Source organism: Podarcis cretensis (assembly GCF_951804945.1).
Source record: "Podarcis cretensis genome assembly, chromosome: 16".
Classification (NCBI taxonomy): domain Eukaryota; kingdom Metazoa; phylum Chordata; class Lepidosauria; order Squamata; family Lacertidae; genus Podarcis; species Podarcis cretensis.
Window position 1 is genome coordinate 9,175,490 of NC_137186.1, and position 60,948 is coordinate 9,236,437.

At 49.3% G+C, this 60,948-nt stretch overlaps 2 protein-coding genes and 1 long non-coding RNA gene across 3 annotated transcripts; 2 read left to right on the plus strand and 1 right to left on the minus strand.

The window, feature by feature from the left end:
* Positions 1-3,599: 3,599 nt before the first annotated feature.
* Positions 3,600-12,244, plus strand: LOC307205786 (protein S100-A6-like). The gene is made up of 3 exons (XM_079958585.1): positions 3,600-3,744; positions 10,624-10,771; positions 12,022-12,244. The coding sequence occupies exons 2-3, from the start codon at positions 10,634-10,636 to the stop codon at positions 12,154-12,156; spliced, it is 273 nt and encodes a 90-aa protein (XP_079814711.1). The 5' UTR covers positions 3,600-3,744; positions 10,624-10,633; the 3' UTR covers positions 12,157-12,244.
* Positions 12,245-17,109: 4,865 nt separating this feature from the next.
* CRTC2 (CREB regulated transcription coactivator 2) lies at positions 17,110-60,303 on the minus strand. Its single transcript, XM_079957999.1, has 14 exons — positions 60,055-60,303; positions 46,375-46,476; positions 41,005-41,123; positions 40,708-40,767; positions 36,813-36,881; positions 33,069-33,172; positions 32,691-32,720; positions 31,506-31,588; positions 31,279-31,328; positions 30,129-30,373; positions 26,551-27,029; positions 22,615-22,971; positions 20,192-20,429; positions 17,110-18,296 (listed from the first exon to the last, which is right to left on the minus strand). Exons 1-14 carry the CDS (start codon positions 60,286-60,288, stop codon positions 18,088-18,090), a joined length of 2,379 nt encoding a protein of 792 aa, XP_079814125.1. The 5' UTR covers positions 60,289-60,303; the 3' UTR covers positions 17,110-18,087.
* LOC307205919 lies at positions 48,420-49,340 on the plus strand. Its single transcript, XR_013834193.1, has 2 exons — positions 48,420-48,753; positions 48,985-49,340. It is a non-coding gene; the product is annotated as an uncharacterized lncRNA (long non-coding RNA).
* Positions 60,304-60,948: the final 645 nt, after the last annotated feature.

The window sequence follows — 60,948 nt, forward strand, 5'->3', positions numbered from 1 at the left end:
TTAATTGGCAATGCGGGGTGAGGCAGGAGGCTGTTGCAGAGAAAATGAAAACTGGAACCCAGAGGGCCAAAATAAACAAAGCAGCAGCAATTTTGCAGGGCAGAATTTAGCCAGCGCCCCTTGATTTGATAATGAAGGCATTGCACAATTTGCAGTGAGGGGGCTGGCCCATTAGGGGGAAAGGGGGTACTTGCCCGACCAGCCTTGACCTGCCCCAAGCCTTCCTTCCTTCTTACAACTGCTTCCTCTTCCTTAGTCTCAGGGTTCCTCCTCAGCAGGGAGGAGGAGGAGGATGGGGACAAAAGTAGGATTCATCGGCTCTGCCTGTCATCGACTCTGGCGCCACCTACTGTCAGGCTCCCTGCCTTCTGCCCTACCAGTCAATCCCCACTACCACTGTGCACAAGAGCATCTCAATTTTGATTGGTGGTCACGTGCCCTGCCCTGTATTGCAAGGAGGGGAGAACTTTATCAGATTGAGGGCCGCCTTCCCTTCTTGGTAATGCTTTAGGGGCCACACACCAGTGCGGAGCAACAAGTGTCAACATTAAAAGAATCAAAAATCATTTAATTAAATTTTTGAAAATTTCACATAAAATTCCAATACATAATATTTTTTTCTTTTGTTTTATCGACTTCCCATCCCATTTTCCGCGGTGTTTTTTAATTCTACCCCTTTGTGGCACCCTATCTTCCCTTTTTTAATATCATGGCCATAATTCTTTCTGTTGCTCATAGTTCGAATCCTGATCACAAATTCATCATATTAAAATATTTATTTAAATAGTTCAAAAATTAAATAAAAAAATTCCTTCCAGTAGCACCTTAAAGACCAACTAAGTTAGTTCTTAGTATGAGCTTTCGTGTGCATGCACACTTCTTCAGATACATCTGAAGAAGTGTGCATGCACACGAAAGCTCATACCAAGAACTAACTTAGTTGGTCTTTAAGGTGCTACTGGAAGGAATTTTTTTATTTTGTTTTGACTATGGCAGACCAACACGGCTACCTATCTGTAGTTCAAAAATTGTCAGCTTTATCTTTGTACAGTAAGCTAGCTGGCTCTCTCTCTCTCTCTCTCTCACACACACACACACACACACACACACACACATATATACACTTATCCCCCCCAACCGGGGAAGTATTGAGACATTACCAGAGAGCAAAGACACGTTCCTGCCAGGCAAAAACACTCAAGGAGCGTGTCAAGCAAGGGCAAAGCAAGGGCAGTGAGGGGGCATGGCCTGGAGAAAGTGGGTGTGGCTGGGGAGAATTCCGAGGGCCAGGCAGAGAAGCTGGAGGGCCGCTTTGGTCCACTCCAGCTCCATTTGAATGGCCGTATCTGATCTGGCTTAAGGAGAGTAAAGGTAAAGGGACCCCTGACCATTGGGTCCAGTCATGGCCGACTCTGGGGTTGCGGCGCTCATCTCGCTTAGTGGCCAAGGGAGCTGGCGTACAGCTTCCAGGTCATGTGGCCAGCATGACTAAGCCTCTTCTGGTGAACCAAAGCAATGCATGGAAACGCCGTTTACCTTCCCGCCAGAGCGGTAGCTGTTTATCTACTTGCACTTTGACATGCTTTCAAACTGCTAGGTTGGCAGGAGCAGGGACAGAGCAACAGGAGCTCACCCCGTCATGGGGATTCGAATCGCCGACCTTCTGATGACCTTCTGATCGGCAAGTCCTAGGCTCTGTGGTTTAAGCCACAGCGCCACCCGCGTCCAAGCTTAAGGATAAGGAACTCCAAAAGGGAGAAGTGATGAAATTGCCCGTCTGCAGGTAACCGAACACCCGTGCGGCAGACTGAACAGGCACCCACCTCACCCAGTCACCGTCTTCTCCACGAGGCTGACATGTCCCGGATTCCTGTTTAAATTACAGTAATCATTTTAAAATTGGCACCAGTACGTACATGTTAGCAAATCAACTCACATGCAAACCAGTATCCTTTCATTCCACACACACCCTGCCCTATATGTGAAAGCCCAGAGAGAAAGTATTGGAGAATGTGAGGAACGTTGGTAGCTAGGGAGAGCGAGAGATCTGTGTGTCAACAAGGGCGGGGAACAGGGACTAGGTAACAGGGTAGCACTGTAGTTTGTTCAGGGTGCTGAGAGCTGTTTAGAGACCCTTTGGCAAACTACGGTTCCCAACAACAGAAAAGTTGCACGCATATATTCGTTAGTTCTGCTTCCAGCCCCGCCAACCACTGGCAGGTCACTCGGAAGGCAAGGTGGCCCCTTGTGTGAAAATGAGACATCCAAGCAAATCTTCTTGGCAAGGCCACACACTCATTTATCGCTCTTAAAGGAACTGGTACAACTGGTTTTGTAGGAAGCAGGCAGAGGGTATTCTGTAAATATGAGGATGGGGGGTGACCGGGCAGTGAGTCTTGCTGTAAATCTTTGCCTGTTGCCATGCTTTGAAAAGGTACAGTGGTTACCTCTGGTTAAGAACTTAATTCGCTCTGGAGGTCCGTTCTTAACCTGAAACTGTTCTTAACCTGAAGCACCCACTTTAGCTAATGGGGCCTCCCGCTGCCGCCGCACGATTTCTGTTCTCATCCTGAAGCAAAGTTCTTAACCTGAGGTACTATTTCTGGGTTAGCGGAGTCTGTAACCTGAAGTGCCACTGTAATTTCCATGCAACAAGTTAGAAAATAAACAGAAAATAAAATAAAGTTAGAAAATAAACAGGCAGATATATATATGCATAAAGACGTAAGGTGTCACCATGCTCAGTTATTTGCATGGCTGCCAATAGAGGGGGGGATAGGTGAGGGGGTGAGTTAGATATCAAGGGAGGGGGGTTCATCAGGGATGGGGACAGGGGAAAGGGGTAGGCTGGGCAGAGACAGCAGCCCCTAATATATATACCGTATTTTTCGCTCTATAAGATGCACCAGACCACAAGATGCACCTAGTTTTTGGAGGAGGAAAACAAGAAAAAAAATATTCTGAATCTCAGAAGCCAGAATAGCAAGAGGGTTCTGTGCGCAGTGAAAGCAGCAATCCCTCTTGCTGTTATGGCTTCTGGGATAGCTGCGCAGCCTGCATTCGCTCCATAAGATGCACACACATTTCCCCTTACTTTTTAGGAGGGAAAAAGTGAGTCTTATAGAGCAAAAAATACGGTATGTATGTATACACACACGTTCTTTGAAAATGATCGGAGGATCTGGCTGTGTGTTTAAGGGCTCGTCAAATCCCAGTTTGATTTGAAGGATGGACAGACGGACACGGGGAGGGGGACTGAGGCACAAGAGCAAGAGCAAACGCAGGACCGAACAAACACCTGGAGGGGAAACTGAGGCACAGAGGGAAAAGAAGAGAGAAAGAGAGGTGGGCGGATGGAAGGGAAAGAAGGACGCTCACCTGGAAAGGGAAACCGAGGCACAGAGTAAAGAGATAAAGTCTGCGTAAGGAAAGAAATGACAAGCTTCTAGCCCTCTGGGTGGAATTATGGAAAAGGTCTCTCTTCCCTCCCCACTCTCTCTGCACCTGAGAAGTGTTGGAGGGTTCTGGAACCTGGGAAAGAGTTAATACAGCAAATAAAGGTGGAGTTTGAAATACACAGAAAGTTTTGGGGAAGGGGGGGCGTTGTTCCTCTTTGCATCCAATCAGCTGCCTCCTGGGACAGCCTCGGCTCCGCCTCTGCCTATTAAGTCCAGCTGCCCCAGCTGTGGGATACTACTTTCCCCATCGCTTCCTGCCACTCAGCACCGGACCATCTCGCTTCTGGTAAGTCTTGAATTCTGCTCCTCCCATCCACGGCTCCTCCATTTCGTTCCCATCATCTCCTGGGCTTTTGCAGAAGATTTCCCCACTCCAGTGAGCCAGATGTGTCGCTTTTTTGCTCCAGATGTGCCCCTCATTCCTAGTTCCCCTGTTCTTTTTTCCTCCTTAGGGACAGTCGAGAGACCATTTCAAGAGATGTGGTTTCCTCCCCACTAACCTAGGAATAGTTTGGAAAAAAATCGAACCTTTTAATATCCTTTCTGCCCTATCAGAAAGATCCTTTTGCCTAGCCTTCCCCTCCCTCGTTCTTAACAGGGAGATCCGATAGGTCTACTCGGAAGTAAGCCCCTTGAGTTCAACGAGGTTTGCATAAGTACAGGAGAGCAGCTTAGCAACGCGAGCCTGTACGGGTCTCCTCGGAAGTAAGACCGCATAGGATGGCAGCGTAATTCTTACCGGGGCCCACACAGAAGTTAAGTCCCATTTTGCTCAGTAGGGCACCCTCCCAAGTTAAACGTGCAATTGATATTGTCATTTATTTAACGGTATTTCGTCCCGTTGAGCTCAGTGGGTCACCCTCCCAGGTTAAGGGTACAATGGTTTATTTAATGTTCCTCCTCCATTCAAATATTGGGTGCTCTTTCGTTTAAAACCTCTTTCTTAAAAACCTTTTCATTACTTCTACTGCTACTCTTCTCGTTTAGGCGTCACTTTCTGCAAAAGAGAGAGAGAGGCGTTGAATTCTAGAGCTGTTCTAACTCCGGGTTTCCCTTTTGCATTTTGGCTTCTGGTTAAGTCGCTTTCAGACACTCTCTCTCTTGTGCAGAAAGTCTGAAAGCGACTTAACCAGAAGCCAAAATGCAAACGGGAAATCCGGAGTTAGTACAGCTCTGGAATTCAACGCCCCTCTCTCTCTCTCCTCTGCCCCTCCCGGCGGTTTGAGATTTGAGCTGCAATAAAGGCGGTGCCTCTGGGCATACGCAGAGCGCTTGTCCTCTCGCCGCCGAACCACGGCAGCGAGCGCGTCGCTCTTTTGCGCTCAAGGAGCCGCTCCCTTGTAAATGGAAACTTACATTCCCTCGGATTTACTCCCATTGGGCAAAATGCGCTCCCCCCCCCAACCCAAGCCTTTGCCATGTGGGGTTTTTCCACGGCTGTGGGGAGGGAGCGGGTTGCTCTCCCCACCCGAGGAATTTTGCAACCCACTCGAGAACTGGGAGGCGCCCAGAGTCCAAACGGGGAGAGTTTGGAGCCTGACGCATGAAGCTGTTCTGCAAGAGCGCAGGAAAAAGGAAGGATGTTTGGGGAGGGGGGGTGTTGGGTGACAGAAATAGGGAATTGCCCAAGGGTGGGGCATCACACGCACCCACGGCTTCCCCCCCCCCCTCTCCATGCTTGTTTAGCTTGTGCCACTTGCAAACTTTGCGCATCAAGACTGCTCCACACGCCCTCCTGGCCTCTGGTGGGGAGGCGTGATAATGCACACAGAGTCCCAGTAATTTCGTTGCTACTTTATTAGTAGAGCGTTTGCATCCTACATTTATTTATTTATTTATTTTTAAAATAATTTTTATTCATTTTTCAAACACATAATAAAAACCAACAAAAGACATAACAAAAACATACAAAACATTTAAACAAGTATAACTTCATAATCGTATTTTCATACACCTTCTTTCCTTCGACTTCCCCATACCTCCCCATCCCTGCATCCTTGTTTTATGATTCTTCAGCAACCCTTTGGTCAATTTATCTTAATTCCCTTTCATTAAATTTCCTTTACTTTTTTAGTTACAGCTGTAATTCTCTGTTTCTTACCCCTTGACATCTTAACATTCCTCAATTTTACAACAGTTTTTAAGGTATATTTTAAATTTCTTCCAGTCCTCTTCCACTGTCTCCTTCCCCTGGTCACGGATTCTGCCCGTCATCTCAGCCAATCCCATAAAGTCCATCACCTTTGTTTGCCATTCTTCCAGAGTAGGTAGTTCTTGCATCTTCCAATACTTTGCCAGTAGAATTCTTGCTGCTGTAGTAGCATACATAAAGAAAATCCTGTCCTTCTTTAACACCAATTGGCCCACCATGCCCAAGAGAAAAGCCTCTGGTTTCTTAGGAAAAGTCCACTTAAGGACTTTCTTAATTTCATTATAGATCATTTCCCAAAAAGCTTTAATCTTCGGGCAGGTCCACCAAAGGTGATAAAAAGTACCTTCAGTCTCATTACATTTCCAACATTTATTATTGGGCAAATGATAGATTTTTGCAAGCTTGACTGGGGTCATGTACCACCTATAGATCATTTTCATTATGTTTTCTTTTAAAGCATTACATGCAGTAAATTTAATACCGGTAGTCCATAACTGTTCCCAGTCAGCAAACATAATATCATGACCGATGTCTTGTGCCCATTTAATCATAGCTGATTTCACCGTTTCATCCTGTGTGTTCCATTTCAACAGCAAATTATACATTCTTGATAAGTTCTTAGTATTGGGTTCTATGCATCCTACATTTAAAGCGCCCTCATGTCGCTTTTAACTGCCACGTCCTTTTAACTTCCCTACAAGCATCCTGTAAACCAGGGGTCAGAAAACTTTTTCAGCAGGGGGCCGGTCCACTGCCCCTCAGACCTTGTGGGGGGACAGACTGTATTTTGAAAAAATAATAATGAACGAAATTCCTATGCCCCACAGATAACCCAGAGATGCATTTTAAATAAAAGGACACTTGCTACTCGTGTAAAAAGACGCCGATTCCCGGACCGTCTGCGGGCCAGATTTACAAGGCGATTGGGCCAGATCCGGCCCTGGGCCTTAGTTTGCCTACCCATGCTGTAAACTGTAGGTCTTTCAGGGAGATGAAAGTTCCATGAAAACAGCCCTGTTCATTCTTTTATTATGAAGGCAATTCTGTATTGGGAAGTGTTTTTTTAATGTTTAATATTTTATTATGTTTTTATATGTGTTGGAAGCTGCCCAGAGTGGCTGGGGCAACCCAGTCAGATGGGCGGGGTACAAATTAATGATGATATTAATGATAATGATAAATTACCTGCACTTCCCAGGGTGCGGGGGCGGGGAGGAGCCACGGAATAAGTGGAATAAGAGTGTTGTCGATGAGTGTGATTATGTGCCATCCTCTAGAACAGGAATGGGAGATTCTGTGACCTATGGGACAACTACAGCTCCCATCAGCCAATGGCCAAGGGTGATGAGAGTTGTAGTCCAACAGCATCCTGAAGGGCCCACAGGTTAGTGGTTGGACCACAACTCCCATCATCCTTGGCCACTTCTTGTGCCAGCCGAGGCTGATGGGAGCTGTAGTTCTGTAGGGCGCCAGGTTGCTCCTCAATGCCCTCATTTCCCCAGGCAACTGGTCCCTATGCAATTTGCTCAATGGTGAGGCAGCACACCTGTAGGGCGTGGCTGGGCCTTGCTCTCTCTCTCTCCACAAATCTAGCTGTCGAGCACATGTCATCGGGCCTCGTGTGGTTTTCATTTGCTACTGTGTTGGGGGGACGGGAGCCCTCCCAGGTGATGGTGCTGGGGATGCCCCAAACCGCAGACAAAGGGAGCAGCAATAATAATAATAATAATAATAATAATAATTATTATTATTTTTATTTATACCCCGCCCTCCCCAGCCAAGGCTGGGCTCAGGGTGGCTAACAAGCAATAATAAAAACAAGTTGAATGAATACAACTTAAAAAAACAAGATTAAAATACAAAATTAAACATTAAAATGCAGCCTCATCACAGGAGGAGAAAGGAAAAAAGAAAGAGGGGGAGGGAATCAAATTGACTCCAAGCCAAAGGCCAGGTGGAACAACTCTGTCTTACAGGCCCTGCGGAAAGAAATCTGATCCTTCAGGGCCCTGGTCTCATGAGGCAGAGCGTTCCACCAGGCCGGAGCCAGTGCTGAAAAGGCCCTGGCTCTGGTTGAGGCTAATCTGACTTCCTTAGGGCATGGGACCTCTAGAGTGTTGCTATTTATGGACCTTAAGGTCCTCCGTGGGGCATACCAGGAGAGGCGGTCCCGTAGGTACGAGGGTCCTAGGCCATGAAGGGCTTTAAAGGTCAGAACCAGCACCTTAAATCTGACCCTGTACTCCACCAGGAGCCAGTGCAGCTGGAAAAGCACTGGGTGAATATGCTCCCATGGCAGAGACCCCGTGAGGATTTGATGCGCTGCCTCCGTGCCCCTTCTGTTTGCCATCGCACCTGTAGATAAGGTGGTGATCTTTTTCCGCCCAGCAAGAACACCCTGTATGCTTTCTCACTCTCTCTGAAGAGGCCAGATAAGATCACCACCACCTTAAAAAAAACCCATCTAGAAACCACTGTTGTTCTCATAAACCATGACGGATTCAGGGTGGGTTGTTCATTCTTCCTTAAGATTGTGCAAAAATGAGAACTTGCGGAACTGGATCTTGAAACTGCTGCGGCTGCCGCTGCCTATCATACTTTTTTGCAGCACAGCACCTTGTAGGTTCAATCCCTGACTTGGAAAAAACACTGCCTAAAATTCTGACGAGCTGCTGCTAGTCAGTGTAGACAGTAGTTAGATGGACCACTGCTCTGATTCAATATACTGCAGCTTCCTTTGACCAAAATGGTCAAAGGCCGGGAAACGATGCCTTATGAGGAACGGCTAAGGGAGCTGGGCATGTTTAGCCTGGAGAAGAGGAGGTTAAGGGGTGATATGATAGCCATCTTCAAATATATAAAAGGATGTCACATAGAGGAGGGAGAAAGGTTGTTTTCCGCTGCTCCAGAGAAGCGGACACGGAGCAATGGTTCCAAACTACAAGAAAGAAGATTCCACCTAAACATTAGGAAGAACTTCCTGACAGTAAGAGCTGTTTGACAGTGGAATTTGCTGCCAAGGAGTGTGGTGGAGTCTCCTTCTTTGGAGGTCTTTAAGCAGAGGCTTGACAGCCATATGTCAGGAGTGCTCTGATGGTGTTTCCTGCTTGGCAGGGGGTTGGACTCGATGGCCCTTGTGGTCTCTTCCAACTCTATGATTCTATGATTCCTCTGTTCCCAATTAAGTCAGACCTTAATCTGGAACCATGAGGACTGGAATCTTACTTTATTTTTAGGGGAGAGAGAGTCGCTGCCTTGATGTGGGTTGGGACGAGTGTTCTCCTTTCATCGCTCAGCTTGCAGCACATGAGAAGCGTTAAGCCTAAATACCTCTTGCTGTGACTTCTAAGACTTCTGGTCCTTACCCCTGTGGGCATGTTCCTTCCCAGGATTAAGAGACCGCACCCTGTGATCAGCTAGGATGACAGAGTGCCACAAGGACACACTGTCTCCTGGCACCAGGCCATGCCAAGAGAGGATATCACAATGGGTGAGTGGGTGGTTGGGCCTAGTTGCAAGACAAATCATAGCTCAGTCCTAAACCTGACTGGCCTCTGCCCCCCGGAACATAGGAAGCTGTTCTGTTGAGTCAAACCATTGGCAGAGGCTCTCCAGAGTTTCAGACAAAGGTTTCCCCCAGTTCTAGCTGGAATTTGAACCCAGGACCTTGTGCATAAAAAGCAGGCACTCTTTTCGCTGAGCTACAAGTCCTTCCTTCACCTCTTATTTCAGATGGGCTACCCTTTTTTTAAAAAAAAAAGTATTATAAAGCGATGCATTATATTAATACTTTTTTTAAGCATCCTAAAAGCATTGGGAAACTCTCACACAGACTGTGAGGAGAGGCAACCAGGTGACATCACAGATGCTAGCCAATAGGCACCCTACATGCATACCCTTCCCAGTTTAACCCGAACCACGTTGCAAGCTTGTAGAACAAGTTCCCCCCCCAAAAAAAAAAATTGCCTTGGGGAAAGCAGTTGCCTTATTTTTGCAGTGAATGTGGTGCTACCAGACTGACATCCCCACCCCCTTCATCTAAATATTTTCTTTCTTTGTTGCAGTCAAAACAAAAACTGGAACCAACTTTTAAAAAGAAAAGGAATATGGGTAGTGAACCTCAGGCCCAGGAACTAAATGTGGGCCTCCAGCTTCTCTGTCTGGCCCTTGGGACCCTCTCCATGTTGTATTTTTTCTCTTTCTCCTGAGCCATACCCCTTGCCAGACCTTATTTCCACGTTCCTTGTTTCTGCCTGGCTTAGAAGTCCAACAGAGGCTTCTTCCTAGCCTGGATGGAGGGTAGTGTACAGAGAAAGTTGCCTAATGTACAAGGGCAAAATCCACATTTGTCACGTCAGCCACTTTTGCCTGCGGCCCCAGAAGGCTGTCTGGCCCTCAGGCTGAAGAAACGTTCCCCAGCCCTGTTTTACATTAACAAGTGCAACTCGAACCCGTGCCTGCAGCTCTTTAAACTTGTTCTCTGCCGCTCACACAGATGCAGTGATGCTTATGGGATTTTTATTAAATAAAAATAAAGTAAATGCGTTAGAGAGGTAAAGGTAAAGGGACCCCTGACCATTAAGTCCAGTCGTGACCGACCCTGGGGTTGCGGCACTCATCTCGCTTTACTGGCCGAGGGAGCCGGCATACAGCTTCCAGGTCATGTGGCCAGCATGACTAAGCCGCTTCTGGCGAACCAGAGCAGCGCACGGAAACGACATTTACCTTCCTGCCAGAGTGGTACCTATTTATCTACTTGCACTTGGACGTGCTTTCGAACTGCTAGGTTGGCAGGAGCAGGGACTGAGCAACGGGAGCTCACCCTGTCACGGGGATTCGAACTGCCAACTTTCTGATTGGCAAGCCCTAGGCTCTGTGGTTTAACCCACAGCGCCACCCATGTCCCTTTGCGTTAGAGAGGTAGGCAGCAGGAAAGCTTTAGAAGGCCGGCTTTCCCCTCCCAATCCGTACAGCCTCTTGAACTCTCCCTGTTCTGTCTTGCCCCTTTTTCAGATCTCTCACCATGGCAGCACCTCTTGACCAAGCTATCGGCCTGCTGGTTGTCACCTTCCACAACTATGCCGGCAAAGATGGCGATAAGAATACCCTAAGCAAGAAGGAATTGAAGGAGCTGATCCAGAAGGAGCTCACCATTGGACCGGTGAGGATGGGGGAAAGGACCAAATATGCTCAGAGTTCCTATTTGAGGACGAAGGAAGCTGGGGCTACACAGGGACACATCCTGTCTCTCGCTCTCTCCCCCCCCCCCCAAATTAAAAGCTCTGCAATGTGACCATGGTGGGGTAGAGTAAGCCGTATGACCTACCGTATATCCTCACTGACTCAAAACGGCTTGCCCCTGTTGCTTTTCTCCCAGAGGGGGAAATAATAATAATAATAATAATAATAATAATAATAATAATAATAATAATAATTATTTATTTGTACCCCGCCCATTTGGCCTGGCCTCCTCAGCCACTCTGGGCAGCCTCCACAAAGACCAAAAATACACTAAGATGTCACACATTAAAAGCTTCCCTGAACAGGGCTGCCTTCAGATGTCTCCTAAATGTCTGGTTTTTTCCTTTGACATCTGGTGGGAGGGCATTCCACAGGGCGGGCGCCACTACCGAGAAGGCCCTCTGCCTGGTTCCCTGTAACTTCACTTCTCACAGGGAGGGAACCACCAGAAGGCCCTCGGCGCTGGACCTCAGTGTCTGGGCTGAACGATGGGGGTGGAGACGCTCCTTCAGGTATACTGGACCGAGGCCACTTAGGGCTTTAAAGGTCAGCACAAACACTTTGAATTGTGCTCTGAAAAGTGCTGGGAGCCAATGTAGGTATTTCAAGACCGGTGTTATGTGGTCTCGGATACAGAAGGACACCCACCCACCCTAGACCTTTCCCCACAAGTGGAGAAGCATCTGAGTGGATGGAGAGAGCGAGCAGGGGGATATGAACGGGTGGGAAGCGGGTGAAGCAGTCCCTTCATGACCCAGCTGTCTTCCGCTTTGGGCTAAATCCTCAAGAAAGGAGCTTTTCAGTTAAAATTCCATCAAATGGTCAGGAAGCCACGTAGACGAATCTGTCGCGCGATGGCGTCAGGAAATGAGAAAGTGTAGGAGACAGCTAGGTGCCAGGGCGAGGTCTTAATCCCAAAAGGAGGGTATAAAGAACGCCTTCTGTGCATGTGCAGAGCGAGACTCAGACAGCATTAAAGGAGGAGTAAGGTGTCACCAACAGTATCTCCCATCGCTTTCCCCCACCTGCGATAAAAATAATGCTATTATTCATACTAACCCTTGCCTCCCCCCAGAAGTTTCCCAGAAAATCGCCTCAAATGTTGAAACGGAAAGCAAAGGCCTTGCTCCACTGAGCATTCTAAATTCGTGATTTCGTTGTCTATTTCAGAAACTGCAAGATGCAGAGATACAGGCATTAATGAAAGATCTGGACCGCAATGGGGACCAAGTGGTGAACTTCCAGGAATACGTCACTTTCCTGGGTGCCCTGGCAATGATTTACAACGAAGCTTTGAGTTCGTAAATGTACACCCCGGTGGGTTGAGGTTTTGTGGTTTGGGATTATACCTCTGTAGGCGGTTTCACGTCCAATAAAATTTAAGTTTTGTAAAGTTTGGCTCTGCATCCCGTGACTTTTGCCAAAGAGATCCCATGGTGTGTGAACAGGTAACTCGCAAGTCCTACGCATTCAGCTTTACGTGCTTGGCAAAAAAGGAAAGGGAAAAAATGGAAATTAAAAAGGGGACCAGGTTTTTTTTTGGGGGGGGGGAGAGACAGGCATTCCCACCCATAATTTCACAGAGTGTTTTGACTATGCTTTGCCCTCACAGAGCTACATTTCCCAGAATTTCATGAGAAAGAGGTATTGATTGCTAAACAACACACACACACTCTCTGTAAGGGGAATAACTGGTCTCAGCACCCCTGACTAACAACAGCTCCCAGAATCCTTTGGGGGAAGCCATGACTGTTGGAAGTTGTGCTTTGAATGTATGGTGCGAATGTGGCCTAAAAGCAGCGTCACCGATATTTTTAGAACAGCGGGCATATCTGGATTTTTGAGGGAAGTGCTATGAGTGTCAGTCACAAAATGGCTGTTGGAGAGGAGTGGCATAAGTCAAAATGGCTGCCATTTTTAGAAACAGCGGGTTCCGGGGGGATCCTATATTCACAAAATGGTCCAAGCTGGCAGAAGCTGTCCAGAGCTTCAGGCCAGCAACAATTCTCATACCTACCTGAAGATGTGGCTGAGACCTATCACCAGGCCTCTTCTCATCTTCAGCACTCTAGTCACACACACCCCAACATTTTTCGGATGAAAATAAGCACCTTCTATTCTATTATCGTCGACATCATCAGCCACTCTGGGCGGATTCCAACAGACTGGTACCTCGGGTTAAGTACTTAATTTGTTCCGGAGGTCCATTCTTAACCTGAAACTGTTCTTAACCTGGAGCACCACTTTAGCTAATGGGGCCTCCTGCTGCCGCCGGAGCACGATTTCTGTTCTCATCCTGAAGCAAAGTTCTTAACCTGAAGCACTATTTCTGGGTTAGCAGAGTCTGTAACCTGAAGCGTATGTAACCTGAGGTACCACTGTACACAAAACATTAAAAGAAAACCTTCTCTATACAGGGCTGCCTTTAGATGGCTATGGGGTTAAGAGAACTCCATACCCTCCAACATTTCTCCGATGAAAATAGGGACGTCCTAAGGGAAAATGGGACATTCCAGGATTGAATCAGAAACCGGGACGGCTTCTGTAAATCCGGGACTGTGCCTGGAAAATAGGGAACCTTGGAAGGTCCATAGTCAACACCATTGCAGCAGCATGTTTTGCAATTTAAAAGATTCACACAATAGCGCTGAACAGAAACCAAGACGTTCCACAAAAGCAGTGTGCATGTTAAAAAGATGGAAGGGGCTAAAGAAGCAAGCAAAAGGGGGTGGGATTTGGGAGTAGGAAGGGAGGACGAATTGTAAAGGGAGAAGGGTTTGGTCAGGGGTGGGGAATGGGCAAAGGGGTAAGTCTGATTGGGGGGGTTCGTACCCCCTAGTCTCACACACACCCCAAGCCAACGAACAGAAACAGAAGCCCCTTTAAAGAACACCATCAAGAATAAATTTGCTGGGTGGGATTCTGAAAGCCCTTTTGGGTGGGGGACGACACAGAACATGGAGCCAGCCCAGACTGCTGGGCCGATCTGGTTCAGTCTTGTCCACATTGTCCGGCAACAGCTCTACAGTGTTTCATAGAATCATAGAATCATAGAGTTGGAAGAGACCACAAGGGCCATCGAGTCCAACCCCCTGCCAAGCAGGAAACACCATCAGAGCACTCCTGACATATGGTTGTCAAGCCTCCGCTTAAAGACCTCCAAAGAAGGAGACTCTACCATGCTCCTTGGCAGCAAATTCCACTGTCAAACAACTCTTACTGTCAGGAAGTTCTTCCTAATGTTTAGGTGGAATCTTCTTTCTTGTAGTTTGGAACCATTGCTCCGTGTCCGCTTCTCTGGAGCAGCAGAAAACAACCTTTCACCCTCCTCTATGTGACATCCTTTTATATATTTGAACATGGCTATCATATCACCCCTTAACCTCCTCTTCTCCAGGCTAAACATGCCCAGCTCCCTTAGCTGTTCCGTTTCAGACAGGGGCATTCCCATTTCTACCCTGAGATGCCAGAGATTTAACCTGTGACCTTCAGTATGGACGGCAGGTGCTCTCTGCCACTGACTTGGTTCCCTTCCTGGGTATAGATCCTTTTCAGCAGCAGCTTGTGACATACCACCCTGCCTTCTGCAGCTAAGCAGAGCCCCCAGATTCAGTCTCTCTCAATGCAGTGGCAATTGTCGGAGGGCGACAGCAGGGAGCGCTATTGCCTCCCTGCTCTGCTGCTGAGCCAGGAGCGGATCTACTACGAAACTAATGATGTTTAAGCTTCAGAGCGCCTCATCCCCCAGAGACCCCAGAAGGAAATTTAGTCCATGCTGCTTAGCGTTTTGAGGTCTAGTAGACACAATTTGAGTCACACGATTTATCTTTTGCAGTATGCATTTCAAGAACCCCCAAGTTTGAGAGTCAGTAGTACAGATGTGGTAAAGAAGAAAGCAGTGGTTACCCAGAACCCGTTGCTGGTTGCGAAGGGGCCCCCATAACAGTTTGACCTTTGGGAACCCAAAAATGTTGGTCTGCCACTGTTCTGAGCTTTCCATGGGTTTCTGGTTGGGCTTCGTGGAAAAAAATGGACCAAGTGGACCATCTATGTCAGAGCCAACTGACCCCTTACTCATTTAGTTAAAAGTGCACTCGGACTCTCACCTCTCACCAGGTAAGGCAGGTGAGATGGAGGGAGATTTTGCAGGTGTACTTATTTTGTAGCACCACCAGGTGGCACTCTGGCTGCATTAATTCTCCCGGCAGGTGTTACTCGCAAGTTTTGTAGTCTTACCAAAAAAATCTGGATCTCAGTTGTGGAGCTTTCTGCTATTTATCTATTGAATGGGAAGCTAGACCTTGAGTGCAAAGGCATGAAGGAGCAAGTTAATGTGGTTTCAACACTGGCCATTGCCCGATCAGCTCAGGATTCCTGAGTCCTGGTGCAACTGAGCATATCTTCTGACAGTCCTCACGTGACCATAGGGACATTTTCATCTGAGGAATGTTGGAGGGCACACAAATCTTTTACAGGCCTTTCAGGGAAGACTCCGTATCAAAATTTAAGCCAAGCAATGCTCAGAAACTGGAAGAGGCCGAAAGGGAACAGGCTAGCAAGGAGGCCAACCAGCCACACCTTAGCTTAGTCCAAAGCTTGTTACTAGCTAGTCTTGCTTCTGTAAAGTTAAGGGCATTTTGTTTCCAGGTAAACGATCTTACTTCGTGTAGCTAAACCATGGACGAATAAGGCTCTTGGCCAATGCAAAATTCGGGGAGGAATAAGGCGATTGGTGACCACTAGCCGGGATGTTCTGCCTCCATAATCGGCGCCAGAGTCGCAGAGTTCCCATTGTCTTTGGGTTCGCATTGGGGTATCTAGTTGGCCAACTGAACAGCTACACGCTAAAATCAAGGGCAGAGGAGTCGCTGAAAGCTCTGTGCTGCTGTTTTACCTATGGAATTCACTCTGTAAATGCCAGTAACGGGCGTGAACTTAGATGTTTTTAGAAGACTGGGCAAATTCTTGGAGGATATGGCTAGGAATGGCTACTCTCAGCGCCTAGGGCTTGCCGATCGAAAGGTCGGCAGTTCGAATCCCTGCGGCGGGGTGCGCTCCCGCTACTCGGTCCCAGCGCCTGCCAACCTAGCAGTTCGAAAGCACCTCCGGGTGCAAGTAGATAAATAGGGACCGCTTACCAGCGGGAAGGTAAACGGCGTTTCCGTGTGCGGCTCTGGCTCTGGCTCTGGCTCTGGCCAGAGCAGCGATGTCACGCTTGCCACGTGACCCAGAAGTGTCTCCGGACAGCGCTGGCCCCTGGCCTCTTAAGTGAGATGGGCGCACAACCTCAGAGTCTGTCAAGACTGGCCCGTACGGGCAGGGGTACCTTTATCTTTTACCTCCACGGTCAGAGCAGAGCCAGCGCACCCATGAGGCAAGGTGCGGCAGTCGTCCCAGGCAGTAGATCCGGCCTCTGAGGAGCCCACTGCTGCCCCCTGGTTAAGAGTGGTAGTCTCGTAATCTGGGGAGCTGGGTTCGCGTCTCCGCTGCTCCACATGCAGCTGCTGGGTGACCTTGGGCCAGTCACACTTCTCTGAAGTCTCTCAGCCCCACTCACCTCACAGAGTGTTTGATGTGGGGAAGGAAGGGAAAGGAGCTCGTTAGCCGCTTTGAGACTCCTTAAAGGGAGTGAAAGGCGGTATATCAAATCCAAACTACTCCTCCTCCTCCTCTTCTTCTTCTTCTTCTTCTTCTTCTTCTTCTCTGGCTGTGGAAGACGAGGTGGCCAAGAACTGCCATATTCTGTTTTGCTTCAAGCCACCGGGGCTGCCTCTGGGTCAGAGACGGTATCCTTCTGAATACCGATAGCTGGAAATGGCAGGAGGGGAGGCTGCTTTCACACTCGGGTTCAGTTGTGGGTGCCCCATTGAGGCCCCGGAGAGAACAGGGATGTGGGACTAGATGGGCCATGGGCCTGATCCGGAAGCACTTCCCTTAGTAAATTCGTGTGCCCAAGTATCCCACTCAAGATCACATGAAACCGGTCCGGAGAATTTTGCATCGGTTTTTCCTCTTTTGCCAAGACCACGTGGCAAGCGGCTTCTGAAAACCAGCGGCGGGTGGGCTCCCAAAGTTTTGCATCGGAAGCAGACCAGACACCGGGGGCGAAATGTAGCTCAGGCGTCGCCCTGAGCCCCTTCCTTGCAGGCTGTGGGCAGCTGCTTTGGAAAAAAGAGGACCCAAGGCTGGGACAGTCCCAACCCTGATCTGGCAGGACGAACCGCCGCCCAGAAAACCACACAAAAACCAGTGACGGAATGTTGTTATAATTAACATATATTTTAAAAAATAATAATAAAATCACTCTGGTTTATCTCTTCCACAGTGGGGGCGGAGGGGAAGGAAAGGTGAGGTATGGGCTGAACCCCAACCACAGCCCCCCCTACTTTGAGCTCCCCCCCTCCGCCCCAAACTCAAGCACAGAAGCCAGACCTCACGACAGATAAGGATGCAAAGTTACAAGTGCTTTACAAGAGAAACGCCCCCCCCTTTCTTCCTCTCCCCCACATGTACACGGCAGCTCAGGAGGAGGGGTGGGGGGGGCAGGAGAGAAGGGCAGTTATGTACATAATTGCTTTTCTTTAAAATAAAATTTTTTAAAAAATATGATTAGGCCAAAAAAAGAGAGAAAACGAGAACGTAACCCGCCCCCCCCAAAAAAAATGCTCTGCACGCTACGAAAGTCTCTATAGCTATCGGGTGCAGGTACGAAATATACACAGGAATAAACTTGGGGAAACAAAATGGCTGGAATTGATTTTGAGGGAGGGGCAGACACTTAGATTCACACAAATGCGAGCGCCCCCCCCAACCCCCCCGATTCAAGAGAACTGGAACGCTAACACCTAGATTGCGTACGTTCTCTCCCGCTTTGGGGAGGATGCTGAAAACTCTCATGGCCTGCCCCCCCCCACCTCTAAAGAGTGCAGAGGCTTCTTCCCTGACCCTGGGGGGGTCAACCCCTGCCCCGGTCCCCTATAACCTGGGATTGCAAGTGCTCGTTGCGAAGTCCGGTCCCAGAGCACCCTAGGAGGCGTTTAAGCTTGGAGGGGATGACGACACTTGGGGTGGAAAGGCAGGGTGGGCAAACACAATCTCCGCTGTCCCCAGCCCCTCTTGCCCGGCGCCTCTGGTTTAGGAAAGCAAAAAAAAAGTCGTCCTTTTGTTTTTTCGTGGCTCAAGAGGGTCCACCTCGCAGGGGAGGCGTTTTGCGGCACTGCGGCCCTCTCCCTTCCTTCACTGAAGTCGGTCGGTGCGGAAAGAATCCTCGACGGCCGGGTCGGTCAGCAGGGCGTAGGGGTCGCTCAGCATGTTGAGTCCGTCCAAAGTGAGCGGCTCGATCCTCAGGTCCTCATCCAGACCCAGGGAGGAGGAGTCCATCTCAAAGCCCGGCATGCCCGCCAGGACGGTGGCGATCTCCCTGGAGATCCCGGGTGGGGAGTCCCCTAGAGGAGGGAAGGATCAGAGAGCAAAAAGAGATGTAGACACAGAGAAGTTTCTTCCTCACACGGTGCATACCGTAGATTTTGGCGCATTAGGCAACTGGCCATATAAGACGACCCCCCAAATTGGCAGCTGCCAATTTGGAGGGTTGACTTATACACCCAGTCTTATACGCGGCAGCTTTACTGGGCAGTGGCAGTGGGCAGCGATGCTAAGCCGGCTTCACTGGGTGGCTTCCTCCTGGTGCAGAGTGGAGCCCGCCACCCACTGCTGCTGCCCAGCAAACTCATACCCGGCATATAAGACGACCCCTGACTTTTTAGAGGATTTTCCGGGGTTAAAAAGTCGTCTTATACGCCGGAATCTACGGTAGTTAAATTGCGGAATTCTACGTGGGGCCACATTTGAAGGCGATTCGGGAACTACCTAATCCAGAATGCGGCAGCTGGACTGATGACTCCGAGCGGCCACCAGGACAGTATAACAGCGGTCCTGAAGGATCTACACTGACTCCTAGTACGTTTCCGAGCACAGTTTAAAGTGTTGGTGCTTTTAAAGCCCTAAGCAGCCTTGGCCCAGTATACCTGAAGGAGCGTCTCCAGCCCCATCATTCAGCCCGGACACTGAGGTCCAGCTCCGAGGGCCTTCTGGTGCTTCCCTCTCTGCGAGAAGTGAAGTTGCAGAAAACCAGGCAGAGGGCCTTCTCAGTGGTGGTGCCTGCCCTGTGGAATACCCTCCCATTAGATGTCAAGGAGGTAAATAAGTAAACAACTTTTAGAAGACATCTGAAGGCAGCCCTGTTTAGGGAAGTTTTTAATGTTCGATGTGCTAGTATATTTTTATATGTGTTGGAAGCTGCCCAGAGGGGTTGGGGCAACTGAGATGGGAAGGGTACAAATAATAAAATCATTAGACAAATTCATCTATCAAAGGCTACTATAATTGGTGTTACACTTTCCCGAGGGAGGTTTGTCTGGCAACTTCATGCTATTTTGCCAAGCAAAAACGTTCCCTCTTCCACCAGGCCTTGGGCTGATCAATATTCTACAGTATTTTAAATTTTGTCTGGGGTGTGTGTGCGCGCGCTGCTATCCTGTTTGCTTTTGTTCTACTTATTTGCGCTTTTATCCTGCATTTTCATCTTGCGAACCACCACGAGATCTTCGGATGAAGGGTGGCGCAGAAATTTAATAAATAAATTAAAATAACCACAATGGCTATGCTTTGCCTCTGCAGTTCCCAGAGTGAGGCAGTTGTTTCAGACGGCGGATCTGGACAATTGCCTCTTCGCTCTTACTTTTCCTGCCCAAAAATATTAGACTACAAACAGCATCTTAAAAAGTAGAGACATCACCTTGGGAACAAAGGTCCGTATAGTTAAAGCTATGGTTTTCCCAGTAGTGTTGTATGGAAGTGAGAGCTGGACCATAAAGAAGGCTGATCGCTGAAGAATGGATGCTTTTGAATTCTGGTGCTGGAGGAGACTCTTGAGAGTCCCATGGGCTGCAAGAAGATCAAAGCTCTCCATTCTGAAGGAAATCAGCCCTGAGTGCTCACTGGAAGGACAGATCCTGAAGCTGAGGCTCCAATACTCTGGCCACCTCATGAGAAGAGAAGACTCCCTGGAAAAGACCCTGATGTTGGGAAAGATGGAGGGCACAAGGAGAAGGGGACAACAGAGGACGAGATGGTTGGACAGTGTTCTCGAAGCTACCAGCATGAGTTTGACCAAACTGTGGGAGGCAGTGGAAGACAGGAGTGCCTGGTGTTCTCTGGTCCAGGGGGTCATGAAGAGGCGGACACGACTAAACGACTAAATAACAACAACACCTGTCAGGATGTTTTCCCCCGACTCCAAGGTGGGTTTCGCTCCCTCCTCCCCACTCTCTCCCCTTACCTGTGAGGATGATGTTGGGGATGGGGCCATGGCGGTTTGAGTTGCTCAGGTTCTGGCGGTTGAGCAGGTGGGGGTCGTGCGTGCTGCTGCTGCTGCTGCTGGTGTTTGTGGTCCCACTGCCCGACAAGCCCATGTTGTCGCCTTGCGGGTAATTTAAGGCACCCAGGTCGTCCGAGAAGGCGTTGCTGTTGAACGCGAAGCCTCCGCTCATGTTGTCCACATAGCCGTATTGATCGAACTGCGGAAAGGAAGGCTGGAGTGGGCCTGGGCCGGTTTTGGTGCTACGCTGCAGGATGGGACAGGTGGGGAGGACGGGCTGTCACACACACACACACACACACACACACACACACACACACCCCTGAGGCAGGCAGGCCCAGAAAACCACCCCTCGCTTCATAAGGAAGAAGCTACCTTATGAATTGGCTGGAATCAAGGAGTTGCCAGTGCTTGAGGTGGGCAGTTTTAAGGTAACGGTAAAGGTACCCCTGCCCATACAGGCCAGTCGTGTCCAACTCTAGGGTTGTGCGCTCATCTCACTTAAGAGGCCGGGAGCCAGCGCTGTCCGCAGACACTTCCGGGTCACGTGGCCAGCGTGACGAAGCTGCTCTGGCGAGCCTGCACCAACGCAGCACACGGAAACGCCGTTTACCTTCCCGCTATAAAGCAGTACCTATTTATCTACTTGCACTTAAGCGTGCTTTCAAACTGCTAGGTGGGCAGGAGCTGGGACCGAGAGACGGGAGCTCACCCCGCCGCGGGGATTCGAACCGCCAACCATACGATCGGCAAGTCCTAGGCACTGAGGTTTTACCCACAGCGCCACCCGCGTCCCCAGTTTTAGGAGCCGCCTTATTTCTCTGTTTACGAGTTGTTTTGAGCTGCTTTTAATATTGTGTTTTATTGCTTCACCAGGGTGGGTTGATGATGATGATAAGCAGTGCTTTTTTTTCTTAAAAAACGTTTAGGGGTACTCTTATTTTCCTACTCATATTGAAATACTGTCCCTCAATGAGGCCAAACTTAGATTCACAAAATGTTTAGGGGTATGTGTATCCCTGCGCCCCACCAGAAAAAAAGCATTGATGATAAGAATATGAATAAGAATACGGCTGATCAACATCCGATGGCCTTTAAAATGTGTTTTTTGGGGGGGAGGCTAAAAGGGCTGGCGCCCCTGGTAAGCCACAGAGAACACTTGCCACGCAGGTATGCCCCGCGGAGGACCTTAAGGTCCACAAATGACAACATTTTGGAGGTCCCAAGTCGCAAGGTGGTTAGATTGGTCTCAACTAGGGCCAGGGCCTTTTCAGTACTGACCCCGACTTGGTAGAACGCTCTGTCCCAAGAGACTAGGGCCCTGTGGAATTTGACATCTTTCTGCAGGGCCTGCAAGACAGAGCTGTTCCGCCTGGCCTTTGGTTTGGACTTAGTCTGACCCTTATGTTTCCCTCCCCTTATGGTTTTGATCTATGGGCTACTTTTAAAATGAGGCTGCATTTTAAATTGCATTTTAACTTGTATTTTAAATTGGTTTTTTTCCCCCGTTATGTTTTTACTGTAATTTTACTCGTGTTAGCCGCCCTGAGCCTGGCTCTGGCCAGGGAGGGCGGGGTAATAAATAATAATAATAATAATAATAATAATAATTTATTTATATCCCGCCCTCCCCAGCCGAAGCAGGGCTCAGAGAGGCTAACAACAGTAAAATAACACAACATTCTAAAATCAGTTCATTATAAAATCAGTTCAAATCATATTAATAGCAACCATTGGGCTGGAGTTCTGTGAGGGTTGCCAAAAGAGGGGGTCAGGCTGCACCCTGGCCAAAGGCCTGGTGGAACAGCTCTGTCTTGCAGGCCCTGCGGAAAGATGTCAAGTCCCGCAGGGCCCTAGTCTCTTGTGACAGAGCGTTCCACCAGATTGGGGCCACAGCCGAAAAAGCCCTGGCTCTGGTTGAGGCCAGCCAGGAGGGTATAAATAAAATAATTTATTATTATTATTATTATTATTATTATTATTATTATTATTATTATTACAGTGGTGCCCCGCAAGTCGAATGTCTCGCAAGACGGAAAACCCGCTAGATGAAAGGGTTTTCCGTTTTGGAGGCGCTTCGCAAAACGAATTTCCCTATGGGCTTGCTTCGCAAGACGAAATGTCTTGTGAGTTTTCCCGACTTTTTTTCCCTCCCCCCCCCTTTTTCTAAGCCGCTAAGCCGCTTATCTGCTTATCCGCTAAGCCGCTAAAAGCCGCTAATCCGCTAAGCCGTCAGTGGGCTTGCTTCGCAAGACGAAAAAACCGCTAGACGAAGAGAATCGCGGAACGGATTCTTTTCGTCTTGCGAGGCACCACTGTATTATGCAACTCCCAGACACAAAAGGGGGTGGGGCAAGCGACGAGGAGACACCAAGTATACTCACGTTGCCCAGGCCGAAGTCACCCAGCTGCTGGCCAAACTGGTTCTGCAGCATAGAATTGGACTGGTAATGCATTGGGTAGGGGCACTGGGACTGTAGATGCTGCTGCTGCTGCTGCTGCTGTTGATGCTGTTGTTGCTGCTGCTGTTGCTGGTGTTGCTGCTGGTGTTGCTGCTGGTGTTGCTGCTGGTGTTGGTGCTGGTGCTGGTGCTGGGCAGGCTGGCGCCCCTGCTGAGAGGCCGGCCCTTGCGCCTGGTGGAGGGACTTCTGATTCTGCTGCAGGAGCATCCCTGGCTGGCTGTAGGGGTACGGGGGCAGCCTCTGGTCGGCCGGCAGCTTGCTGGTGTCCAGCGGAACCCCCTGGAGAGGGAAGAGAGGCATTCCAGTCCTGTTAAAAGGGAGTCTGCAGCCGCAGGGGGAAGGAGGGAAGGGGCTTCCCTACGCCGCTGCCCCCCGCCAAGTATTGAGGCAGCGGGGTGCAGAGGGTTCGGCAGTGGAAGAGTTCAGAGGTGAACTCCACCCTCCCTAAAAAAAAAAAAGCAGATTGTACCAATTCAGACTGCAGGTTGGGAACAGAACCTTTTGATGCTCCTGCAAAAAGAGTGTCACTCCCTGCAATTCTAAAGACGAGCTGTTTTGGGTCGGGCCAAAGGGGGTCCATTTAGTCCAGCATCCTGTTTACACGGCGGCCCAATGGGAAGGGGAAGTCTGCAAACCAGGAGCTGCGTGCAACAGTAGTTCTCCCCTGGCTGCCACTAACTGCAGCCATCAGGAGCAGCAGCCATGCAGACAACAAACCTCCTCCATGAATCTGCCTCAAAAATCACCACAAAGCTCTTTTTATCCTTTCTTTCATTTTCTTTTCTTCCCCTTTTTTCCTTTTTTCCTCTCCCTCTCTTTTCCCTTTCTTTTGAGATCTTAAAACCACTTCTTTTATCCCGGTGTGTTTACTGGTTTGTATTGGGCCCAAGTTTCTGGAAATCTCTGGAAATGTATTAATAAAAATAGATATTTGCTACACACAAAAAATAAAAAATAAAGTAACTACACAGCTCCATGTAGGAAATGCTTCACAGAGCTAAGCTTCAATGTCTTCCTGGTTAATAAGAAGTCACAATGTCTTCTTGTATTTTGCAAAACTGCCACAGGGGGAGGTTGGCAATTATATACAACTCTATGTCTGCTTTATAAAAGATCCCTGTGGGGGGAAATCTGTTGGAGGCTTAGTCATACCTGCTGAGTTTGTATGTTTTTTTTGCTGTTTGATCATGAAAACCATGTTACTGTGCACATCTCCTTATTAGCGCTGTTGCCTGGGGAATTAATAACTAAATTTGTTGCTCAACTCTTGAACGGTTCCTTTTCCCCCTTCCTGTTTTGCTATGGCTTATAGCTAAACAAAACTATTCCTGCATGAATAAGCAGGCTGAGGAAGCATATCTGTTTTATTTTATTTTTGTTTAAGGCAGAGAATTCTGTGTTACCCAGAGGAACGTTCAAAATGGTTCGCTCTTACCCACAAGCCTGAAATGGTACAGCCCACTCAGGGGTCTAGAGGAAAGACCTGATTGAAGGAAAAGGAAGGAAAGGGAGATATCAAGAGCTCCACCTAGTGGGCATAAAGGTAAAGGTAAAGGTACCCCTGCCCGTACGGGCCAGTCTTGACAGACTCTGGGGTTGTGCGCCCATCTCACTTAAGAGGCCAGGGGCCAGCGCTGTCCGGAGACACTTCCGGGTCACGTGGCCAGCGTGACATCGCTGCTCTGGCGAGCCAGAGCCGCACACGGAAACGCCGTTTACCTTCCCGCTGGTAAGCGGTCCCTATTTATCTACTTGCACCCGGAGGTGCTTTCGAACTGCTAGGTTGGCAGGCGCTGGGACCGAGCAGCGGGAGCGCACCCCGCCGCAGGGATTCGAACCGCCGACCTTTCGATCGGCAAGCCCTAGGCGCTGAGGCTTTAACCCACAGCGCCACCTGCGTCCTGGGCATATATCAAAGTAAAAAGTACTGCTGCTTTTTACAGTCCATTTTCTACATCGTGCTATTCTCCCCACCAAGAACTCAAGGTGGGACCTGGCTCCTGTTTGCCAGGCTTGGCACTGCCATTTGGGCAGGCTTGGCAATGGCCAAGGGCCTTAAGGGGTGTGGAAGGGACCCTCACCGCTACCCACTGGCCCCATCTCTGATAATTTCATATCTCTAAAGTCAGGGTAGGGCTGAGCCCTGCGCTAGGTGCGAGGGGGGCATGGATGGCACTGTGCCAAGGCCTCCCCACCCCAGAAGTCTGGCTCCTGGTTGGCCAATCTGAGAACAGGATGCTGGACTTGATGGGGTCTGGGGCCTGATCCTGCAGAGCTGCTCTTACGAGTACAGTGGTACAGTGGTGCCCCGCAAGACGAATGCCTCGCAAGACGGAAAACCCGCTAGACGAAAGGGTTTTCCGTTTTGGAGGCGCTTCGCAAAACGAATTTCCCTATGGGCTTGCTTCGCAAGACGAAAATGTCTTGCGAGTTCCTGCGGTTTTTTTTTCCTTCCCCCCCCCTTTTTCTAAGCCGCTAAGCCGCTTATCAGCTGATCCACTAAGCCGCTAAAAGCCGCTAAGCCGCTAATAGCGCTAATCCACTAAGCTGTCAATGGGCTTGCTTCGCAAGACGAAAAAACCGCTAGACGAAGAGAATTGCGGAACGGATTCTTTTCGTCTTGCGAGGCACCACTGTACCTCGGTTTACATACGCTTCAGGTTACAGACTCTGCTAACCCAGAAATAGTACCTCGGGTTAAGAACTTTGCTTCAGGATGAGAACAGAAATCGTGCTCCGGCGGCGCAGCAGCAGCGGGTGGCCCCATTAACTAAAGTGGTGCTTCAGGTTAAGAACAGTTTCAGGTTAAGAACGGACCTCCGGAACGAATTAAGGACTTAACCCGAGGTACCCCTGTAACAGCGAGGCCCTTCTTGCCCTGCCTCTGGGCTTCCTGGAGGAATCTGATTGGCCACTCTGAGAACAGGATGCTGGAATAGATGGGTGTTTGGGTCTGATCCTGCAGAGTTGCACTTAGGTGTCCTACACGGAGCCCGCAAATAGTCTCTGGGCAGGCCAAGAGACCCAGGTGGGTGAAGTGAGGAGAGGGGAGAGATGCTGATTCACCCCACCACTCAGGACAATGTCTGATTTCGTTGCAAACTGGCTATGCAAGGAGGTTCCTAATGCATGTGTGCTGGGGTACGGGAGTCCTAATAACTTCACCTCGTTTTTTTAATCTTTTACATTTCGGAGGCTTGCCACATTTCTCGGATAGGAAACTGGCTGCTTGCTGGTTGCCCAAAAACATTGCATTCTCCTTGGCTGTCTTTTTAAAAGGGAAAAGGCAGCTCCAAAACCCAGAGAGATGGCCACAACTGTCCAGGAGGAGATGGGGGGTTTGCCCTGCTCCTTACTGGCAAGAGATGAGGTCATTAAAGTCAGGGACTGGGAGAGAATGCACACATGCACAGGCCTGAAGAGTCTCCAGCAGATGGGAACACGTGGATTTACGGATCCACCTGCGATGTTTATCTGAATGGCACTGAAGTTGCTTGAGCCGCATTAAGGTGTGTTGCGGCGCCTCGGAGGGAGACACTTCCCAAACAGCCCAGCAGCTGGCGCTGTTGCTCCGCTGCCAACCCTGCTTAGACCCCCCTGGGAACCTTTCAGAGGGGAAAAACAGAGGAACCGGGAAAAGGTTCTGGAAGCAGCCTAGAATAAACGAGGCACTGGGGGAAAAAATTCTAGAAAATTACCACCTGAGAAGGAAAAGGAGGGCGGGTGCTTCTTCCCTGGAAGCTGAGATGAGATGGAGGGAGGGAAAAACACACGACGATGGAAAAGAACCAAACTAAAAGTTATTCTTCAAAAAAGGCAGAGGCCGAAAGCGAGCGCGCGAGAGCGCCCCGTGCGTACCTGCGTGATGGAGGACAATGTGGGTGACATAGTTGGCGAAAACTGTTTTGGGTGCGGCCTTCTCGAGTCTCCGCCCATTGGGAGGGTCAAGGGGCTGAGGGGGACCCTGCGGCGGGGCGAGGCGTTCAGGGGGGCGTAGGAGGAGGCGGGGGCGGAGGAGGAAGCGGAGGAGGGGGAGCCGCCATAGCTGGGCTGCTGCTGCTGCTGCTGCTGCTGCTGAGGCTGCTGCAGGGTGGGATTGGGCTGCCCCGATTGGCTGCCGAGCGAGGAGGGGAGGGAGGGGTTGCTGAGGGAGGAGGAGAGGGAGGGGTTGCTGAGGGAGGAGGGCAGGGACTGGTTGCTCATGGAGGAAGGGATGGAGGAGCTGCTGGGGGACGAGCGGAGGGAGGGGTTGCTCAGGGAGCCCTGCAGCGAGGGGTTGCTAAGCGAGGACTGTATGCAGGGGTTACTGAGGGAACTCTGCATAGATGAGCACAGCCCTGTGGGGACAAAAAGAAAGAACAGAACGAAATAAATAAATGTGAGTGGGGGGGGGAGGAAATGGATAGACACACACACACATACAGGCCCGGTTCACACCAGACGCCAAACCATAGCTGTCAACGTTTCCCTTCTTTTAAGGGAAATTCCCTTCTTCCGAATAGGATTCTTCGCAAGGAAAGTGAAAAGTTGATAGCTATGAGCCAAACCGTGGAGTGGACACGAACGAGCAGGTTGCTGGAAGGATGGTCTGCCTGCTGCCGCATGACCCTGGTTTAGCGTAGCATTAAGTTTGAACCTTGAAGCAAGATAAGCTCTGGTTTGGAGGATGTGCTAAGATCATGGGTAGACAAACTAAGGCCCAGGGGCCAGATCCAGCCCAATCGCCTTCTAAATCCTGCCCCTGGATGGTCCAGGAATCAGCGTGTTTTTACATGAGTAGAATGTGTCCTTTTATTTAAAATGCATCTCTGGGTTATTTGTGGGACACAGGAATTCATTCATTTTTTAAAATTATTTTTCAAAATATAATCTGGCCCCACACAAGATCTGAGGGATAGTGGAATGGCCACCTGCTGAAAAAGTTTGCTGACCCTTGGCTAAGTCAAACCATGGTGTACTACAAACCAAAACCATGGTGTACTGCAAACCAGTGCGTTCCCAGAGTGATGGTCGCAGCCACGGGGCTCCCGATCACCCCACACAGTCATGTTGCTGCCGTACGACCCAGGACTAAACCACAGTTCAACTTGGTGTTAGATCTGAACCCGGAAACAAGATAAACCATGAGTCCTGGTTGGCAGAATGTGCTAAACCAAACCATGGTGCATTGTGGACAAGTAGGTTCCCAGAATGACAATTGCACTCCCACCCAGTCTTGCTGCTCAGGTACGATCGAGGACTAAATCGTGATTTAGATTACCGTTAGGTCCAAACCCAGAAGAAAGAAAAACCATGATCCCAGGATTGGGCAATGTGCCAAGGCAAACCATGGCTTCCTTTACAGGAGGACGACCAAGGAAGCAGCAAAGCAGCTGCGTTCTTCACTCTGAGTATCTTTGCTCTGGGAACCCGCACATCCACTAAACCACAGCAAGCGACGGATTAGCTCAGCGTTAGGTGTGAACCACATCTCCCTCGCGTACACACACAATTACCCATGGAGACACATGACCCCCCCTGCCCTGTGTGGCGCAATCGTGGACTGGGGGGGGGCAATGGGAGCACACACATGGAGGTGAGAACAGAAAAATGGCATGGGCACATACTCCCAACCACATGGACCTCAGAAGGGAGTGGAAGGAAGGCCCTCAATTCCCAAAGCTGGGCAAGGGGGCTGGGAGTTGATACATGCCCACCACCCAAATGGGAGGGGAGAGGGAACCCCCAGCTTATGCTAAAGTTATCGGGTTCAGAACCATGTCATAGATTCAGGTGCCAGGAAAATGGGAAAGACTGGAGACTTTGGAAAGTTGCTGCCAGAGCAGATGGCACTGGGCTAATGACACTGTCATACTTAAAAGGTAAAGGGACCCCTGACCGTTAGTTCCAGTTGCGGATGACTCTGGGGTTGTGGCGCTCATCTTGCTTTATTGGCCGAGGGAGCCGGTGTACAGCTTCCGGGTCATGTGGCCAGCATGACTAAGCCGCTTCTGGCGAACCAGAGCAGCGCACGGAAATGCCGTTTACCTTCCCGCCAGAGCGGTACCTATTTATCTACTTGCACTTTGACATACTTTCGAACTGCTAGGTGGGCAGGAGCAGGGACCGAGCACCGGGAGCTCACCCCGTCGCGGGGATTCGAACCGCCGACCTTCTGATCGGCAAGCCCTAGGCTCTGTGGTTTAGACCACAGCGCCACCTGCGTCCCTGTCATATTTAAAAGAAACCCGTTAATGAACATGCCCAACTTGGGTTTGTTCATTTCAACAGGCCAGGTTTAACTAACAGATCCCACTAGTGGAAGCCCGCCTGATGACTTAGGCTAGGGCAACGGGACTTCCCCACACTCTTCCCGGTGCCCCACCACAATTGGCTTGTGTTTGTAGAACCCACACAGGAGAAGAAGGAAGATTGCTCCACCAGTGCAAGCATTCTCTGCTTATCTGATGGAACAATCTCCTTAGTGCTATGCTGAATTCCCCCCAATGGGTCTGTTGTGAGCAGGACTTGACTGAATACAACCGAGAGTCGCAGCGTCCGACGGGTCGCATGCAACTAAGTCCCACCCAGAGCAGACCTACTGAAATGGATGAACCTGCTGGTGGGCCCTCCAAATGTTGTGGGACTCCACTTCCCATCAGCCCCAGCCAGCAAGGGCCAAAGGTCAAGGGTGAAGGGAGGTGTGGCCCAGCAAAATCTGGAGGGCATCAGGTTGGCGGGGCAGTTGATCTAACCGATCAGTCGATCGACTAAACGCTGCGGCCCCAGTGGCCCTGGAGGAAGGCAATCTCCCTCTCTTGCCCAGCAGTGGAATGGGTGGGGCAGTGCCCCCATGCTCCAGCAAAGGACGAATAAGAACTCACTCTTAAGCTCCCAATTGTTTGTAGCCCGGTTTGGGACACAGGGGGGTGGTTTGGTGAAAACAGCCCCCCAGGTCCAATGCTGAGGCCTGGTGGCCCACATCTAAATACAGTGGCACCTCTGGTTACATACGCTTCAGGTTACAGACTCCTCTAACCCAGAAATAATACCTCGGGTTAAGAACTTTGCTTCAGGATGAGAACAGAAATCGCGCAGCAGCAGCCGGAGGCCCCATTAGCTAAAGAGGTGCTTCAGGTTAAGAACAGTTTCAGGTTAAGAACGGACCTCCGGAACGAATTAAGTACATAACCAGAGGTACCACTGTAATAATAATAATAAATTTTGATTTATTTTTATTTACATCTGGCCTACAGACCAGACATTTCCTGTCCTATCAGCTCCCCCGTATTCCACGGTTTGGTGGTTTGAGGAAGGGCCAATTGCGGGGCTATCCTGTGGTTTTGCCCACTGTTTGGCTACACACACACACACACACACACACACACACACACCCCGCCCCAGCGCTTCTCCTGAGTTCCCCGGCTGGGCTCCTCTGTGCACGGTCAAGGTGTCACCTGGGGAGTCGTAGCCGGGGCCGAGCCCCATGCCGCCGCTGATGCCCAGGTGTGTCATGGTGTTGGCCAGGTTGCCGGTGCTGCTGCCGCCACTCAGGCTGGGGTAGCCGGACTCCTCCGGGTCCAGCGGCGTGGGCAGCGGGGAGGGGAAGTGGAGGTTGGTGAGGTCCGGGAGGGAGCCCCCCGTGTTGAGGGCGGTGGGGATCAGAGGCAGGTTGGCAGGCTGGTCTGGGGATGGGAAGATGCTGAAAGAGAGACAGGCAGAGGGAGAGATGTCGTTCTGGTGAGGACTCAAGACTTCAGACGGGTTTACACACAGAGAGCGTAATGCATCACTTCAAAATGCAGGTTGGCAGGTATCACATTTTTAATGCAATTCTCCATTTTAAAAAAAAATCCCTGCAGTTAGAAAATGTGCACAAAACCTCTCCCCACCCCCGCACGTGCATCCTTTCTAGCTGCAGGGAGTTGTGCTTCGCTTTTTTAACATGGGGAGCTAATATTCATTTTAAAAAAGAACAGAATTACATGGTCGCCATCATTATTGTTATAGGCCTAAATATACAGCCTGCTTCAAATCCCCAACCTATCATTTAAGAGGTTAAGTTAGACACAGGTGGATCTATATTTACCGTATTTTTTGCTCTATAAGACTCACTTTTTCCCTCCTAAAAAGTAAGGGGAAATGTGTGTGCGTCTTATGGAGCGAATGCAGGCTGCGCAGCTATCCCAGAAGGCAGAACAGCAAGAGGGATCGCTGCTTTCGCTGCGCAGTGATCCCTCTTGCTGTTCTGGCTTCTGAGATTCAGAATATTTTTTTTCTTGTTTTCCTCTTCCAAAAACTAGGTGCGTCTTGTGGTCTGGTGCGTCTTACAGAGCGAAAAATATGGTATGTATTAATGTTTTTCCCACAATGCAAAATCGTAAATTAACAGGGCGGTATGCAATGGCTGGAAACAAACTTTGTTATAAGAATAAATAAAAGAGACGCCTGAGAGTCAAAAGTGAGGGCTGCCATCTCTCTGCTGGAAGGTCGTTCCCTAGCATGGGACTGGTGACACTAAATGACTGACTTGTGGTTAAGGCTGGAACTTGGGGACCGAGCCAGGATAGAAGGGCTTCCAAGCTGGAAATCTGCGCTGATACTTACTGGATCCCAGGCACCTCGCAGGACCTCGGACGGACAGACGATGAGGAGAGCTGAGAGAGGAAAAGAGGAAGGTGGAGTCAACTGAAAATCAATATACAGATATGGGGAACTTATTGGCCACACGGGGTTCCAATGCCTATGTGATCAAGGAATGCCAAATCATACAAAACAAGTGTCTGGGGGCTGCAGCCTTTGTCGGAATCTCAAACTGCGCACAATTCACCTACTTTTTTGGTGTCCCAGGGCTTCAGCAACTGCTTGCCGTCGTCCAGGAGACTCTCCTCGATGGAAGGCACATGGAAAGGAAACACTGGAAGAGAGGAATACCACAGAATCGTAGAATTAGAAGGATCACCATGAGGATCACCTAGCCCCAGGGTTCCCCAAACTTGGGTCTCCAGCTGTTTTGGGACTACAACTCCCATCATCCCTGACCACTGGTCCTGCTAGCTAGGGATGATGGGAATTGTAGTCCCAAAACAGTCCGCGACCCAGTTTTGGGAAACCCTGATCCAGTCCAATCCCCTGCAAATGCCGGAATCTTTCACCCAACATGGCGAAGAAACCCATGGTCCTGAGGTTTAGAGTCTCATGCTCTACCGACTTGAGCTATCCCCTGGGGTCAGGTGGAGACAGACCAGCTGGTCAGGCCAGTTGTGGCTCCTCCCCTTCAGGGGGTGGAGCCTGGGGAAGCCACGCCCCTGTGGTGTTGAGAGGCAAGGCTGCAGGGAACTGCCGCTTCCCCAGCTGGGTCCACCCCATGTCTCCCAGCATGCCCTGATCGAGCACACAGACCACCAGAGCATGATGGGAGATGTAGTCTTGATGTCAGGAAATGGTCACAGCGGAGCCAGTTGATTCTAAGGAAGCAGCAATGCTCTTTTTTTGGCAAGGGCACCCAAGTTGCCTTAAATTTTTCCACAGTGGCTGCCCCACTGATGCAGCCGTGTGTGGTTTTATTTCACAATTTCTTGCATTTATATCCCGCCTTTTTCTCCAGGGAGCTCAGGGTGGTGTTTGTGGTTCTGACCCCACCTCTCCTCACTTGATCACCACAAAAACCCTATGAGGTAGCGGAGGCTGAGAGACAGCAGTTGGCCTGAGGTAGCCCTGCAAGCTTTGTGGATTTGAACTACGGTCTCTTCCGGGGCATAGTCTTAACCGCTACGCCATTGCCGACTCAACAGTCAGCGTGGGAGTTTTCAGTGCCTTTGCTTATGTGGTGGCGGCGGAGGGTAGACAAACCCTTTTCCTAATCACCATGGGAACAGGCAACCCAGCACCCCAAACATATAGGCCAACCTTGCTGGCAAGGGACTCCCCCTTCTTGGAATAGCATTATGGGGCCTAAGAAATTCACCAGGCAAGGAAAGTGGGGGGGGGGGGGAGACAAGCAAGGAGACAGTGCTTACCTTTGCTATCCATGTCGTTATCCAAGTAACCTAAGGGCAGGAGGGAGAAAGGGGGCGCAGAATAAGATCGGTGTCAAGTTGAATCAGACTTTCAGCACCCTTAACAAACTAACAGCTCCCAGAATCCTTTGGGGGAAGCCATGACTGTTCAAAGGGGGCAGCATGGTCCTTTAAATGTATAGTGGGAATAGAGCCAAATTTCCCTGGCTAGTCTGCTAATCAGCACATTAAAAAATAAAATAAAAATCAAGGAGATTGGATGGCACAAAATTGGGGATGTCCAAAGTCATTCCCATCCTTTCCTCTGACCCATCCACCCCCTGATGGGAGGGAAGAGGCGACCTCCCCCCCACCCGACAGAGGAAAAGGGCCACTCACCGCTCTTGCGATTTGGAGGGGGGGCGCCCTGGGAGGGCCCCAGGTACGTGTCCTGCGGATTGGGGTTCATCACGCTCGTGTGCAGGGCGGAATCAGAATTTGTTCTGTTTTGCAAGGGGAGAGGGGAGAATTAAGGGGGGAGACAAACATTAGAATGCATAATAATAATAATAATAATAATAATAATAATAATAATTCATTCATTCATGCCCCACCCATCTGGCTATGTTTCCCCAGCCACTCTGGGTGGCTCCCAACAGATTATAAAAAACACAGTAAGATATCAAACATTTAAAACTTCCCTAAACAGGGCTGCCTTCAGATGTCTTCTAAAAGTCAAGACAGTTGTTTATTTCCTTGACATCTGATGGGAGGGCATTACACAAGGCGGGCACCACTACTGAAAAGGCCCTCTGCCTGGTTCCCTGTACCTTCACTTCTCGCAGGGAGGGAACTGCCAGAAGGCCTTCGGAGCTGGACCTCAGTGGGGGTGGAGACTCTCCTTTAGGTTTACTGGGCTGAGGCTGTTTAGGGCTTTAAAGGTCAGTACCAACACTTTGAATTGTGCTCGGAAACGTACTGGGAGCCGGTGTAGGTCTTTCAAGACCGGTGTAAATGGGATAGGATTAAGAACAGCACAGAGGGAAAGGAGGAAAGCCAAAGTTTAAAAAGAAATGTACAACAAATTTGAAATCTGTAATTCATAGGTCAAGATTTGGAAGTTCAATAAAAATTTGACATGTGAAGTCTTTAGAATTGCCGAAGCTGGAACAACAATGCAGGAGGTTGCTGTGGAAACAAGGGGGCAGGTGGGGAATGCCGGATATTCTTAGCACACAGGCAAGCTCGTTAAGCTCATAGCTGTTCCTTCCCCAACACAGACCGAACCACTCCTTCGAATTTGACCCACAACCACACACCACCAGGGGGAGTCTGCTAACAACTCTCAGCACACATAACAAACTGTTTTCCCAGGATTCCTTGTGAGGAATGACTTGTCAAAGTGGTGTCACAGGGTTTTTTAAAAATGTATAGTAGTGGGAAGGGGTGTTGTTGTTGTTGTTGTTGTTGTTGTTGTTACTGGGTTATGCTTTTTGTAGTTTTATGCTGCAAACCGCCCTGTGACCTTTGGAAGAAGGGTAGCATGTACATTTAAATAAGTAAGTAAGTAAATGTGCAGGTATGATATTTCTGAAATTTTGAATTACTTTGACTTTACTGAATGGATTTAGTTGTTTTGATGAATTTGCTGCTGCTTGCTTTATTTATATGCTACTGCGGCTGCCATTTTTGCTGCTTTATAATGCAACCGTGCTGGTCGTGAGACGCTTTGGGCTTGACATTTTGTTGCTGGAAAAGTGGAATATAACTATTAAATCAAATCAAATCAAATCCAAAGCTGCGGCTGTGCGCACGTAATTAATCTCCCTGAATCTCCTGTGCAAAACTGTGATACATACTGGGGTCTCCGTGTGGTGGGGAGGGCACCCTATGTTTTGCAGGAGGGGCTGGATCTTTCTGCGGCGGGGCCAGTTCTTCTTCATGTCCTATCCTGTTGTTGTTGTTGTTTAGTCGTTTAGCCATGTCCGACTCTTCGTGACCCCCTGGACCAGAGCACGCCAGGCACTCCTGTCTTCCACTGCCTCCCGCAGTTTGGTCAAACTCATGTTTGTAGCTTCAACAACACTGCCCAACCATCTCGTCCTCTGTCCTCCCCTTCTCCTTGTGCCCTCCATCTTTCCCAACATCAGGGTCTTTTCCAGGGAGTCTTCTCTTCTCATGAGGTGGCCAAAGTCTTGGAGCCTCAGCTTCCTGATCTGTCCTTCCAGTGAGCCCTCAGGGCTGATTTCCTTCAGAATGAAGAGGTTTGATCTTCTTGCAGTCCGTGGGACTCTCAAGAGTCTCCTCCAGCACCATAATTCAAAAGCATCAATTCTTTGGCGATCAGCCTTCTTTGTGGCCCAGCTCTCACTTCCATACATCACTACTGGGAAAACCATAGCTTGAACTATACGGACCTTTGTTGGCAAGGTGATGTCTCTGCTTTTTAAGACGCTGTCTACGTTTGTTCTCCCAAGAAGCAGCCGTCTTTTAATTTTGTGACTGCTGTCACCATCTGCAGTGATCATGATCATCCTATGTGCTGCTTTTTCGAGGGCTTTCGGTCTTCCGTGCTCCTCATTAGCACCCAGATTGGAGGCAAAGATGCGGTGGGAGACCCAGGGCGGTGGGGATGGGAGAGAAGGAAGAGTCTCTGCCAATTAAGAAAGCACCCAGAGACCCGGACAAGGCACAGCCTGTCCGTCAGCTGGCAGAGGGAGGAAGCGTGGGCAGGGGAAGAACAGCCGCTGCCTTGCCAGGCTCCCTGCTTCCAAAAGCTTCCCAGAGTTTTTTAACTGTGCTTTTGGGACCCGGGGCTGGGAGAAGGGCGAGGGAGGGAGTGACGTCACGGGGGAAGAATCCGTGTCGTTCCCGGGGGGAAACAACGGGGGCATTGTTGGCCGAGCCCAGCAGAGATGCGTGCAACCAGCCGGAAGCCATTGCCTTGTCTACTGAAGCAAAAACGGGACTTCTTTTTTTATATAGAGGGGGCAGGAGCAAAAGATGGTACTTCTGGGCCAGGGTCTCCCACGCAAACAGGGAACATGAGGCGGCTGGCGAGGTAAAATAAAATATATCCCTGTGAGATAAGGGATGTGTGTAGGCAGGAAAATCCTTGCACCCGAAAAAAAAGGTTTGTTTCAAAATAAAAACTGGAAATCTTGCACTAAAAAACCTCCCTGGTGGGGGGGGGGGAGAGATGCAGAAAATGAAATAAAAAGTCAGGGTAATAAATGGATAGCTTATGTTTTTTTGTAACACAGATATGAAAACACTTTAAAGCTTTGCAGAGAGTAAGGCTTAAATGGTTTGATTCATTATTATTCCTATTGCTATTATCATAACCTGCCCTACACCATTAAAACACGTTAAAAAAAGCAATTTGCAATCACAAAAACGAGTCCTAAAAATATACACCTCAATGGTCTAAAGCCAGGGCAAAGAGGTGTGTCTTCTACAATCTTTGGAAGCTGAATAATGAAGGTGCCCGATGCACCTCTGCCGGAAGGAGTTCCACCGCTTAGGGGCCACCACAGAGTAGGCCCTTCTCCTGGGCCCCCACCACCCTGAGCTACTGAGGGCAGAGGAGCGCTAACATTAGCAACCCACCCCCCCCACCAAACTCAGAACCTGAGGGGGTCTGTAGGGAAGGAGGTGGCCTTTCAAGAATTTGGGACCTGTCATTTAGGACTTCAAACGGCAACGTGGGCATCTTGAATTGGACCAGGAAACAAACTGGCAGCTGCTTGAAAATGGCCGGTCGCTGCATTTTGGACGGGTTGAAGTTTCGGAGCTGCCTTCGAGGGCCGCCCCACGTAGAGCACATTGCAATAATACAATCTCAACGTTACCAAAGCACAGAATACCTTGGCCAAGGCATCTCTCGAAAGCATATTTATGAACAAAAAGTGAACGGCGAGAGTTGTTGCGGGCTTGGACATTTCTTCCCTGCCTTAAGACTTAACCTTCTTCGATAGCTACGGCAGCAGAAGATACCGTAACAAATTTGCTCTCCAAGCCCCCCTATAAGAGATGATGCCTTCTTTCCTTCTGTACTCAAGACCACACACTTGCAGCCCAGTTAGCAAGAACCTGGCACGGACTAAAAGGGGAAGGAAATACAGAATCGAAAAAGTGGCTCACCTGTTGAGTGCTGCCGGCAGCCTAAACAAGTGTCCTTTCTCCATCGGAAAGTTCCCCCAGGGCATTGTCCTTCAAAATGGGGTGGGGAAAAAGCAAGTGGATTACTTCTAGGGGACTAGAAACTTGGCAGGGGGAAGTAAACAGAGGAAAAGGAAGATTGGTACTGGGATGTGGGGAGTCTTAGGGCCCCCTATTCCCCTCCCAGAGCTACAATTCCCAGAGCGGTTCAGCGATCAATCTCTCTTCAGAGGGAATTCTGGGAACTGCCACCCTGGGAACTAACGATTACTGGTGACAGTTCCCACAATTCCTTGAGGGGAGCCATAACTGTTTGAAGTAAGATCATAGCGCTTTCTGCAGAAGGCTATCCCAAAATTCCTCTCCTTCGCTCTAATTACCCATAATGCTCTTGAATAGAAAAACAAGCCAGGGAGTCCTCTCAGGTCGTCCAAAATGGGGGTCCCTTGGCATCGTTAATACCCAAACATACTTTCTGCTCACCCAACAGAACCAACACGATGGCCATAAATAATTACAATGTGAAAAACTTTATGAAATAATTCAAAACATCAAAACTAACAAACTGAAGTCTCTGAAAGTCCTTAATCACGAATCACGGTCCCTGACTTTACCCGGCACAGAGCAAGCTGTGAAGCTTTGTATAATCAGCAAATGTCGCAGTTCTGATGCCCAACTCTGAACTCTGCTGTACAGTGTTTCCGGATAACAACTACTGTTTCGTTGAATTCTTCATCAGCCAATTAGTTCAACACTCGTAAGTAGAAAGATATGCAATTTCTTCATTAACCAATCTTTTTTTGAATAGATATTATATACATGAGAATGAAAAATACCCTGGAACAGTGCTCATGCGATTATGTAGTCACTGTTCCAGAGTAAAGTCTGGCACCGTGATTCATTTAAGGACTTTCAGAGACTTCAGTTTGTTAGTTTTGATGTTTTGAATTATTCCATAAAGTTTTTCACATTGTAATTGTTTCTGGCCCATCGTGTTGCTTTTGATATTGCTGACTCATATTTTGCAACACAGGGGTTTGTTTAATTACCCAACAGAACAGCAGGGGAAACTGCCCCCTTCCACCCCCACCCCAGGAAAACTGGGAGATGCATGCATGTGTTTTTTTAATACAGTGGTACCTCGGGTTAAGTACTTAATTCGTTCCGGAGGTCCGTTCTTAACCTGAAACTGTTCTTAACCTGAAGCACCACTTTAGCTAATGGGGCCTCTCGCTGCCGCTGCATGATTTCTGTCCTTATCCTGAAGCAAGGTTCTTAACCTGAAGCACTATTTCTGGGTTAGCAGAGTGTGTAACCTGAAGTGTATGTAACCCGAGGTACCACTGTAGATGAAATGTACTACCAAACTTCCCTGCATAAGGAAGGGAGTTCACATGACCAGTAGTCTTTCAGTTTCACTTGGAGGCAGCCTGTCTCCCATCCACGTTGCCAGAACATGCTCAGAGGTTCAAGAGACGAGGCAGCGAAGGACTGGGGGAGGAGGCGCTCTCGCAAGTGAAGCTTTCTCAGAGAGCTGTATGACATTTGACACAGCCTTCTGCTACAGGGACAACATTAGAGGAGGAAAGAGATTTTGAAAGTCCCTTCCTGTCTTAGGCAAAAAAAAAGGGCCCCATTCTACCGAGGCAGCAGAACGAGGCAGAGAAATTCTGAGGCGAGAAAAGAACGATCTGCACCACTTCAGACCGCAAGGAGGGAACGTTTTTGGGGAATGTTCCCCTCCTTAAAAATATAAATACATTTTTGCAGGTTGGAAACAAGCCTGCTATAGTTAGCTGAACTTGTGATGGTTTGGGATCCTGTCCAACAAAGGACACATTCGCACCAGACATTTAAAGCACTATGGCACCACTTTAAACAGTGAAGAATTCTGGGAGCTGTAGTTTGTTCAAGGTGCTGTTAGGAGACCCCTGTTCCTCTCCCAGAGCTACAATCCCCATATTGGTTAAACAACCATTCCCTCTTCCCAGGTAACTCTGGGAATGTAGCTCTGGAAGGGGAATGGGGTTTCCTAACAACTCTCAGCACCCTGAACAAACTACAGCTCCCAGAACTCTTTGCGGGAGGCCGTGACTGCTTGAAGCAGTATCAAAGCACTTTCAATGTTTGGGGTGAATACAGCCATATTCTGCTGAGAGTAAAAAAGTAAATGGACCCCTGACCATTAGGTCCAGTCATGGCCGACTCTGGGGTTAGCTCCCAGAGGCGGCGGGGTGAGCTCCCATCGTTCGGTCCCAGCTCCTGCCCACCTAGCAGTTCGAAAGCACCCTTAAATACAAGTAGATAAATAGGTACCGCTTTATAGCGGGAAGGTAACGGCGTTTCCGTGTGCTGCGCTGGTGCTGGCTTGCCAGCTGCAGCTTCGTCACGCTAGCCACGTGACCCGGAAGTGTCTTCGGAAGGTGCCGGCTCACGGCCTCTTGAGCGAGATGAGCACGCAACCCTAGAGTCGGACACGACTGGCCCGTACGGGCAGGGGTAGCTTTACCTTTACCTATATCTGTATTGCCCCTGTTATAAGTAAAGGTAAAGGGACCCCTGACCATTAGGTCCAGTCGTGACAGACTCTGGGGTTGCGGCACTCATCTCCCTTTTTGGCCGATGGAGCCGGCGTACAGCTTCCAGGTTATGTGGCCAGCATGACTAAGCCGCTTCTGGCGAACCAGAGCAGCGCACGGAAACGCCGTTTACCTTCCCACCAGAGCGGTACCTATTTATCTACTTGCACTTTGAGGTGCTTTCAAACTGCTAGGTTGGCAGGAGCAGGGATAGAGCAACGGGAGCTCACCCCATCGCGGCGAACCGCTGACCTTCTGATCGGCAAGCCCTAGGCTCTGTGGTTTAACCCACAGCACCACCCACGTCCCATGAAATTAATGGGCCTAAGTTGCACATGACCATTAATTTCTGCAAATCTACTGCGAGTAGGCCTAACATTGGACACCACCCTTTTTAGCAGGGGAGATCATACAGAATGGTACCCTCACACCTGCCATCTCTAGCAGGTCAAGCTGAGCAGGAGAGTGACTTGCGCAGGGGGACCCAATGAGCTTTGAGAATTGACCCAGAGTTTCCCTGCCAACAGTGCCAAGTGGCCTTCCAGAGGTTTTTAGACTACAGCTCCCAGCATGCCTGATCCTTGGCAATGCTGGCTGAAGATCACGGGCACTGGAGACCAACAACATCTGGCTCCCCATCCCTGCATTTAATGTGTGATCCCTGATTGTTTGGGGCATCCGCTAGGAAGGAGCTCGTTTGCCATGTTGGCTGCGGGGGATGACGGGAGCCGAGAGTCTGACAACACCCACAGTGCACATCGCTTTGGCTACTTCCCTCTACCCGCCCATAGATATTAGCTGTGCCTCTCCTCTTCCAGGCAAAAAGATGCTTAAGGGAGCTTAAGGCCAGGAGTTATGGACTACAACCTTTCTGGGGGTTGTAAATTACAGCTCCAATCATCCTTGCCCACCACCCATGCAGACTGGAACCAATAGGGACTGGAAGAAGAGTTTGGATTTGATATCCCGCTTTATCACTACCCTAAGGAGTCTCAAAGCGGCTAACATTCTCCTTTCCCTTCCTCCCCCACAACAAACACTCTGTGAGGTGAGCGGGGCTGAGAGACTTCAGAGAAGTGTGACTGGCCCAAGGTCACCCAGCAGCTGCATGTGGAGGAGCGGGGAAGCGAACCCGGTTCCCCAGATTACGAGTCTACCGCTCTTAACCACTACACCACACTGGCTCTCATGGAGTCCGACAGCATCTGGCCAAGAAGAAAAGGCAAGGAGATGGAGGTTTTCACAGTGGGAGGGGGACGGGACTTCAGACCTCACTCAAGGGACGGCACGAGCTTTACCTCCTCCAGCTGGGTTCGGCCGGTGGCGAAACGTAGGCAGGGCTGTAGGGGGAGCTGTCGATGTGAGCAGGAGGTTAAGGAAGAAGTCGGCTCAGAGATTTGATGGGGAGGGAGTTTGCTGCCATTAGAGGAAGACTCCACAGATGGAGCGGTGCAGTGGTTTCTATTTTTTTGGTTCGATTTCCGTTAATGCTCTTTAATCCCCAGCGCTGAGATGAATCAAAGCGGGGAAAGTTGTGGGTGGGGAGGGGAGGGGACACCTGCGGTGCAGGAGAAGACGCGGGAGGCCAAAAGGATATCTGACGCATGTAGCGGCGGAGCGGAGACATCATCCTCCGCGGATCCCGCTGCACCCGTTCCACCAAACCGTGGTGCCGCGTGCCGCGGGCAGAGTCCAGCGGCGAATGGAGGGGACCCTGGACGGAAACAAGAAGGGAGTGGGTGGAAGCAGAATTAAAGGAAATAATAATAATAATAATAATAATAACAATAATAATAATAATAATAAATGTTATTTATACCCCGCCCTCCCCAGCCAAGACCGGGCTCAGGGTGGCTAACACCAGGTATAAAACAATTGATTAAAATACAACTTAAAAACAAGATTAAAATGCAACATTAAAATGCAGCCTCATTTCAGCAGAGACTCAAATCCAAAACTTGTTTGGGGATGAAAACGTCAAATCTTCACCAAGGCCAACTATCCAGACAGGGGAAAAAGCCAGGGAAGTCCCCAAATAGGAGTTCCATCACAGAAGGAGAAAGGAAAAAGAAAAGAGGGGGAGGGGATCAAGTTGATTCCAAGCCAATGGCAAGGCGGAACAACTCTGTCTTACAGGCCCTGCGGAAAGAAATCAGATCCTGCAGGGCCCTGGTCTCATGAGGCAGAGCGTTCCACCAGGCTGGAGCCAGTGCTGAAAAGGCCCTGGCTCTGGTTGAGGCTAATCTAACCTCCTTAGGAGAAGTCATAAGAGAAGCCTGGCTGCTAGATCCCACCGAGTCCAGCGACCTGTCCCCACGGTGGCTGACCAGATGCCTGTGGAGACCTGAGCATGGCAGCAACTCTCCCCCTCCTGTGGCTTCCAGCAGTTGAGATTCAGAAGTATTGCCTTCTCCAGCGGCAGAGGCAGAGAACAGCTACCGTGGCTAGCAGCCATATGATATGATAGCCATGTTCAAATATATAAAAGGATGTCACATAGAGGAGGGAGAAAGGTTGTTTTCTGCTGCTCCAGAGAAGCGGACACAGAGCAATGGATCCAAACTACAAGAAAGAAGATTCCACCTAAACATTAGGAAGAACTTCCTGACAGTAAGAGCTGTTCGACAGTGGAATTTGCTGCCAAGGAGTGTGGTGGAGTCTCCTTCTTTGGAGGTCTTTAAGCAGAGGCTTGACAACCATATGTCAGGAGTGCTCTGATGGTGTTTCCTGCTTGGCAGGGGGTGGGACTCGATGGCCCTTGTGGTCTCTTCCAACTCTATGATTCTATGATTCCCCTCTGTGAATTTGTCCAATCCTCTTTTAAAGGCACCCAAGGGATTTCAGAGGGACACAGGTGGCACTGTGGGTTAAACCACAGAGCCTTGGACTTGCCGATCAGAAGGTTGGCGATTTGAATCCCCGCAACAGGGTGAGCTCCCGTTGCTCGGTCCCTGCTCCTGCCAACCTAGCAGTTCGAAAGCACGTCAAAGTGCAAGTAGATAAATAGGTACCACTCCGGAGCGAAGGTAAACGGCGTTTCCGTGCACTGTTCTGGTTCGCCAAAAGCGGCTTAGTCATGCTGGCCACATGACCTGGAAGCTGTACGCCGGCTCCCTCAGCCAATAAAGCGAGACGAGCGCCGCAACCCCAGAGTCGGTCATGACTGGACCTAATGGTCAGGGGTCCCTTTACCTTTTTATGGGGTTTCAGAATCAGGATCTCCAGAGGAGAAATGGGAAAACAGAGGTATGGTGCACTGCATTATAGGAGCAAATTCCTAGGGGCCAAGGGGTCTTTGCCCCCCCCCAAAAAAAACATTGACGGAGGTTGCAATTTAAATAGTGCGCATGCGCTGCATCGTGTGATTGATTATGTGGGACTTACCTGTCCCCCAATATTTTATTCAAGTTGGCATTCCTGCATTGCATTACTTCAAAAGCGGGCATTCAAATGAAGAGGCCACTTTTATCTATCTATATATCAGCATGGTATAATTTTGTGACGTTTGTTAATATACAGAAACGTGGATGGTCTCCATCTCAAGCTTTTAAGCAGATTTGGATTATTTGATTCCTAACCATGTTCAAGCCTCCTTTATAGCGTTCTCAATTTTCTTACCCCTGAAACGGGGGGCGGGGGGGGGAATGGGAAAGGGGTGGGTGTTGTGTTTTTTAGTGATTCAGATGTTTGTCTGATGCACTTATATGAGTAGATCCCTAAACAAAAAAACTGTTTTTAACACTTGATTGGAAGCCGCCCAGAGTGGATGAGGAAACTCAGCCAGATGGGCGGGGTATAAATAATAAATTATTATTATTATTATTATTATTATTATTATTATTACTACTACTACTACTACTAGTAGTACTACTCAACATGTGCTTGCCCGGAAAGCTGACTTCAATCCACATTCTATCTGTTGTAATTAGGTTTTGTTTTCCTTTTACGTATACTAAAAAAGGGTATTTTATCTTCCTGTATGTTAAAAATCAATTAAAAACGTGTTCTAAAAATGGTGCCCGGATTTAGGCTCTGCTCTTAGTGCCATTGAGAAAAGAGAAAAAGGATAGACATAAACGGTTGGGGCTACGTGGAAATGGGCTGTGGAGACAGAGGACCTTGCCTTGCATGCAGGGTTCAATCCCTGAGCTCTCCAGGTAGGGTTGGAAATCAGAAGAGGCCCCCTCCCTGAAACCCTGGAGGGCTGATGCCGGTTGGTGGAGACAATACAGTGCTACCTCGGGTTAAGAACTTAAATTCGTTCCGGAGGTCCATTCTTAACCTGAAACTGTTCTTAACCTGAAGCACCACTTTAGCTAATGGGGCCTCCCGCTGCCACCGCGTGATTTCTGTTCTCATCCTGAAGCAAAGTTCTTAACCCAAGGTACTATTTCCGGGTTAGCGGAGTCTGTAACCTGAAGCATCTGTAAACCGAGATACCACTGTACTGAGTTAGATGGTCTGTCTTAATATAAAGGCAAGTCCCTACGTTCCAGTTCTTAGTGGTTTTGATCAGCATTGTAAGGTGTAAGATCACTAAATGTCCCCAACCCCCATAGTTATAATTCATGGGTTGCCATCTCATTTTATTTTGCTCTTAATCTGATTTTAAGCTGTATTTTAATTGTTTGTTTGACTTTTTTGTTTTTAACGTATTATATATTTTGATGTTAGCCACCCTGAGCCCGGTCCTGGCCAGGGAGGGCAGGGTATAAATCAAATTATTACCATTATTATTATTATTATTATTATTATTATTACTACAGTGGTACCTCGGGTTACAGATGCTTCAGGTTACAGGCGCTTCAGGTTACAAACTCCGCTTACCCAGAAATAGTACCTTAGGGTTAAGAACTTTGCTTCAGGATAAGAACAGAAATCACGCGGCAGCAGCGGGAGGCCCCATTAGCTAAAGTGGTGCTTCAGGTTAAGAACAGTTTCGGGTTAAGAACGGACCTCCGGAACGAATTAAGTTCGTAACTAGATGTACCACTGTATTACAGTGGTGCCTCGCAAGACGAAATTAATTCGTTCCGCAAGTCTTTTCGTCTTGCGAGTTTTTCGTCTTGCGAAGCACTGTTTCCCATAGGAATGCATTGAAAATCAATCAATGCGTTCCTCTGGAAACCGCCTTCAGACCAGGTCCGGGGACAGTCTGTCCCCCGACCTCTTCTGAAGGCCAGCGGGGGGGGGGGAAGTCTTTGCTTCCCCCCGCCTGCCTTCCCGGGACAGCGGAGACTTCTCCGCTGCCCGGGGCGATCTTAAAATGCTGGCGGGCGGCAGCGCTGCCGCCCGCCAGCATTTTAAAATCGCCCCGGGACAGCGGATGAATTCTCCGCTGTCCCGGGGCGATTTAAAAGCCCCCGGGAAGGCAGGCAGGGGGGACAAAGACTTTTGCCCCCCGCCCGCCTTCAGAAGAGGTCCAAAGGGCTCTCCAAGCTGCGGATAGCAGCCTAATGCCCCGCGCGAGGGGCACTCTTAAGCAGAGCGCTCCTCGCGCGGGGCAGACATTCGCAGCTTGCGGAGCCCTGAAGGACTTCCCCTGCAGGGCTCCCCAAGCGGCGAATGTCTGCCCCGCGCGAGGGGCGCTCTGCTTAAGAGCGCCCCTCGCGCGGGGCAGCAGGCTGCTATCCGCAGCCTAGGCGGGAACTCTTCTGAAGGCTGGCGGGGGAGAAGGGCTTTTCTTCCCACCTTCCCGCCTTCAGAACAGCCTTCTGAATGTTGGCGGTGGGGAGGAAAACCTTCCACCCACCGCAAGTCTTCAAGACAGGTCCGGGAACAGAGGAGAAGCGCTGCGCACCTTCCCCTCTGTTCCCGGACCTGTCCTGAAGGCTTGCGGTGGGAGGAAGGTTTTCCTCCCCACCGCCAACATTCAGAAGGCTGTTCTGAAAAACCCTCCTCCCACCGCAAGCCCCGGGAACAGAGGAGAAGCCCTTCGCGCCTTGTCCTCTGTTCCCGGACCTCCCACCGCAAGCCTTAGGACTGGTCCGGGAACAGAGGAGAAGGCGCGCTGCGCTTCCCCGCTGTCTCCGGAGATTTCCCTATGGGCTTTCGTCTTGCGAAGCAAGCCCATAGGGAAATTGGTCTTGCGAAGCCGCTAAAAAATCGGAAAACCCTTTTGTCTTGCGGGTTTTTCGTTTAGCGAGGCATTCGTCTTGCGGGGCACCACTGTATTATTGGCAGATGCTCAGTCATAAACCCCTGCCCATTCTAATAGCATCTCTCATTTTACACCCCTGTTTTCTGGAGCATAGAGCGTCATCCTAGACAGAGGGGAAATGTAAGTGAGAATAATACCATACCACACCCAGGCAACGGTGGGTGGCCCAACCCTTCGCGAGGGACTGATCAGGGGAAAACCCCACACACCCACACAACTAGGCACAAGCCAACCCTCCTTCCGATTTACGATGTTTATCAGCCTGCTCTTAGAGGACTGGTATGTCAAAAATTAAATGCCAGCGCCTCGGAATTTCAGATATTTCCCAACCCCCACCCACCTCAGTCCTGATCCAAAGAAAAAGACTGTTCCCTATAGCCAGGAGGGTGGGGGAAATCACGCTCACATGCAGACTCCTATAGATAGGTCGGAAAGGAGATTTTACAACTTCAGGGTTAATCAACACTCCTCCTTTACTACCACCTCCCACACTTCTGCTGGGGGCACCATAGAAAAATCAGATCCACTTCACAGCAGGGTTGTGTAGTGCAACTGTCTGAGTCACTAATTCAACTGGTCCAGCTCAGAGATGGGGAAAACATCACCTGTTAGGTTTCCAACTGGCCCCCTGGCTATTCAAGAGCACAGGAGAGCTTTTGGGGGGGGGGCAGACAGTTGGACCCAATTCTGCCCTCATTTATCTAAGGCTCAGTCACATTGTGGAAAGAGAACCAAATTCGGGAAAGAAGCCTCTGCCAGAGGAAAAGCAGCCCAGGACCTTTGCAAGGCCTGCGTCCCCAGTTACCTGAAACTCAGAGGTGCCGCTCCCAATCTGGTTGACGTTGGGTAAAGATCCGCCATAGTACGGGCCTCGACTATGCGCCAAACGCAGCTTCTGGGCCTGGAGCTAAATCGGTGATTCAAGCAAAAAGAAAAAAAGCCATTTCAGTGCCAAAACATTTATTTATTCCTATTCAGCAAGGTTTATATACCACTTAATCAATAAACAGATACATAGACAGATATAATGGATACACATTGCGCACATAGGAAGATAGAGATCGGAGTGCTCTATGTAAAACATTCATGTGTTTCAATCCGCTTTTCGCTTTATTGCTGATCTTAATTTTCAAAAAAAATGTTTTAAAAAGCTGTGTTTAATTGTCTTTATGAAGTGTTTAACTTCTGTCTTTACTTATAGTTTTATTCTTTTTGTAAACCACTTTTAGGGTTTTCTTTTTAAACAATTAACCAGCATAAAATTTTATAAGCTAAATAAAAATAAATGAATTTCAAATGGGTGATAAAAATGAACTTCAAAAAGACAGTAGATGCTGCAACTTCCCCGGAGAAGTAAACCCCTCCCTGCACTAGAACCAGGTTTTGGGGGCCTCGTCTAAGCCGCCATCCCCCCTCAATAACACACAAACATAAGAATCTAGGAAGAACCCTAGTGGAAGAGACCAAGGGCCCATTGAGTCCAACATCCTGTTCTTAAAGCCCTCTAATCTTGTTGTGGTGCGTTGAGGTCGCCCCACAACCTCTGCTCTGCAAATTCTAGTAATGGGGGCAGTGGGAGAGAAATCTCTCCAATTTCCCTTCGGGTAGCTGAGCCAAGAGTCAGGTAAGTTCCATGGTGGTGGGTGTGTTGAAACCACTAGCTGGAAAACCCAAGTGGGGAGAATTGCTCTTGTACCCGAGTCCTGCTTGTGACTTCCCCGCTGGGATATGCTGTCTGGCTACTGTAAGAACCAGTGTTCGAAATTCCCCAGTAGCCAGGCGTGTTTTGTGACTGGGAATGGTCTACTTGCAACCAATTTGAAATGTCTTTTTTTAATAAACAATTTTTTAATTTTTAATTATTTTTTTTACCAACAACCAAAACACAGTGAAACCACCCAGGTGGCTGATACATTGGGTATACATAATGAATAATAATAACATATTCAAATCAACCATATGTACAATTCTATATACATTAACACTCCTCCCTCCACAAGGTTTATTTAACTTTTAACATTTTAATTGCCCTAAATTGTTCAAACCTGCTCAAATAATTCAATATCTTCTCCAACCAATCCTCCTTCTCACTGACCTTAAACCCTTTCATTTTGTGTATCTTCACAGTTAGAGATTCTAAAATTATTTTTCCGTTTTTTCCTCCATTGGTTCACCCCTAGCTCTTCTGCATTTTTCCAGTTACTCGCTATAACCTGTCTGGCTGCAATTACCATCAATTTTACCCATCTACATTCCTCTTTCGTTTCTAGCTCGGTGCTACTCAGGCTAATAAGAACCATTAATTTAGATATTTCCACCTTCCTACCCACAATTTCCGATATTTCTATACCAATCTGTTTCGAGAATTCATTAACTAACGGACAATTCCAATTCATTAACTAATGGACAATTGACCAATTTGAAATGTCTTGCTGCAGGTACCACGACCGACATCTCCACCAGCTGGCTGCGCGCTGTAGCGCAAGAGTAAAATTGCTACCGTGCACGTCGGCTGGCTGGTGCTATGGCACAACTTGAAGAGTAAAACTGCCACCCTGTGCTGTGTGATTATTGTGATTTCGGGTACCACAGATTCATTCCTTGGTTGAATTCAAAGTAAGATTGCCCCGTTTACATTTGTGGTTTCCAACTGACAACTGCGATTAAAAATGTGGCATTAAAAATGTGTCACCAATGTGAATTGTGGATTCGTTCACGTGTTCTTTTTTTGGGGGGGGGGCGGAAATTACTGTAATTGCTGGAATGCGCGACTGAATTGTTAAAAAATCTTGTAAAAAATGGTGACTCGACATTCTGTTGCGGTGACTGTAACCTGGGTTTCAGGTGCCGTTTGGCGAATAGCTTATATATCTGAGTTTCTAACACTGGTAAGAACAGGATGCTGGACTAGACGGGCCGTTGGGTCTGATCCAGCAGGCCCTTCTTATGCGGCCTTCCACACCTCTCTCTCTGGCCCTCAGGACTCTCCTCAGGCCACACTCCTCACCAGGCCTGCTTTGCACCCGCCTTGAGCTTGGCCTGGCTGAGATGTGTCCTAGAACTCGGACCATGCCTCTCACTGGCATAGAAGGCTGTGCAAGAAACTAGACTATTATCATCAACATGGCTGCCCACTTTTGCCTCTGGTCCTGCTTACCACTCAGCCAATACAGTGGTGCCTCGGGTTACAGACACTTCAGGTTACAGACTCCGCTAAGCCAGAAATAGTACCTCGGGTTAAGAACTTTGCTTCAGGATGAGAACAGAAATCGTGGGGTGACAGCGGCGTGGCAGCAGCAGGAGGCCCCATTAGCTAAAGTGGTGCTTCAGGTTAAGAACAGTTTCAGGTTAAGAACGGGCCTCCGGAACGAGTTAAGTACTTAACCCGAGGTACCACTGTATATGGAGGACACAGATTTTATAAGATAGTAGAGGGAGCCTTCTGAGAGCATGGAGTGACTGGTTCCTGCCTCTTCCCCTCCCTCTCCAAACTTATCATGTTGACCATCTAACCGTCCCCTCCACATTTCCCAACTTTCACCATCACATTCCATCACCCAGACAGCCCAGAGTGCTTGCAGTTGACGGATCCTATGCAAAGGCGCCCTCAATCTGCATAATTTAGATTAAGCACAGAGTTTGATTTTGGGGTTGTGGCGGAGGAAAAGGAACATCAGAAGGACACACAGATCTTTTACCACTCGTAGGGTAAAGCCATGGTATAAATCTCAGGCAGTAACAAAGAAAGGACTGGAATCCATTGGAAGAAAGGTGATTTAACTGTTGCTCTGATTTATTATTACTCGCCATGCAGAGTTCTTCAAGAGGCTTCCAAGTTCTTAAAAAGCCCTCCAGATGTTGCTGGACTACAACTCCCAGCAGCCAGCATGGCCCAACAGCCAGGGATGCTGGGAGTTGTAGTGCAGTCACATCCGGAGGGAGGGCCAAGGTTTTCCCCACGCCTGGCATAAAGCCACACTGAAAGATCGGGGGGGGGGGTACGCGAGAGAAGCCATGAAGTAAACGACATGGCAGACGCAATAATAAAAGGTCAGCAGCAAACACATGCCGTCGACAGCCAGCAAAATGATCACTAATCAAAATGCCTGGAAGAAAAGAGATATTTCTGCCTGGGGCTGAAATAAGTTTTAACAATGGTGCCCCAGTGAATCTCACTGAGAAGAGTGTGCCAAAACTGAACAGCCCCCTCCCACCCTTGTTGCTACTCTCCAAACCTCCCTCTCGTTAAAAGAAAATGGGCTGGACAATATAATGGGAGGAAAGAGGGGCAGCTAGCAGCTAAATGGAACCTGAATGCCCAGGAGCAGTATACCGCAGATGACAGAGACACAGCACACAGGGGCTCGCCAGTACTTTCACGCTAAGCTAGATGAACCCTCGTTCCGACCCAGTATTACATTTATTATTGAATCATCAAGTTGGAAGGAGTCCTGGCTGAAGGTCATTCATTCTAACCCACCACCAATGCAGGGAATCTGCTGTAGCAACATTCCCTAAAGGTGGGCCAGCTTCCCACTACGGCCTCGGTCCTGAAGGAGCGTCTCCACCCCCATCGTTCAGCCCAGACACTGAGGTCCAGAGCCGAGGGCCTTCTGGAGGTTCCCTCATTGCGAGAAGTGAAGTTACAGGGAACCAGACAGAGGGCCTTCTCGGTGGTGGCACCCGCCATGTGGAACGCCCTCCCTTCAGATGTGAAGGAAATAAGCAGCTATCCTATCTTTAAAAAGACATCTGAAGGCAGCACTGTTTAGGGAAGTTTTTAATATTTACAGTGGTGCCTCGCAAGATGAAATTAATCCGTTCCGTGAGGCTCTTCGTATAGCGGTTTTTTCGTCTTGCGAAGCAAGCCCATTGACAGCTTAGCGGATTAGCGCTATTAGCGGTTTAGCGGCTTTTAGCGAATCAGCTGTTAAGCGGCTTAGCGGCTTAGGGAAAGGGGGGGGGGACCCGCAGGAACTCGCAAGACATTTCGTCTTCCGAAGCAAGCCCATAGGGAAATTCGTTTTGCGAAGCGCCTCCAAAACGGAAAACCCTTTCGTCTAGCGGGTTTTCCGTCTTGCGAGGCGTTCATCTTGCGGGGCACCACTGTAAATCTGTATTGTTTTTAATACTCGATTGGGAGCCGCCCAGAGTGGCTGGGGAAACCACTGGGGAAATATAAATATTAAATATTATAATTATTATTATAATTATTATTAGGTGGGGACCTCCTCCACACATTGTGTGGGCTGCAGCTCCCAACAGCCTCCAGTCACATGGGCACAGATAGAATCATAGAGTTGGAAAGGACCATGAGGGTCATCTAGTCCAACCCCCTGCAAAGCAGGAATCTTTTGCCCAATGTGGGGCTCGAACCCACTGCCCTAAGATTAAGAGTCTCATGCTCTACCAACTGAGCTATCCCTTATACGACCAGGGTGACCTGATGCTTTGGGCTATGATTCCTGATAGCCTTCACCAGCACTTGCTTCTCCCGCTGCCAGAACCAGAAACAGAGACTCCTAATTGGCCCACTGTAGTCATATATGGAACGGGACGCGGGTGGCGCTGTGGGTTAAACCACAGAGCCTAGGACTTGCCGATCAGAAGGTCGGCGGTTCGAATCCCCACGACGGGGTGAGCTCCCGTTGCTCGGTCCCTGCTCCTAACAATCTAGCAGTTCGAAAGCACCTCAAAGTGCAAGTAGATAAATAGGTACCACTCCGGCGGGAAGGTAAACGGCGTTTCCATGCGCTGCTCTGGTTCGCCAGAAGCGGCTTAGTCATGCTGGCCACATGACCCGGAAGCTGTACGCCGGCTCCCTCGGCCAGTAAAGTGAGATGAGTGCCGCAACCCCAGAGTCGATCACGACTGGACCTAATGGTCAGGGGTCCCTTTACCTTTACCTTAGTCATATATGGGGAGCTGGCACACCTCAAGTTATCCTGGATCCAGGCCATATTGGGCTTTAAAGCAAGATTGGGAATTTGTGGCTTTCCATGTCTGGTTGGACTACAGCTCCTATCAGCACCGACCAGTGGTCTGGCTGGCTGGGGCTGATGGAAGCTGGACTTTAGCAGCAGCTGTAGGAACATGGATTTCCACATCTCCGCTTTAAAGCTAAAAAGCAGCGCTTTAAAATGAGCCACCAGTAACTAGAGCCACTTTGTCGCTGTTGATGTTATGCAGGTGGCATTTAGGATCACCTTTGACTTGTGCAAGAACGGAAAGAATCTCCCGTTTCCTCTCCTGGAGTTTTTCTCAGCGCGTATGAAGGTACCCTCTAGAGGAGAGGTGCTGGGGAGGCTCGTGCCAGCCAGAATCGCACCCTCCAACCAGGAAGCCTTGCTTCAAATTTGCAGGCTCAGCTAAAGCGGGGAGAGAACCCAACACTGTCCACAAAGGGAAATGGAATGTATAAACACAGGAAGTTGTCCAAAGATCAGATCTTTGGTCGGTGTAGATCAGTACAGCGGTACCTTGGTTCTCAAACTTAATCCGTTCCGGGAGTCTGTTTGACACCCGAAATAGTTTGAAAACCACCAAGGCGCGGCTTCCGATTGGCTGCAGGAGTTTCCTGCACTCAATTGGAAGCCGTGGAAGCAGTGTCAGATGTTTGGCTTCCAAAAAACATTCTCAAACCGGAACACTCACTTCCGGGTTTGTGGCATTCGGGAGCCGATTTGTTCGGGAACCAAGGTATCACTGTATTGTCTACGCAAAGGGCAAGGAACCTCAGTCCCAAGGACAAGATGCCGCCTTCCAGGCTTCTCTCTCCAGCCCTCAAGACTTTCCCTACAGGTGTCTCCTCCCCTTGCCACACCCCCTCTCCACAAGCCACGCCCCTCCGCCCCACAGGACTTCGACCAGCGGATTTGCCACTTGGCCCCTGGCTTATATATCTTGAGTTTCTAACACTGCCCCAGCATCTACAGGTAGGAAAGACTCCTGCCTGAAACCGTGGTCAGTCGCTGCCAGGCAGTGTTGGCAAAAGGAAGAAGAACCTGAGATCTTCCAGGTTGGAGCAGCCAACTGCCATTATTCCCTGCTAGTTTGGCCAGTGGTCAGGGATGCTGACAGTGGGGGTTTTAGTCTAGCAACATTTAGGTGCATCTCTAGATAACTAGATGGAGCAATGGTCTGAGTCAATACAAAGCAGCTCTTTGGATCACACTATACTGTATATCAATGGGACGCGGGTGGCGCTGTGGGTTAAACCACAGAGCCTAGGGCTTGCCGATCAGAAGGTCGGCGGTTCGAATCCCCACAACGGGGTGAGCTCCCATTGCTCGGTCCCTGCTCCTGCCAACCTAGCAGTTTGAAAGCACCTCAAAGTGTAAGTAGATAAATAGGTACCGCTCTGGTGGGAAGGTAAATGGCGTTTCCGTGCGCTGCTCTGGTTCGCCAGAAGCGGCTTAGTCATGCTGGCCACATGACCCAGAAGCTGTACGCCGGCTCCCTCGGCCAATAAAGCGAGATGAGCACCTCAACCCCAGTCAGCCACAACTGGACATAATGGTCAGGGGTCCCTTTACCTTTTTATACTGTATATTCCACGAAGCAGGTCCAGGTTAGCGCTTAAGAGCCTGCGCTTATGTTTTCGAGGTTCTCTGCACGTCACGGTGCAACATTTAACTGGCTCGTAAAAGCACCTCTCACCCAACAAGAGGGAGGCAAATCTGAACTAGCTAACTGGCATCTGGCCTGTTTTGCCGCAGGGTGGGTTGCTTTTGGAGCCCTGAGGACGAATCTCTGCTTCATTTTATCTACCTAGGGGATCCTGCCTATCACAAGCCTTTCTGGAAGGACTGGTTTGAGGGAAAACACCTGAGCACGTCCCCTCGAGGTATAAAATTCGCAGCCTAACCAACCTGCCTGCCTGCCGTCGGGTGAAAATTAACCAGCCGTTTCTTGCGCAAACAGGGGAGCACATCAAGACCGCCCCGAAGCAGTGAGGTGACGTCACCCCCCTTTTCGAATTGGGGCGTGCGGCAGCAGACACAGGAGACGGATTCCACGGAAGCGAGATTTCATGTTCTACGCAAAAATAAAGTCACTAGACCTCGTGACTGCACAGAGATATCTAAAGGGGTGCCAAGGAGCAAAACTGGAAAGAGGTCTTAAGATTCCCAGCTATCCACAACCTTCTTAAGGGAATGCACCAAGTTTTAGGCAAAAGAGAGCAAAGGGCTGGGTAAATATTGCCAGCTTCAAGTTTCTAGTCATTGAGGGTCTCGTTGGTTCAAGTACAAAAAGGACCCATGATCAAGGCAGGCTTCTAATTGGAAAACAAAACTCCGAGGTGGCTTTCACCTCTGGAAGCTAAGGCCCGAAAAAGACCCAATATGGAGGCCAAATGGCCAAAATATTGGGAAATATTAGAAAAAGACGGAGACAATTGGAAATTGCAGAGTTTGGAGAAAATGAAGGATAAAGTGCGAGACTGGTTACATTACGCTCAGATTAAAGAAGTTTTTAAAAATGACAAAAAGGTAGGGTTCCAGGTGGAGAAATCGAAGTTGGAAACAGAATTGTTAGAACCTAAGACTAAGATACTCTCAAGAATGTACAACTTGCTGTTAAAATGGAATACACAAGACAAAATGGTTAAATCGGTTATGATAAAGTGGGCTCAGGATATTGGGCATAATATCATGTTTGAGGACTGGGAAAGGTTGTGGACCACTGGGCTGAACTTCACTGCATGTAATGCTTTGAAGGAAAATGTAATGAAAATGAAATATAGATGGTACATGACCCCAGTTAAACTTGCCAAAATATACCATTTGTCTGATAATAAATGTTGGAAATGTAAAGAACATGAAGGAACATTCTTTCACCTCTGGTGGACTTGCCCTAGAGTGAAGGCCTTCTGGGAAATGATATATAATGAGTTGAAAAAGGTATTTAAGTATACCTTCACTAAGAAACCAGAGGCCTTCCTTCTGGGCATTGTCGGCCAGAAGGTGTTAAAGAAGGACCGAACATTTTTTATGTAAGCAACAACGGCAGCAAGGATACTTATCGCTAAGAGCTGGAAAACTCAAGATCTACCCACACTGGAAGAGTGGCAGATGCAGCTGATGGACTATATGCAACTGGCCGAGATGACTGGTAGAATTCGAGACCTGGGAGAAGAGATGGTTGAAGAAGACTGGAAGAAATTCAAGATTTATTTACAAAAGTATTGTAATTTGGTCGAATGCTAAGAAGGATGCTAGATCATAAATAATTGCCTACCATTGAATTAGATTTGAATTTGACGATAAGTGAGACTGAGGAAAATACAAAACTTTTGGAGAATTAATAGATTAAATTAATTGAACGAGATTTAAGAATGTAAATAAGATGATAAATTGCTGGAAAAAGTTTACAAGGATGTAAGTGGGAGTGGGAGACATGAGGGAGTCCAAAGAAGTTTTGAAAAATGTGTTATGATACATGTTATAATGTTTATCATTTTTGCATTTTGTATTTAAAAAATCTCAATAAATATTTATAAAAAAAAAAAAAGATCAAGGCAGGCTTCTAAACCATACCTTGCTTTGGTCACCTGGGATGAATACACAGCCAAGGGAGGAGAACTTTCATAACCTTGGGAGATAGCTGGGCTTCTCCATCCCCTACTTCAGGCCACAGATTTGACACCAGCGACCAGCATGTTAACAGGTGGACCAGTCAGTGCTGTTCCAGGCTACTAACTTCCACTGATATATTTGCAAATCTGGTTCAGGAAGGCTGGAACTATGGATTAGACAAATTTATGGTTAGCAGGAAATCAGCCCTGAGTGCTCACTGGAAGGACAGGTCCTGAAGCTGAGGCTCCAATACTTCGGCCTCCTCATGAGAAGACTCCTTGGCAAAGACCCTGATGCTGGGATAGATGGAGGGCACAAGGAGAAGGGGATGACAGAGGACGCGATGGTTGGACAGTGTTCTCGAAGCTACCAGCATGAGTTTGACCAAACTGCGGGAGGCAGTGGAAGACAGGAGTGCCTGGCGTGCTCTGGTCCAGGGGGTCACGAAGAGTCGGACACGTCTAAACAACAACAACAAGGCATGCAAAAAGGTCTGAGATGATGAAAGGGGATTGGAGGAGCAGCTGTTGATATCTCAAAGACCTTGGCAGAAGCCAACAGACGTCTGCTGTTAGGGGAAAGGACATCTCTTCCATGTCAAAGTTTACTGATTCACCTCCCTTCCCCATAACACATGCACACTTTCATGGAATTGTAGAGTTGGAAGGGACCCAAAGGGTAATCTAGTCCAACTTCCTGCAATGTCTCAACTAAAGCATCTATCACAGACGGCCATCCAACCTCTGCTTAAAAACCTCCAAAGAAGGAGAGCCCACCACAGGAGTCCATTCAACTGTCAAACAGCTCTGATGGTCAGAAAGTGCTCCTGATGTTTAGTTGGAATCTCCTTTCTTGTAACTTGAAGCCATTGGTTTGGGTCCTACCCTCCGGAGTGGAAGAAAATAAGCTTTCTCCATCTTCCATGTGGCAGCCCTTGAGATATTTGAAGATGGCTATCATATCTCCTCTTTACCAGACTAAACATACCCAATTCCCTCAACCGGTCCTCATAAGGCTTGGTTTCCAGACCCTCGATCCTCCTCTGCACACTTTCCAGCTTGTCAATCACACCATTTCGATTCACACAAATGTGGTTTGGCAGAAGTCAAACAAACTTCGCATATATGTGGGATGTCATTATGAAAAAGAGTGGGCTGAATCCAATTAATTTCCACTCAGGGAAAACCAACTGAAATCAATGGAGCGAAGTTAGTCATGTCTATTCATGTCTTAATTTCAGTGGCCTTACTCTGAGCAGATATAATGTTATAATTTACATAGGGTTGTATCCAACAAGTTCCTACACAATGGAGAAAAGCAATCCACCTAAATTAATTCTCAGGTGTCTGGACAGCTCAGGGAGGCCTCACAAAGAGTTTTCCATTTCTCCCTCTGACCTGTCCAGTGATGTTCTCAGTGGATCCTCCAACCTAGTGGCCAAACGCTGGGAAGTCACCCCAAGTCGACAGGATGAAGATTCTTGGGAATTGTAGTTTGCTAAGGGTGCCAAGAGTCATTAGGAGACACCCCCCATTTCCCTCCTAGAGCTACAATTCCCACCATTCCCTGGGAACAGGGATTGATTGTTGACCCACTTTGGAAATTATAGCTCTTGAGGAGAACTGGGGGTGGGGTGTCTCCTAACAACTCTCAGAATTCTTGATAAACTACAGCTCCCAGGATCCTTTGCGGGAGGCCATGGCTGTTTAAAGTGGTATCGTAGTGTTTTAAATGTATGGTGCAGATGTGGCCTTCCAGGCTTGATCTAACATGGCAAGCCTTCGCTGGAAACAGAGAAGCACTTCCTGAGTGCCACTCTTAAGTCCCCAAATCTGTACAGATCTGAGGGTGCGTAATACACACTCCAGGTAGACTCCTGGCACAGAAATCCCCCAGGGCTCCAGCCTGACCCAACCTTGGCAAGTGGTACCAACTCAACTCGCCAAGAGAGCCGCATCCAATGTGCCCCTCCACCCCCGCCGAGGCCAGGCTGCTGTTTTTGCGTTTTCTCATCCTTTGCCCAATCTAATTTTAACCATCTCCGGGGAGCAGACTTTCCCCCTCTTTCCCGTGGGAGATTGTTCCAGATCTGCGGAATGAAAAGAAGAGGGGGGGACCTGCCCAACATTTTGCCTCGAGCACTGCAGAAGCCAGAGAGAAGACGACAACTTTATCAGCATATTCCCCAAGCAACGTTCAAAGCACACACAAAAAAAAGCCAATTGTCGAAATAATGTTTCCTAGTTGGTTATGTATCTCCAGATGTTCACCACATTTCACGGCCCTAATCACAATCAGGGAGAGAATCAAGCAGGGAGATAAATGAATGAACCAACGACCTCAGCAAGTCTGTCAGGAGAGACTCATTCCTCCCTGGAAACCCAAAAACAATGGTAGAAGAAAACTCAAGCAAGAGGATTTCTGTTACAGAGGGGGTGGAAGAACCTGCCGCCCTGATATTGCTGGACTACAACTCCCATCAGTCCTGCTTGTCGGCCATACTGGGTGGGGCTGATGAGGCAGTATCCAGAAGACCAGAGAGTCTCTACTCAACGTATAAGAGCCATTTTTGACATGTTCAGCTTAGGATATTCAGTTGTTAAAAGACTGAGGATGGGAGAGATTTCTGAGTAACTCAGAGATACTGGCATCAAGTCCCCCTTCTGCCAGCAAGGCCTGAAGCTTGTTCTCACTATGCTGCTTAGGTCTGACCTAAGCCCTCTGTGAATGACAATTCATGGTTAATACACCTGTGCACACTTTATATCCCAAGTGCCCTCTCTGCCCATGTTAGATAGACCAGTCTGCCCTATCCAAGGGAAGGGACATCTGCTTTGCAGGTTCAATCTCTGGCATCTCCAGGTAGGACTGGAAGAGAACTCTGTTTGAAATCCTGGGCAGCTGCTACCAGGCAGGGTAGTCAATACTAAGAAAGATTTATCAATGGTCTGATTCATTGGATGGTAGCTTCCTATGTTCCAGTCTGTGGGGAAGGTTTGCACTGATTTCAGCAGTTAAGCATTCTATACTGTAAAACACAGCTGTGTCCCCATCAAGCCCACCTCCCCTATTACAGTACATCCCTCCCCCAGATTCCTCCTCTATGGAGTGCTCCATGCCATTACCCAATCAGGCCAAACTCTCCCTATTCTCCTTCTCCCTTGCTTTTCCTTATGCGAGTGTTTCAATGACCCCCCACCCTTCCCTAAACAGTGTGCTTCCACAATGGTCTCATCAGTTCCAAAATTGATCTTGGGGAAAATGAGAACCCTCAGTCCTGAGAATACTACTCTTCCACAAGTCCCCTACACTGCAGTAGCCCACTAATGACACCCACCTCAAATACACTAGGCCATACGCCTAGATAAGGTCCCTCCATAACCTGATTCATTCACAGCCAACTCTCAAGCCATTGCTCTCCTACAGACAGTTCCACCCTCATTTACATCCTAAGCCAGCCATTCCCAAACATTTCATCCCAGCAGACCACTTAAAAATGGCTCAGGGTCTCAGCAGACCACGTAATGGTTTTCCTGCCTGTTGCTGCAATCATAATGTGCTATGCTGGATGATTCCTTAATAGTATTTCTTATGAATTTTATCGAATTGCAATTTGAATTCCACAGAACTCCATTGATTGGGCAATGAACTGGAGAATTCCACAGAATTCAAATTGTAATACAAGAGAATATACTATATGAAATATAGTGGGTAACCTCCGAGAGGGTGGGTGGGTGGGTTGCATGCCGTTGGTGGACCTGAGGCAAGGAGTTTGGTGCAGGGGTTAGACTAGGACTTGGGAGACCAGGGTTCGAATCCCCACTTGGTTATGAAGCTCACTGTGTCATTTTGGGCCTGTCACTGCCTCTCAGCCTAACCTAACTCACAGGGTTATGGTGGAGGAAGAGACCCACGTATTTATCGTTTAAAAAGGTAAAGGGAACTCTGACCATTAGGTCCAGTTGTGACTGACTCTGGGGTTGCTGCGCTCATCTCGCTTTATTGGCGGAGGGAGCCGGTGTACCGCTTCTGGGTCATGTGGCCAGCATGACTAAGCTGCTTCTGGAGAACGCCGTTTACCTTCCCGCCGGAGCGGTACCTATTTATCTACTTGCACTTTGAGGTGCTTTCGAACTGCTAGGTTGGCAGGAGCAGGGACTGAGCAACGGGAGCTCACCCCGTCGCGGGGATTCGAACCGCCGACCTTCTGATCGGCAAGTCCTAGGCTCTGTGGTTTAACCCACAGCGCCACCCGCGTCCCTCTCATTTATCTATTAGAAAATAGATAAATAAGACAGCACCCAACACAGGGTGTCCGCCAATTCACATCCTTACAGCCACCACCATCTTCCCTAAGGCGCTTCCATGACCTCTCTCAGCACCCCCTCCCCTTATGACCCCCCATGACCCCAAAACAAACCCCCCACTACCTCTCCCTTTCACCCATTTAAGCACTTAAGACTCAACATCTCTTCCTCCAAGAGACCCAACATCATCACCACCACCTTATCTCACACGCCCATCTTCAACTGAGGATGCCCCCCATGACCTCACACCCGCCTAGTCCAATCCACGCGCTCCAACTCTGCCATTGGCTCCCCACCACCCCGGTTCCCCCCTCCACACCCATCCTTAGCTGATGCTGTACTCCAGGACCTCAACCAATCCACGCCCTCCCCTTCCCAAGTCGGCGCCCCGTCATTGGCTCCCTTCCCACCCCGTTCTCCCACCCCCAAGACCGGATGTCGCTACCCCCCTATATCTGCCCCTCACCGGAAGTCGGTTCCCCCATTCCTCCGCAGCGCCCCCTCAGGGACGGACCGGCCGAGGGGCAGGCGGGCGGCGGGGCGGCCTTTCACCCTCACCTTACCCGTCCCGTCCTCCCTCCTCGTCGTTGTCCTCCTTACCCGTGTGGTGCCCAGCTCCATCATCACCTCCTCGAAGGCCGCCGTCTCCTCGGCCTGCCGCTGCTTCTGCAGCGCGATCTTCTCGCTGAACTTGCGGGGGTTGGACGCCGCGGCGGCGGCTGCCGCGGCCGACGCAGCCACGACGCCCCCCGCAGCGCCGCCCGACGACGACGAGGAGGAGGAGCCCGGTCCGGCTCCCGCAGCCGCCGCGGCCCCGGAGCCCGACGCCGCCATCTTGGTCCGCCGCCGCAGCCGCCGCCTCCTCCTCCTCCTCCTCCTCACAACCCTCCCTGGCCCGAGAGAGGAGCGTCGGGGCCGCGGCCTTCCCTCCCTCTGTGAGCTCGGTCGCGGGGCACGACGGGAAAGCGAGTTTGTTTACTTGCCTCGCCGACATGGGGCGCGCGCGGCCGAGGAAAGGCGGCGAGACTACGGCTCCCGGCGTGCCCCGCGCGAGCAATGAGAGGGGTGAGAACGCTCCGCCGCAAGGGACGACGGGAGGTGGAGTCCTCTCGTCCATAAGGCGCCGGTCTAAGCAGGGGCAGCGGGAACTACCTCTCCCGCCGCGCCCTGCGCGGACTCGGCTTTGGGGAGACTGGCGCATACTTTAATTTGGTGCGGGGTTGGAAGCGTAATGGTATTGATTTTAAACCCGTAAGCCGATTTAAAAGCTCCTTTGGGCGTGTAAGCGGTATATAAATTATTATCACTGATTACATTTGTGAGGTCTCTTTCAATAACGCGGGCGTGCCGCTGAGCATGTGCAAAGTGCGTTTTTCTTAAATAATTGGTTTTATTTTCTTTTTTTCACTTCATTATAACCATCTAACGAAACAAGCACCAAACAATAAGTAGAGACTTATAAAGAGACACAGGCTGCAATCGGTGTTCGAAATT

Excerpts from the sequence above, each read along its gene's own strand:
- LOC307205786 (XM_079958585.1), top strand. The coding sequence starts at position 10,634 with ATGGCAGCACCTCTTGACCAAGCTATCGGCCTGCTGGTTGTCACCTTC. Across the intron at positions 10,772-12,021 it reads AGGAGCTCACCATTGGACCG|AAACTGCAAGATGCAGAGAT; the intron begins GTGAGGATGGGG and ends TGTCTATTTCAG.
- CRTC2 (XM_079957999.1), bottom strand. The coding sequence starts at position 60,288 with ATGGCGGCGTCGGGCTCCGGGGCCGCGGCGGCTGCGGGAGCCGGACCG. Across the intron at positions 31,589-32,690 it reads TAACGACATGGATAGCAAAG|TGTTTCCTTTCCATGTGCCT; the intron begins GTAAGCACTGTC and ends CCTCTCTTCCAG. Across the intron at positions 31,329-31,505 it reads AGCCCTGGGACACCAAAAAA|CTCTCCTCATCGTCTGTCCG; the intron begins GTAGGTGAATTG and ends TTCCTCTCTCAG.